Below are 68,754 nucleotides of genomic sequence, written 5' to 3'. Positions count from 1 at the left end.
TTGCTAGCAAGCTTAGCTTCCCCTTATTTTCTTCTCTCATAGCCGACCCACTTGTTGCCTTTTTCTTCCCTAGGGTTTCGGCCCTACTCTCTCCTTTTTCTTCCTCACTTTTCTCTCGCTTTTTCCTCTCAAGTTCTAGCTCATACTCCTTTTGGAGCCTCATTTGATCTTCATACACTTGTTTTGGGGTGAGAGGTACAAGTGTCACCTTTCTATTGCAATGAGTAAAGACATATTTATTAGCTCTTCCCTTGAATTCGACATCGCGATCATATTGCCAAGGCCGTCCAAGAATGAGGTGACTTGCTTGCATTGGCACGACATCACAAGTAACCTCGTCTTCATACTTGCCAATTCGGAATGGCACTTTTACTTGTCTAAACACACGGACTTCCCCTTCATTGTTCAACCATTGAAGACGATAAGGTCTTGGATGTTTGATAACTTGGAGCCCTAGCATTTCTACCATGAGTAGACTAGCGACATTGGCACAACTCCCACTATCAATAACAACACTACACACCTTATCCTTGATATGACACCTTGTGTAGAAAAGGTTGTCCCGTTGTACCTCCAGTTCCTCCTCTTTGGCGCGGGTAGTGAGGACCTTTCGAACCACTAGGCATCCAATCTCCTCATGCGTAGGTATCTCCTCACTCGATTCATTCTCTTCCTCTTCTAGAGGCGGTATCCCCTCGTACTCCTCTTCCTCATCTGATACAATTTCCCCATTTGGCAACATCAGCATGGTCCTTTGGCTGGGGCATTGAGAAGCGATATGGCCAAATCCTTGACACTTAAAGCACTTGGTGTCTCGACCACGCGGTTTGGTAGCTGCATTATTAGCCTCAAAGTCAGGCTTGGGCGTTGCCTTGGAAGGGAGGCCATTCGGCCTTGGAGGGTAAGAAGGAGCTGCGGCTTTCTCCTCCCTTTTTGGTTGAGAAGTGCGCCAATTTCCAGCTTGATAAGTAGTGCTTTGTCGCGCAGTACCCCTCCTCTTGAGGCGCCGTTCAATTGTAACCGCCTTCTCGAGCATTTCATTCATGTCGAGGTAGTGTTGGAGTTCCACTACTTCGGCAATCTCGGGCCTCAATCCATGTAGAAAACGAGCCATAGTGGCCTCTCCATCTTCACGTAAATCCGCCTTCATGATGGCCATTTCCATCTCCTTGTAATAATCCTCAACTGACATGGACCCTTGGTTGAGAGCTTGTAGCCGACGGTGTAGATCTCGACTATAGTAGCTCGGAACGAACCTTTTTCTCATCAGACTCCTCATTTCCTCCCAAGTTTCCAAAGGTCTCTCACGATTTCTCCTTCGGCTTAGTCTAAGTTGGTCCCACCAAATGGAGGCGTAGTCAGTGAATTCTACGGCTGCTAGTTTCACCTTTTGCTCCTCCGTATAGGTGTGGCATTCATAGACTAACTCAATTTTCCGTTCCCATTCCAAGTACGCCTCGGGGTCCGACTTGCCTTGGAATGAGGGAATCTTGAGTTTGACACCTTTAATGGTGTCGTCTCCTCGACGTTGGAACCTTTGATCATTTTGGTACCTTCCCTCAAACGCTTCCTCTTCATCGTTTGAGTATGCCGATTCTTTGCCCTTACTCGGGGTAGGTGGAGGTCTCGAGTTCTCCAACTGATCAATTCGATCATGCAATGGCTCAATTTCATTCTTGAGCAATCGCTTGAACTCCCCCATCATGGCTTCCAACTGTAGTTTGATGTCCATGGTTTGGCTACCCACTCCACTAGACATATTTAGTTCACCTGCAAAACAAATAAACAAAAACGAGTTCCTCTCTCTCTTTTTTTTTTTTTTTTTTTAATACGATGTATAGGTCACTCACACTCGTGTTTCACTCAAGTGTATCACTCTCTAATAATCTTACCAAGCAATTCCTTGGCTTGCTAGTCGCTCGAGTTGAACAAACCAGGGGTCACCGCAGTGTACGTTCTTGACTAGTCAACAAGTGACACACAAGCTAGTAGCAATAAATGGAGGTGAATGACTGAAGACCTAGACACGACTCAAGACTCAGAATATAGCTGGACAACAACTAACGACTCAAAAGAAAGTAAGACAATTAACTTGAATGCTGAAATTTTGAAAATCCTAGAAAACTCTACCCGAAACCCAAATTTCTGGAATGTGTTGAGCTGCTGGTCCGTGGTCTTTTTGGTCCGTGATCTGATTTGGACACTTGGGGTTGCCAAGATTAGAAACCTTGGAGTTTGGTCAGATTTGGGAGTCCCAAGTGGTCCAAATTCGAAATTTTGGGGCTGGTCAGATTTGGAAGTCAGATTTTGCACCAAATTTGGTAAACTTGTAGGCTGTCAAGAATTGGATGTTGTTCAGATTTGGAAGTCCAAGTTTGAATCAGATTTGGTGGCTTGAAGGCTGACCAAGACTAGGGCTGTTCAGATTTGAAAGTCCAAGTTTGAATCAGATTTGGTAAAACTTGAAGGCTGGTCAAGAATTGGAAACTAGAGCCGTCTTTCTTGAAATTTTTTTTTTTTGACCTTTGAATCAGATTTGGTAAAACTTGAAGGCTGGTCAAGAATTGGAAACTAGAGCCGTCTTTCTTGAAATTTTTTTTGACTTCTGTTGGGGTGTTTTCACACAATAGCCAGCTAGTTTAGACCACAATTTCACAGCAATTAACGTAAACAACTTGGACAGATTTGGTTTCAAGATCAAAGTTCCATGAAAACAAGAACACGGTTGAAGGTTTATTTCAGGTTTCAAGACTGCCAAGATTAACCTCTTTGATCCAAGAAGCTCAAGACTTCCCCAATAAGGTTTTGATGTTCGAGTTTTGCAAAGCAACAACACAAAGGTTCAAGAAACAAGTGCAAACAGATTCGGTATCCCAGCAAATTAATTCCAGCAACGACTCAAGGGAATGACAATAAGGTATGCAACACAAGAGATTTTTTTTTTTTTTTTGGATTTAAACAGAACATAAACACAAGACAAAACTGGACAGAAAATTTCAGACAACAAGTAAACAACAAAGACAGATTTCTGACAAGGAAACAACAAAGACAGATTTCTGACAAGGAAACAACAAAGACAGATTTCGGACTTGACAAACCCGAGCACTTGAGCTACGAATTTAGAAGACTAAAATAGATCTAAAAACGATAAAAAGGGATATTCGTGATACCTCTAACTAGCTCTGATGCCAGCTGATGCGAGACGCGGAAGCTACTTCGGATCTAGAGGAACACGATGAAGATTTGATGGAGTTGAACCCGAACTTGGACCACTCAAGAACAGATTTAACGGTAGAGGACGCCACAATCAAGTGTGTGTGTTTGATTGATAAGTCAAGAACAGCCTAGGATCAACTCTAGGATGTTCAACTTAGCTTTCACAAGCTAAGGGAATTTGCCACAAGGAATGGACGAAATTCTGGAAATTTTATTCAATACTCTCAAAAACTGAATGTAACATGCGGCTTGAGGCTATTAATAGCCGTGACTAAGACCTAATAAACTGGAAAAATAACAAGGAAAGTTCGGCCAGCCCCTTGGGCCTTCACTTGACCGAAAGCTAGCCCAACTAACTATAGATCCCCGTACGGCTCAGCGACGGTACTTAACTTCAGCTCAACCCGCCGTTTGGAGCTTGAACACTTGCATCTTCAATTGTAAGCAGCATTTTAGTAGTCGTGCAAGGATATTCCAACTCAATTCCTTCAATGGCCGGTTTCTCTTGGGTTTGGATGGCACGTACCAAGGCTTGGAGGGACTCCTTGAATCTCTTAGCTCGTGCTCGTGTCACGGGGCCTTGGGGCACTTTCACAGGGTCTACTTGTGCACTTTGGGCCTCGTGCTCAACCGCATCAAGATGTGGAGAACTACCTGTGACCACATGGCATGAACTTCGCAGGTTGATGAGGAAACGGTTCATTCCAAGTCACTATCACCGAGACCTTTATCAAAAACTATGAAACTTGAGTCAAGGGTCTCGAAGTGTAGATGACTATTTCAAGGAGATGGAAATAGCCATGCTACGTGCCGATGTAGTGGAGGACCGGGAAGCGACAATGGCTAGGTTCTTAACTGGGTTGAGACCCAAGATTGCAGAGGTAGTGGAGTTGCATCACTACGTGGAAATCACGGACATGGTGGACAAAGCTTCCAAAGTGGAGCGTCGCCTCAAGAGGAGGGATGCCACTCGACTCACTAGTACACCGGTTAGCTCGAATTGGAGAACATATCCGCCTACGAAGGAGAAGAAACCGATTATGGGAGCTTCGGGAAGGATACCAAGGCGGTGACTGACGCCTCTAAAGCCCATAACCATGAGATCAAGTGCTTCAAATGCCAAGGGTTTGGTCACATCGCATCTCAGTGTCCAAATCGACGAACCATGCTCTTACTTGAAAATGGAGAAGTAGTGACGGATGAAGAAGACAGCTATAAAGGAGTACCATCGTTGGGAGAGAAGGATGCCGATTCTAGTGAGGAAATACCAACGAATGAACAACTCGACTTAGTGGTTCAAAAGGTGCTAACTGCTCAAGTAAAGGAAGAAAATGGCCAACAAAGGGAAAACATCTTCTACACACGTTGTCACATAAAAGGCAAGGTGTGTAGTCTTATAATTGATCCCAGGAGTTGTACAAACGTGGCAAGTATGACACTAGTGGAGAAGGCCTCGCTTCCTACAATCAAGCATCCACATCCATATAGGCTCCAATAGTTGAACGACAGTGGAGATGTGCGAGTCACAAAGCAAGTCGAGATCCTATTCCGCATTGGTCGATAGGAGGATAAAGTCCTCTATGATGTCGTGCCAATGCAAGCTACTCATGTGCTATTGGGGAGACCATGGCAATATGATGAAAGAACTAGCCACGATGGTTTCACCAATAAGTACACCTTTATGCACGACAACAGGAAAGTCACACTTGTGCCTCTCACTCCTAAACAAGTGCACGAGGACCAAGTCCGGTTGCAACAAGAACACGAGGAGCAAAGGAAATTGAAAGGAGCCGAGAAGAGTGAGGGAAAACTGGCCTTAAATGGTTCGGCCCTTGAGAAGAGAACTGAGAGGAAGCAAAGCATGCTCGCAAAAGCCAGGGATGTAAAGAAAGCTTTACTTTCTTACCAACACTTGCTTATGATAGTATGTAAAGAAGTTATGCTTGCTTCTACCATATAACTACCATCATAACTACCATATAAATTTAACCACTGTATATTTTCATGATACCCCGTGTTATCTCATTGTTGCAGGAATTTGAGGATATGTTTCCTGAGGAGATCCCGGATGGACTACCTCCCATCCGTGGCATTGAGCACCAAATAAACCTCATTCCGGGCTCACCATTGCCCAATAAAGCCCCCTATCGCATGAGTCCCGAGGAAACCAAGGAACTACAAAGGCAAGTGGACGAACTGCTTAAGAAAGGTTGGGTGCATGAAAGCCTAAGTCCCTGTGCCGTCCCCATCATCTTGGCGTCAAAGAAGGATGGAAGCTCACGCATGTGTGTGGATTGCAGAGCCATCAATTCGATAACGGTAAAGTATCGTCATCATATACCTAGGTTAGATGACATGCTAGATGAACTAAATGGGGCTGTAATTTTCATGAAAATTGATTTTAAAAGTGGGTATCACCAAATCCGAATGAAGGACGGGGACGAATGGAAAACGGCTTTTAAGACTACTTATGGGTTGTATAAATGGCTAGTCATGCCCTTTGGTTTATCTAACGCCCCTAATACATTCATGAGGTTAATGAATCATATTCTACGCCCTTTTCTTGATAAATTTGTGGTAGTCTATTTTGATGATATCTTAGTCTCTAGTCGAAATCTTGATGAACACATAGAGCATTTACGTGTTATTTTAAATGCCTTATGCCAAGCAAGTTTGTATGCTAACTTGAAAAAGTGTTCTTTTTGCACTAATCAGTTGGTCTTTCAAGGATATGCTATTAGTGCATAGGGAATACAGGTAGGTAAAAGGAAGGTGAAAGCCATCCAAGAATGGCCGACACCAAAGACTGTGGGCGAAGTAAGGAGCTTCCATGGATTAGCTAGTTTTTACCGCAGGTTTGTGCGAGATTTCAGCACCATTGCCGCTCCGTTGACTGCCGTAATCAAGAAGAATGTCGTCTTTCATTGGGGAGCTGACCAAGATAAGGCATTTCAATTACTTAAACACAAACTCACGCACACACCTGTACTGTCTTTGCCTAGTTTTGACAAGATGTTTGAAATCGAATGTGATACTTCAGGTGTTGGCATTGGAGCTGTGTTAATGCAAGAGGGTAGGCCTACTTTAGCGAGAAGCTGAGTGGGGCAGCCTTGAACTACTCCACCTACGATAAGGAGCTATACTCCCTCATTAGGGCTCTCGAAACATGGCAACATTATTTGAGAGCAAGGGAGTTCGTCATTCATACTGATCACGAGTCACTCAAACACTTGAAGTCACAACAAAAGTTGAACAAAAGGCATGCCGATGGATTGCTTTTGTTGAGACTTTCCCATACATGATCAAGTATAAGACAGGTAAAATCAATGTAGTAGCTGATGCCTTGTCACGCAGGTACTCTTTACTTACCTTACTCAACACTAAGCTACTTGGTTTTGAAACCATCAAGGAGTTATATGCAAAAGATCCAGATTTTAGTGAATGCTATGCACAATGCTTACAATCTAGGTTGGATCACTTTTTTATGCATGAAGGTTATTTGTTTCGAGTTGAAAAACTATGCATCCCTCAGTCTATTGTTAGTCCATGAAGCACATTCAGGTAGTCTAATGGGACACTTTGGTGCTGCAAAGACTTTGGTTGTTTTGCAGGAACACTTCTATTGGCCAAAGATGAGAAGAGATGTGGAACGTGTGTGGTTGGTCGATGCATTGTGTGCCACAAAGCTAAGTCTAAGACTCAACCATTCGGTTTGTATACCCCTTTACCTGTGCCTACTACACCTTGGATCGATATTTCTATGAATTTTGTACTTGAGTTGCCTAGGTCTAGGAAAGGACATTATAGCATATTTGTGGTAGTTGACAGATTTCCTAAAATGGCTCATTTCATTGCTTGTCACAAAACGGATGATGCTTCTTACATTGCTGATTTGTTCTTTCGTGGGATAGTTAGGTTACATGGCATGCCTAGAACTATTGTTTCTGACAGGGATGTTAAATTTCTTAGCTATTTCTGGAAGACATTGTGGGGAAAATTGGGCACTAAACTGTTATTCTCGACTTCAAGTCACCCGCAAACGGATAGCCAAACAGAAGTTGTTAATCGCACTTTATCTACATTGTTGCGTGCCATCATTAAAAAGAACATTAAGTCTTGGGAGGAATGTCTTCCTCATGTTGAGTTTGCCTATAACCGAACTGTGCATAGTGCTACACGTTTCTCACCTTTTGAAGTTGTATATGGTTTTAACCCGTTAACTTCTTTGGATTTGTCACCTTCGCCGTTGTCTGAGTGTGTCAATCTGGATGAAAAGAAAAGGGCAGATTTTGTGAAGGCACTACATGAGAAAGTGTGACTCAACATTGAGCAACGCACGAGTCAATATGCGAAGCAAGCAAACAAAGGAAGGCGTCAAATGATCTTTGATTGGTTGCACCTTCGCAAAGAGAGGTTTCCAGTTCAACGACAAAGCAAGCTACTCCCCTGAGGCGACGGTTCCTTCCAAGTTCTTGAGCGTGTGAACAACAATGCTTACAAGTTGGACCTCCCAGGTGAGTATGGAGCTATAAGTGCCACATTTAATGTCACTGACTTTAGTCCCTTTCTCGCAGAATTTGAATCAGATTTGAGGGCAAATCCTTTTCAAGAGGAGAGGAATGATGCGAAGGAGAACATCGAGTAGACCATACAAGTAGAACAAGTGAAGGTTTCCCTCGGCCCTGTCACTCGAGCACGCGTCAAGAAAATGAAGGAAGCACTCCAACTTCTAGTACAAGCTGCCCAAGCCCAAGTTGGGAGGCCTCGGCCCATAGAAGGCCTTGCAAGTGAGAATGAAAGACAAATCACCTTGGTAGAGGCCTTGCTCGATGAAGAGGACCTTGTTTGAAGGCCACAGCCCTTTCTGGAGTATCATGGTTAATCATATAGTTATTTAAAGTTTAAGTATTGCATTAGTAGTTATGGCCTATATCAATAAAGCTCATGTTGAGCATAGGACCGAGTAGGAGGCCCACTACCTTTGGCCGAACTTAGCAAGGGCCACGGACCTTCCTTGGAGCCCTAAGTCCCTTTTGGATTTTCGAGCATCTAGTAGTAGTATTATATATAGGACTATTGCTTGTATTATTTTTTTTCAGATTTGGTTTAATACAAAATTGAGAGTTCTCTCATTGGCTTCTTGTGAGCTTTTCCTGAAGTTCTTAGAATAATTCCCTAGGATCTTCAAGTTGACTTATCAATCTAGAATCACACTAGATTGTGGCGTCTTCTACACTATACCAAGGTTCGTTAGCCACGTGATTAACGGGTAAAGATATCATCAACTCCAAACGTGCTCCGTCCCTCTAGATCCTGTGCGCCTGTCTCTTGCGGGTTTCGTCACAAGTTGGCGATGTTCGTATCAGTTTGTAATCAGAGCTAGTTAGAGGTATCACATTACATCCCTTGTTTTTGTTGTTTTGAGCCAGTTTTTATCCATCAATTTTGTTGCTAGGTCGTTAGGGTTTTGTGTCAAATCGTGGGAAGGGTTTCTTGTGAAGTCCGAATCGTTTGCTTCTTGTTAGTGTGCTGTCCGCAATTTTCCAGAATTATTCCAGTATTTTCGTGTGTTGTTTCTGCCCAAGTTTCATCCATGAGTTTGTTGGTGTTGTGTTTGAATCATTAGAGTAAAAAAAAACAAAAAAAAGTCATGCACCTTATTTTGTTCTCACGTCAAGATGCTGGAATTTCGTTTTGAGTATTGCTGAAATTCTGTTTTACCTATTTCATGAGTTTTGGTTGTTGTTCTTGTAAACCTTGGATACCATAATATAATTTGGGGAAGTTCTTGAGTTCTTGAACAAGATTCTTGAAGTTCTTGGACCTGCAAGACTTGACTTGAAAGTTCTTGAAACCATAAAATCAAGAACTAGGGTTTCTTGAAAGTTTGAATAACCTTGCATCCGCTTCTTGATCTTGTGGTATAATCTGAAATTGTGATCCTTGAAGAGCCGAAATCTTGAACAAAAGACAAAAAAAGAAGAAAAGAAACGAAACAAAAAAAAAGAGGAACGAGAGACATTCGGCTCAAGGGAAATCAGATTTCCACATCTTGATTGGTTTGAGTTTCCAATTCTTGGTTGGCTTCCAAATCTTAATTGGCTTCAATATCTTGAGCTTCCTATTCTCGACTGAATTCCAACAACCTCAAATGACCTGGATAGCCCCAAAAACACCCCAAACCAGTTTCCTAAACCGCTACAAAGACCTTATCCAAATCACCCTTGGATTCTTGAGTTTCCTAAATTGGTTGGACTAGTTGTTGCAAACCGAATTGGCTGAAATTTGAGGGCTGATTCTTGCATTATTTGAACACCACAAAAGCACCTTTTTCCCTCCATAATACTGACCAGAACTCGGCAAAAACAGCAGCTCAAAATTCCAGTTTTCGGGTTGGAGTCTTTCTAGGATTCCAAATTTCAGCTTTGAGTTGTGAGTCGCGTCTAGTATCGATCATCTTAGGATTGCTTTCCTACATTATTTGAGTCATTAAACAGCATCTTAATTGTGTCATATACCTGAGTTTGTTCCAGTTTGACCCCTTGCTTCATTCATTGTTTGATACGTGGTTGAACGTCGACATTGGAGCTCCTTGGAGGAAATTTTCTGATTTTTTCAAGAGAGGCAAACAAAGGCCAATAAGGGTTATTTGTGAGATCATTAGAGTGAGTAATTTTGAGTGACACAAGAGAGTTGAGTGTAAACACGTAAGGGAGCGTCAAAGGCAATATACCCTTGTGTCTTTGCTAACTCTTTTTACAGGTTTACCTTAGCATGGATTCTCACCCTTTTGACAATAAACTTAACATGGAGGCCTTGACGAGTGAGTTCCAATGGAGGATGGACATGTCCCTTGAATCCCTACATGAGTGAATAGACCAACTTGAGAACCATCAACAACGAAGTAACTCGGTTCATGGAGGAAGCAATAGGGATGAATCCGGTCCTATGCATGGCGGAGATGAGGAAGACCGACGGCCTAGATATGCTCACCAAGACCAAAGAAGGAACGATGATGCACTCAAAGAAATCAAAATCAAAATCCCCTCATTCCAAGGGAAATCCGATCCGGATGCCTACTTGGAGTGGGAGAAATGCATCGAGCTGATCTTCGAATGTCAAGACTATAGGGAGGACCAAAAGGTAAAGCTTGCCACTCTCGAGTTCACGGATTACGCCATTATCTGGTCGGATCAAGTGCGACTTAGCCGAAGGAGATGTGGAGAACTACCTGTGACCACATGGCATGAACTTCGCAGGTTGATGAGGAAACGGTTCATTCCAAGTCACTATCACCGAGACCTTTATCAAAAACTATGAAACTTGAGTCAAGGGTCTCGAAGTGTAGATGACTATTTCAAGGAGATGGAAATAGCCATGCTACGTGCCGATGTAGTGGAGGACCGGGAAGCGACAATGGCTAGGTTCTTAACTGGGTTGAGACCCAAGATTGCAGAGGTAGTGGAGTTGCATCACTACGTGGAAATCACGGACATGGTGGACAAAGCTTCCAAAGTGGAGCGTCGCCTCAAGAGGAGGGATGCCACTCGACTCACTAGTACACCGGTTAGCTCGAATTGGAGAACATATCCGCCTACGAAGGAGAAGAAACCGATTATGGGAGCTTCGGGAAGGATACCAAGGCGGTGACTGACGCCTCTAAAGCCCATAACCATGAGATCAAGTGCTTCAAATGCCAAGGGTTTGGTCACATCGCATCTCAGTGTCCAAATCGACGAACCATGCTCTTACTTGAAAATGGAGAAGTAGTGACGGATGAAGAAGACAGCTATAAAGGAGTACCATCGTTGGGAGAGAAGGATGCCGATTCTAGTGAGGAAATACCAACGAATGAACAACTCGACTTAGTGGTTCAAAAGGTGCTAACTGCTCAAGTAAAGGAAGAAAATGGCCAACAAAGGGAAAACATCTTCTACACACGTTGTCACATAAAAGGCAAGGTGTGTAGTCTTATAATTGATCCCAGGAGTTGTACAAACGTGGCAAGTATGACACTAGTGGAGAAGGCCTCGCTTCCTACAATCAAGCATCCACATCCATATAGGCTCCAATAGTTGAACGACAGTGGAGATGTGCGAGTCACAAAGCAAGTCGAGATCCTATTCCGCATTGGTCGATACGAGGATAAAGTCCTCTATGATGTCGTGCCAATGCAAGCTACTCATGTGCTATTGGGGAGACCATGGCAATATGATGAAAGAACTAGCCACGATGGTTTCACCAATAAGTACACCTTTATGCACGACAACAGGAAAGTCACACTTGTGCCTCTCACTCCTAAACAAGTGCACGAGGACCAAGTCCGGTTGCAACAAGAACACGAGGAGCAAAGGAAATTGAAAGGAGCCGAGAAGAGTGAGGGAAAACTGGCCTTAAATGGTTCGGCCCTTGAGAAGAGAACTGAGAGGAAGCAAAGCATGCTCGCAAAAGCCAGGGATGTAAAGAAAGCTTTACTTTCTTACCAACACTTGCTTATGATAGTATGTAAAGAAGTTATGCTTGCTTCTACCATATAACTACCATCATAACTACCATATAAATTTAACCACTGTATATTTTCATGATACCCCGTGTTATCTCATTGTTGCAGGAATTTGAGGATATGTTTCCTGAGGAGATCCCGGATGGACTACCTCCCATCCGTGGCATTGAGCACCAAATAAACCTCATTCCGGGCTCACCATTGCCCAATAAAGCCCCCTATCGCATGAGTCCCGAGGAAACCAAGGAACTACAAAGGCAAGTGGACGAACTGCTTAAGAAAGGTTGGGTGCATGAAAGCCTAAGTCCCTGTGCCGTCCCCATCATCTTGGCGTCAAAGAAGGATGGAAGCTCACGCATGTGTGTGGATTGCAGAGCCATCAATTCGATAACGGTAAAGTATCGTCATCATATACCTAGGTTAGATGACATGCTAGATGAACTAAATGGGGCTGTAATTTTCATGAAAATTGATTTTAAAAGTGGGTATCACCAAATCCGAATGAAGGACGGGGACGAATGGAAAACGGCTTTTAAGACTACTTATGGGTTGTATAAATGGCTAGTCATGCCCTTTGGTTTATCTAACGCCCCTAATACATTCATGAGGTTAATGAATCATATTCTACGCCCTTTTCTTGATAAATTTGTGGTAGTCTATTTTGATGATATCTTAGTCTCTAGTCGAAATCTTGATGAACACATAGAGCATTTACGTGTTATTTTAAATGCCTTATGCCAAGCAAGTTTGTATGCTAACTTGAAAAAGTGTTCTTTTTGCACTAATCAGTTGGTCTTTCAAGGATATGCTATTAGTGCATAGGGAATACAGGTAGGTAAAAGGAAGGTGAAAGCCATCCAAGAATGGCCGACACCAAAGACTGTGAGCGAAGTAAGGAGCTTCCATGGATTAGCTAGTTTTTACCGCAGGTTTGTGCGAGATTTCAGCACCATTGCCGCTCCGTTGACTGCCGTAATCAAGAAGAATGTCGTCTTTCATTGGGGAGCTGACCAAGATAAGGCATTTCAATTACTTAAACACAAACTCACGCACACACCTGTACTGTCTTTGCCTAGTTTTGACAAGATGTTTGAAATCGAATGTGATACTTCAGGTGTTGGCATTGGAGCTGTGTTAATGCAAGAGGGTAGGCCTACTTTAGCGAGAAGCTGAGTGGGGCAGCCTTGAACTACTCCACCTACGATAAGGAGCTATACTCCCTCATTAGGGCTCTCGAAACATGGCAACATTATTTGAGAGCAAGGGAGTTCGTCATTCATACTGATCACGAGTCACTCAAACACTTGAAGTCACAACAAAAGTTGAACAAAAGGCATGCCGATGGATTGCTTTTGTTGAGACTTTCCCATACATGATCAAGTATAAGACAGGTAAAATCAATGTAGTAGCTGATGCCTTGTCACGCAGGTACTCTTTACTTACCTTACTCAACACTAAGCTACTTGGTTTTGAAACCATCAAGGAGTTATATGCAAAAGATCCAGATTTTAGTGAATGCTATGCACAATGCTTACAATCTAGGTTGGATCACTTTTTTATGCATGAAGGTTATTTGTTTCGAGTTGAAAAACTATGCATCCCTCAGTCTATTGTTAGTCCATGAAGCACATTCAGGTAGTCTAATGGGACACTTTGGTGCTGCAAAGACTTTGGTTGTTTTGCAGGAACACTTCTATTGGCCAAAGATGAGAAGAGATGTGGAACGTGTGTGGTTGGTCGATGCATTGTGTGCCACAAAGCTAAGTCTAAGACTCAACCATTCGGTTTGTATACCCCTTTACCTGTGCCTACTACACCTTGGATCGATATTTCTATGAATTTTGTACTTGAGTTGCCTAGGTCTAGGAAAGGACATTATAGCATATTTGTGGTAGTTGACAGATTTCCTAAAATGGCTCATTTCATTGCTTGTCACAAAACGGATGATGCTTCTTACATTGCTGATTTGTTCTTTCGTGGGATAGTTAGGTTACATGGCATGCCTAGAACTATTGTTTCTGACAGGGATGTTAAATTTCTTAGCTATTTCTGGAAGACATTGTGGGGAAAATTGGGCACTAAACTGTTATTCTCGACTTCAAGTCACCCGCAAACGGATAGCCAAACAGAAGTTGTTAATCGCACTTTATCTACATTGTTGCGTGCCATCATTAAAAAGAACATTAAGTCTTGGGAGGAATGTCTTCCTCATGTTGAGTTTGCCTATAACCGAACTGTGCATAGTGCTACACGTTTCTCACCTTTTGAAGTTGTATATGGTTTTAACCCGTTAACTTCTTTGGATTTGTCACCTTCGCCGTTGTCTGAGTGTGTCAATCTGGATGAAAAGAAAAGGGCAGATTTTGTGAAGGCACTACATGAGAAAGTGTGACTCAACATTGAGCAACGCACGAGTCAATATGCGAAGCAAGCAAACAAAGGAAGGCGTCAAATGATCTTTGATTGGTTGCACCTTCGCAAAGAGAGGTTTCCAGTTCAACGACAAAGCAAGCTACTCCCCTGAGGCGACGGTTCCTTCCAAGTTCTTGAGCGTGTGAACAACAATGCTTACAAGTTGGACCTCCCAGGTGAGTATGGAGCTATAAGTGCCACATTTAATGTCACTGACTTTAGTCCCTTTCTCGCAGAATTTGAATCAGATTTGAGGGCAAATCCTTTTCAAGAGGAGAGGAATGATGCGAAGGAGAACATCGAGTAGACCATACAAGTAGAACAAGTGAAGGTTTCCCTCGGCCCTGTCACTCGAGCACGCGTCAAGAAAATGAAGGAAGCACTCCAACTTCTAGTACAAGCTGCCCAAGCCCAAGTTGGGAGGCCTCGGCCCATAGAAGGCCTTGCAAGTGAGAATGAAAGACAAATCACCTTGGTAGAGGCCTTGCTCGATGAAGAGGACCTTGTTTGAAGGCCACAGCCCTTTCTGGAGTATCATGGTTAATCATATAGTTATTTAAAGTTTAAGTATTGCATTAGTAGTTATGGCCTATATCAATAAAGCTCATGTTGAGCATAGGACCGAGTAGGAGGCCCACTACCTTTGGCCGAACTTAGCAAGGGCCACGGACCTTCCTTGGAGCCCTAAGTCCCTTTTGGATTTTCGAGCATCTAGTAGTAGTATTATATATAGGACTATTGCTTGTATTATTTTTTTTCAGATTTGGTTTAATACAAAATTGAGAGTTCTCTCATTGGCTTCTTGTGAGCTTTTCCTGAAGTTCTTAGAATAATTCCCTAGGATCTTCAAGTTGACTTATCAATCTAGAATCACACTAGATTGTGGCGTCTTCTACACTATACCAAGGTTCGTTAGCCACGTGATTAACGGGTAAAGATATCATCAACTCCAAACGTGCTCCGTCCCTCTAGATCCTGTGCGCCTGTCTCTTGCGGGTTTCGTCACAAGTTGGCGATGTTCGTATCAGTTTGTAATCAGAGCTAGTTAGAGGTATCACATTACATCCCTTGTTTTTGTTGTTTTGAGCCAGTTTTTATCCATCAATTTTGTTGCTAGGTCGTTAGGGTTTTGTGTCAAATCGTGGGAAGGGTTTCTTGTGAAGTCCGAATCGTTTGCTTCTTGTTAGTGTGCTGTCCGCAATTTTCCAGAATTATTCCAGTATTTTCGTGTGTTGTTTCTGCCCAAGTTTCATCCATGAGTTTGTTGGTGTTGTGTTTGAATCATTAGAGTAAAAAAAAACAAAAAAAAGTCATGCACCTTATTTTGTTCTCACGTCAAGATGCTGGAATTTCGTTTTGAGTATTGCTGAAATTCTGTTTTACCTATTTCATGAGTTTTGGTTGTTGTTCTTGTAAACCTTGGATACCATAATATAATTTGGGGAAGTTCTTGAGTTCTTGAACAAGATTCTTGAAGTTCTTGGACCTGCAAGACTTGACTTGAAAGTTCTTGAAACCATAAAATCAAGAACTAGGGTTTCTTGAAAGTTTGAATAACCTTGCATCCGCTTCTTGATCTTGTGGTATAATCTGAAATTGTGATCCTTGAAGAGCCGAAATCTTGAACAAAAGACAAAAAAAGAAGAAAAGAAACGAAACAAAAAAAAAGAGGAACGAGAGACATTCGGCTCAAGGGAAATCAGATTTCCACATCTTGATTGGTTTGAGTTTCCAATTCTTGGTTGGCTTCCAAATCTTAATTGGCTTCAATATCTTGAGCTTCCTATTCTCGACTGAATTCCAACAACCTCAAATGACCTGGATAGCCCCAAAAACACCCCAAACCAGTTTCCTAAACCGCTACAAAGACCTTATCCAAATCACCCTTGGATTCTTGAGTTTCCTAAATTGGTTGGACTAGTTGTTGCAAACCGAATTGGCTGAAATTTGAGGGCTGATTCTTGCATTATTTGAACACCACAAAAGCACCTTTTTCCCTCCATAATACTGACCAGAACTCGGCAAAAACAGCAGCTCAAAATTCCAGTTTTCGGGTTGGAGTCTTTCTAGGATTCCAAATTTCAGCTTTGAGTTGTGAGTCGCGTCTAGTATCGATCATCTTAGGATTGCTTTCCTACATTATTTGAGTCATTAAACAGCATCTTAATTGTGTCATATACCTGAGTTTGTTCCAGTTTGACCCCTTGCTTCATTCATTGTTTGATACGTGGTTGAACGTCGACATTGGAGCTCCTTGGAGGAAATTTTCTGATTTTTTCAAGAGAGGCAAACAAAGGCCAATAAGGGTTATTTGTGAGATCATTAGAGTGAGTAATTTTGAGTGACACAAGAGAGTTGAGTGTAAACACGTAAGGGAGCGTCAAAGGCAATATACCCTTGTGTCTTTGCTAACTCTTTTTACAGGTTTACCTTAGCATGGATTCTCACCCTTTTGACAATAAACTTAACATGGAGGCCTTGACGAGTGAGTTCCAATGGAGGATGGACATGTCCCTTGAATCCCTACATGAGTGAATAGACCAACTTGAGAACCATCAACAACGAAGTAACTCGGTTCATGGAGGAAGCAATAGGGATGAATCCGGTCCTATGCATGGCGGAGATGAGGAAGACCGACGGCCTAGATATGCTCACCAAGACCAAAGAAGGAACGATGATGCACTCAAAGAAATCAAAATCAAAATCCCCTCATTCCAAGGGAAATCCGATCCGGATGCCTACTTGGAGTGGGAGAAATGCATCGAGCTGATCTTCGAATGTCAAGACTATAGGGAGGACCAAAAGGTAAAGCTTGCCACTCTCGAGTTCACGGATTACGCCATTATCTGGTCGGATCAAGTGCGACTTAGCCGAAGGAGATGTGGAGAACTACCTGTGACCACATGGCATGAACTTCGCAGGTTGATGAGGAAACGGTTCATTCCAAGTCACTATCACCGAGACCTTTATCAAAAACTATGAAACTTGAGTCAAGGGTCTCGAAGTGTAGATGACTATTTCAAGGAGATGGAAATAGCCATGCTACGTGCCGATGTAGTGGAGGACCGGGAAGCGACAATGGCTAGGTTCTTAACTGGGTTGAGACCCAAGATTGCAGAGGTAGTGGAGTTGCATCACTACGTGGAAATCACGGACATGGTGGACAAAGCTTCCAAAGTGGAGCGTCGCCTCAAGAGGAGGGATGCCACTCGACTCACTAGTACACCGGTTAGCTCGAATTGGAGAACATATCCGCCTACGAAGGAGAAGAAACCGATTATGGGAGCTTCGGGAAGGATACCAAGGCGGTGACTGACGCCTCTAAAGCCCGTAACCATGAGATCAAGTGCTTCAAATGCCAAGGGTTTGGTCACATCGCATCTCAGTGTCCAAATCGACGAACCATGCTCTTACTTGAAAATGGAGAAGTAGTGACGGATGAAGAAGACAGCTATAAAGGAGTACCATCGTTGGGAGAGAAGGATGCCGATTCTAGTGAGGAAATACCAACGAATGAACAACTCGACTTAGTGGTTCAAAAGGTGCTAACTGCTCAAGTAAAGGAAGAAAATGGCCAACAAAGGGAAAACATCTTCTACACACGTTGTCACATAAAAGGCAAGGTGTGTAGTCTTATAATTGATCCCAGGAGTTGTACAAACGTGGCAAGTATGACACTAGTGGAGAAGGCCTCGCTTCCTACAATCAAGCATCCACATCCATATAGGCTCCAATAGTTGAACGACAGTGGAGATGTGCGAGTCACAAAGCAAGTCGAGATCCTATTCCGCATTGGTCGATACGAGGATAAAGTCCTCTATGATGTCGTGCCAATGCAAGCTACTCATGTGCTATTGGGGAGACCATGGCAATATGATGAAAGAACTAGCCACGATGGTTTCACCAATAAGTACACCTTTATGCACGACAACAGGAAAGTCACACTTGTGCCTCTCACTCCTAAACAAGTGCACGAGGACCAAGTCCGGTTGCAACAAGAACACGAGGAGCAAAGGAAATTGAAAGGAGCCGAGAAGAGTGAGGGAAAACTGGCCTTAAATGGTTCGGCCCTTGAGAAGAGAACTGAGAGGAAGCAAAGCATGCTCGCAAAAGCCAGGGATGTAAAGAAAGCTTTACTTTCTTACCAACACTTGCTTATGATAGTATGTAAAGAAGTTATGCTTGCTTCTACCATATAACTACCATCATAACTACCATATAAATTTAACCACTGTATATTTTCATGATACCCCGTGTTATCTCATTGTTGCAGGAATTTGAGGATATGTTTCCTGAGGAGATCCCGGATGGACTACCTCCCATCCGTGGCATTGAGCACCAAATAAACCTCATTCCGGGCTCACCATTGCCCAATAAAGCCCCCTATCGCATGAGTCCCGAGGAAACCAAGGAACTACAAAGGCAAGTGGACGAACTGCTTAAGAAAGGTTGGGTGCATGAAAGCCTAAGTCCCTGTGCCGTCCCCATCATCTTGGCGTCAAAGAAGGATGGAAGCTCACGCATGTGTGTGGATTGCAGAGCCATCAATTCGATAACGGTAAAGTATCGTCATCATATACCTAGGTTAGATGACATGCTAGATGAACTAAATGGGGCTGTAATTTTCATGAAAATTGATTTTAAAAGTGGGTATCACCAAATCCGAATGAAGGACGGGGACGAATGGAAAACGGCTTTTAAGACTACTTATGGGTTGTATAAATGGATAGTCATGCCCTTTGGTTTATCTAACGCCCCTAATACATTCATGAGGTTAATGAATCATATTCTACGCCCTTTTCTTGATAAATTTGTGGTAGTCTATTTTGATGATATCTTAGTCTCTAGTCGAAATCTTGATGAACACATAGAGCATTTACGTGTTATTTTAAATGCCTTATGCCAAGCAAGTTTGTATGCTAACTTGAAAAAGTGTTCTTTTTGCACTAATCAGTTGGTCTTTCAAGGATATGCTATTAGTGCATAGGGAATACAGGTAGGCAAAAGGAAGGTGAAAGCCATCCAAGAATGGCCGACACCAAAGACTGTGAGCGAAGTAAGGAGCTTCCATGGATTAGCTAGTTTTTACCGCAGGTTTGTGCGAGATTTCAGCACCATTGCCGCTCCGTTGACTGCCGTAATCAAGAAGAATGTCGTCTTTCATTGGGGAGCTGACCAAGATAAGGCATTTCAATTACTTAAACACAAACTCACGCACACACCTGTACTGTCTTTGCCTAGTTTTGACAAGATGTTTGAAATCGAATGTGATACTTCAGGTGTTGGCATTGGAGCTGTGTTAATGCAAGAGGGTAGGCCTACTTTAGCGAGAAGCTGAGTGGGGCAGCCTTGAACTACTCCACCTACGATAAGGAGCTATACTCCCTCATTAGGGCTCTCGAAACATGGCAACATTATTTGAGAGCAAGGGAGTTCGTCATTCATACTGATCACGAGTCACTCAAACACTTGAAGTCACAACAAAAGTTGAACAAAAGGCATGCCGATGGATTGCTTTTGTTGAGACTTTCCCATACATGATCAAGTATAAGACAGGTAAAATCAATGTAGTAGCTGATGCCTTGTCACGCAGGTACTCTTTACTTACCTTACTCAACACTAAGCTACTTGGTTTTGAAACCATCAAGGAGTTATATGCAAAAGATCCAGATTTTAGTGAATGCTATGCACAATGCTTACAATCTAGGTTGGATCACTTTTTTATGCATGAAGGTTATTTGTTTCGAGTTGAAAAACTATGCATCCCTCAGTCTATTGTTAGTCCATGAAGCACATTCAGGTAGTCTAATGGGACACTTTGGTGCTGCAAAGACTTTGGTTGTTTTGCAGGAACACTTCTATTGGCCAAAGATGAGAAGAGATGTGGAACGTGTGTGGTTGGTCGATGCATTGTGTGCCACAAAGCTAAGTCTAAGACTCAACCATTCGGTTTGTATACCCCTTTACCTGTGCCTACTACACCTTGGATCGATATTTCTATGAATTTTGTACTTGAGTTGCCTAGGTCTAGGAAAGGACATTATAGCATATTTGTGGTAGTTGACAGATTTCCTAAAATGGCTCATTTCATTGCTTGTCACAAAACGGATGATGCTTCTTACATTGCTGATTTGTTCTTTCGTGGGATAGTTAGGTTACATGGCATGCCTAGAACTATTGTTTCTGACAGGGATGTTAAATTTCTTAGCTATTTCTGGAAGACATTGTGGGGAAAATTGGGCACTAAACTGTTATTCTCGACTTCAAGTCACCCGCAAACGGATAGCCAAACAGAAGTTGTTAATCGCACTTTATCTACATTGTTGCGTGCCATCATTAAAAAGAACATTAAGTCTTGGGAGGAATGTCTTCCTCATGTTGAGTTTGCCTATAACCGAACTGTGCATAGTGCTACACGTTTCTCACCTTTTGAAGTTGTATATGGTTTTAACCCGTTAACTTCTTTGGATTTGTCACCTTCGCCGTTGTCTGAGTGTGTCAATCTGGATGAAAAGAAAAGGGCAGATTTTGTGAAGGCACTACATGAGAAAGTGTGACTCAACATTGAGCAACGCACGAGTCAATATGCGAAGCAAGCAAACAAAGGAAGGCGTCAAATGATCTTTGATTGGTTGCACCTTCGCAAAGAGAGGTTTCCAGTTCAACGACAAAGCAAGCTACTCCCCTGAGGCGACGGTTCCTTCCAAGTTCTTGAGCGTGTGAACAACAATGCTTACAAGTTGGACCTCCCAGGTGAGTATGGAGCTATAAGTGCCACATTTAATGTCACTGACTTTAGTCCCTTTCTCGCAGAATTTGAATCAGATTTGAGGGCAAATCCTTTTCAAGAGGAGAGGAATGATGCGAAGGAGAACATCGAGTAGACCATACAAGTAGAACAAGTGAAGGTTTCCCTCGGCCCTGTCACTCGAGCACGCGTCAAGAAAATGAAGGAAGCACTCCAACTTCTAGTACAAGCTGCCCAAGCCCAAGTTGGGAGGCCTCGGCCCATAGAAGGCCTTGCAAGTGAGAATGAAAGACAAATCACCTTGGTAGAGGCCTTGCTCGATGAAGAGGACCTTGTTTGAAGGCCACAGCCCTTTCTGGAGTATCATGGTTAATCATATAGTTATTTAAAGTTTAAGTATTGCATTAGTAGTTATGGCCTATATCAATAAAGCTCATGTTGAGCATAGGACCGAGTAGGAGGCCCACTACCTTTGGCCGAACTTAGCAAGGGCCACGGACCTTCCTTGGAGCCCTAAGTCCCTTTTGGATTTTCGAGCATCTAGTAGTAGTATTATATATAGGACTATTGCTTGTATTATTTTTTTTCAGATTTGGTTTAATACAAAATTGAGAGTTCTCTCATTGGCTTCTTGTGAGCTTTTCCTGAAGTTCTTAGAATAATTCCCTAGGATCTTCAAGTTGACTTATCAATCTAGAATCACACTAGATTGTGGCGTCTTCTACACTATACCAAGGTTCGTTAGCCACGTGATTAACGGGTAAAGATATCATCAACTCCAAACGTGCTCCGTCCCTCTAGATCCTGTGCGCCTGTCTCTTGCGGGTTTCGTCACAAGTTGGCGATGTTCGTATCAGTTTGTAATCAGAGCTAGTTAGAGGTATCACATTACATCCCTTGTTTTTGTTGTTTTGAGCCAGTTTTTATCCATCAATTTTGTTGCTAGGTCGTTAGGGTTTTGTGTCAAATCGTGGGAAGGGTTTCTTGTGAAGTCCGAATCGTTTGCTTCTTGTTAGTGTGCTGTCCGCAATTTTCCAGAATTATTCCAGTATTTTCGTGTGTTGTTTCTGCCCAAGTTTCATCCATGAGTTTGTTGGTGTTGTGTTTGAATCATTAGAGTAAAAAAAAACAAAAAAAAGTCATGCACCTTATTTTGTTCTCACGTCAAGATGCTGGAATTTCGTTTTGAGTATTGCTGAAATTCTGTTTTACCTATTTCATGAGTTTTGGTTGTTGTTCTTGTAAACCTTGGATACCATAATATAATTTGGGGAAGTTCTTGAGTTCTTGAACAAGATTCTTGAAGTTCTTGGACCTGCAAGACTTGACTTGAAAGTTCTTGAAACCATAAAATCAAGAACTAGGGTTTCTTGAAAGTTTGAATAACCTTGCATCCGCTTCTTGATCTTGTGGTATAATCTGAAATTGTGATCCTTGAAGAGCCGAAATCTTGAACAAAAGACAAAAAAAGAAGAAAAGAAACGAAACAAAAAAAAAGAGGAACGAGAGACATTCGGCTCAAGGGAAATCAGATTTCCACATCTTGATTGGTTTGAGTTTCCAATTCTTGGTTGGCTTCCAAATCTTAATTGGCTTCAATATCTTGAGCTTCCTATTCTCGACTGAATTCCAACAACCTCAAATGACCTGGATAGCCCCAAAAACACCCCAAACCAGTTTCCTAAACCGCTACAAAGACCTTATCCAAATCACCCTTGGATTCTTGAGTTTCCTAAATTGGTTGGACTAGTTGTTGCAAACCGAATTGGCTGAAATTTGAGGGCTGATTCTTGCATTATTTGAACACCACAAAAGCACCTTTTTCCCTCCATAATACTGACCAGAACTCGGCAAAAACAGCAGCTCAAAATTCCAGTTTTCGGGTTGGAGTCTTTCTAGGATTCCAAATTTCAGCTTTGAGTTGTGAGTCGCGTCTAGTATCGATCATCTTAGGATTGCTTTCCTACATTATTTGAGTCATTAAACAGCATCTTAATTGTGTCATATACCTGAGTTTGTTCCAGTTTGACCCCTTGCTTCATTCATTGTTTGATACGTGGTTGAACGTCGACATTGGAGCTCCTTGGAGGAAATTTTCTGATTTTTTCAAGAGAGGCAAACAAAGGCCAATAAGGGTTATTTGTGAGATCATTAGAGTGAGTAATTTTGAGTGACACAAGAGAGTTGAGTGTAAACACGTAAGGGAGCGTCAAAGGCAATATACCCTTGTGTCTTTGCTAACTCTTTTTACAGGTTTACCTTAGCATGGATTCTCACCCTTTTGACAATAAACTTAACATGGAGGCCTTGACGAGTGAGTTCCAATGGAGGATGGACATGTCCCTTGAATCCCTACATGAGTGAATAGACCAACTTGAGAACCATCAACAACGAAGTAACTCGGTTCATGGAGGAAGCAATAGGGATGAATCCGGTCCTATGCATGGCGGAGATGAGGAAGACCGACGGCCTAGATATGCTCACCAAGACCAAAGAAGGAACGATGATGCACTCAAAGAAATCAAAATCAAAATCCCCTCATTCCAAGGGAAATCCGATCCGGATGCCTACTTGGAGTGGGAGAAATGCATCGAGCTGATCTTCGAATGTCAAGACTATAGGGAGGACCAAAAGGTAAAGCTTGCCACTCTCGAGTTCACGGATTACGCCATTATCTGGTCGGATCAAGTGCGACTTAGCCGAAGGAGATGTGGAGAACTACCTGTGACCACATGGCATGAACTTCGCAGGTTGATGAGGAAACGGTTCATTCCAAGTCACTATCACCGAGACCTTTATCAAAAACTATGAAACTTGAGTCAAGGGTCTCGAAGTGTAGATGACTATTTCAAGGAGATGGAAATAGCCATGCTACGTGCCGATGTAGTGGAGGACCGGGAAGCGACAATGGCTAGGTTCTTAACTGGGTTGAGACCCAAGATTGCAGAGGTAGTGGAGTTGCATCACTACGTGGAAATCACGGACATGGTGGACAAAGCTTCCAAAGTGGAGCGTCGCCTCAAGAGGAGGGATGCCACTCGACTCACTAGTACACCGGTTAGCTCGAATTGGAGAACATATCCGCCTACGAAGGAGAAGAAACCGATTATGGGAGCTTCGGGAAGGATACCAAGGCGGTGACTGACGCCTCTAAAGCCCGTAACCATGAGATCAAGTGCTTCAAATGCCAAGGGTTTGGTCACATCGCATCTCAGTGTCCAAATCGACGAACCATGCTCTTACTTGAAAATGGAGAAGTAGTGACGGATGAAGAAGACAGCTATAAAGGAGTACCATCGTTGGGAGAGAAGGATGCCGATTCTAGTGAGGAAATACCAACGAATGAACAACTCGACTTAGTGGTTCAAAAGGTGCTAACTGCTCAAGTAAAGGAAGAAAATGGCCAACAAAGGGAAAACATCTTCTACACACGTTGTCACATAAAAGGCAAGGTGTGTAGTCTTATAATTGATCCCAGGAGTTGTACAAACGTGGCAAGTATGACACTAGTGGAGAAGGCCTCGCTTCCTACAATCAAGCATCCACATCCATATAGGCTCCAATAGTTGAACGACAGTGGAGATGTGCGAGTCACAAAGCAAGTCGAGATCCTATTCCGCATTGGTCGATACGAGGATAAAGTCCTCTATGATGTCGTGCCAATGCAAGCTACTCATGTGCTATTGGGGAGACCATGGCAATATGATGAAAGAACTAGCCACGATGGTTTCACCAATAAGTACACCTTTATGCACGACAACAGGAAAGTCACACTTGTGCCTCTCACTCCTAAACAAGTGCACGAGGACCAAGTCCGGTTGCAACAAGAACACGAGGAGCAAAGGAAATTGAAAGGAGCCGAGAAGAGTGAGGGAAAACTGGCCTTAAATGGTTCGGCCCTTGAGAAGAGAACTGAGAGGAAGCAAAGCATGCTCGCAAAAGCCAGGGATGTAAAGAAAGCTTTACTTTCTTACCAACACTTGCTTATGATAGTATGTAAAGAAGTTATGCTTGCTTCTACCATATAACTACCATCATAACTACCATATAAATTTAACCACTGTATATTTTCATGATACCCCGTGTTATCTCATTGTTGCAGGAATTTGAGGATATGTTTCCTGAGGAGATCCCGGATGGACTACCTCCCATCCGTGGCATTGAGCACCAAATAAACCTCATTCCGGGCTCACCATTGCCCAATAAAGCCCCCTATCGCATGAGTCCCGAGGAAACCAAGGAACTACAAAGGCAAGTGGACGAACTGCTTAAGAAAGGTTGGGTGCATGAAAGCCTAAGTCCCTGTGCCGTCCCCATCATCTTGGCGTCAAAGAAGGATGGAAGCTCACGCATGTGTGTGGATTGCAGAGCCATCAATTCGATAACGGTAAAGTATCGTCATCATATACCTAGGTTAGATGACATGCTAGATGAACTAAATGGGGCTGTAATTTTCATGAAAATTGATTTTAAAAGTGGGTATCACCAAATCCGAATGAAGGACGGGGACGAATGGAAAACGGCTTTTAAGACTACTTATGGGTTGTATAAATGGATAGTCATGCCCTTTGGTTTATCTAACGCCCCTAATACATTCATGAGGTTAATGAATCATATTCTACGCCCTTTTCTTGATAAATTTGTGGTAGTCTATTTTGATGATATCTTAGTCTCTAGTCGAAATCTTGATGAACACATAGAGCATTTACGTGTTATTTTAAATGCCTTATGCCAAGCAAGTTTGTATGCTAACTTGAAAAAGTGTTCTTTTTGCACTAATCAGTTGGTCTTTCAAGGATATGCTATTAGTGCATAGGGAATACAGGTAGGCAAAAGGAAGGTGAAAGCCATCCAAGAATGGCCGACACCAAAGACTGTGAGCGAAGTAAGGAGCTTCCATGGATTAGCTAGTTTTTACCGCAGGTTTGTGCGAGATTTCAGCACCATTGCCGCTCCGTTGACTGCCGTAATCAAGAAGAATGTCGTCTTTCATTGGGGAGCTGACCAAGATAAGGCATTTCAATTACTTAAACACAAACTCACGCACACACCTGTACTGTCTTTGCCTAGTTTTGACAAGATGTTTGAAATCGAATGTGATACTTCAGGTGTTGGCATTGGAGCTGTGTTAATGCAAGAGGGTAGGCCTACTTTAGCGAGAAGCTGAGTGGGGCAGCCTTGAACTACTCCACCTACGATAAGGAGCTATACTCCCTCATTAGGGCTCTCGAAACATGGCAACATTATTTGAGAGCAAGGGAGTTCGTCATTCATACTGATCACGAGTCACTCAAACACTTGAAGTCACAACAAAAGTTGAACAAAAGGCATGCCGATGGATTGCTTTTGTTGAGACTTTCCCATACATGATCAAGTATAAGACAGGTAAAATCAATGTAGTAGCTGATGCCTTGTCACGCAGGTACTCTTTACTTACCTTACTCAACACTAAGCTACTTGGTTTTGAAACCATCAAGGAGTTATATGCAAAAGATCCAGATTTTAGTGAATGCTATGCACAATGCTTACAATCTAGGTTGGATCACTTTTTTATGCATGAAGGTTATTTGTTTCGAGTTGAAAAACTATGCATCCCTCAGTCTATTGTTAGTCCATGAAGCACATTCAGGTAGTCTAATGGGACACTTTGGTGCTGCAAAGACTTTGGTTGTTTTGCAGGAACACTTCTATTGGCCAAAGATGAGAAGAGATGTGGAACGTGTGTGGTTGGTCGATGCATTGTGTGCCACAAAGCTAAGTCTAAGACTCAACCATTCGGTTTGTATACCCCTTTACCTGTGCCTACTACACCTTGGATCGATATTTCTATGAATTTTGTACTTGAGTTGCCTAGGTCTAGGAAAGGACATTATAGCATATTTGTGGTAGTTGACAGATTTCCTAAAATGGCTCATTTCATTGCTTGTCACAAAACGGATGATGCTTCTTACATTGCTGATTTGTTCTTTCGTGGGATAGTTAGGTTACATGGCATGCCTAGAACTATTGTTTCTGACAGGGATGTTAAATTTCTTAGCTATTTCTGGAAGACATTGTGGGGAAAATTGGGCACTAAACTGTTATTCTCGACTTCAAGTCACCCGCAAACGGATAGCCAAACAGAAGTTGTTAATCGCACTTTATCTACATTGTTGCGTGCCATCATTAAAAAGAACATTAAGTCTTGGGAGGAATGTCTTCCTCATGTTGAGTTTGCCTATAACCGAACTGTGCATAGTGCTACACGTTTCTCACCTTTTGAAGTTGTATATGGTTTTAACCCGTTAACTTCTTTGGATTTGTCACCTTCGCCGTTGTCTGAGTGTGTCAATCTGGATGAAAAGAAAAGGGCAGATTTTGTGAAGGCACTACATGAGAAAGTGTGACTCAACATTGAGCAACGCACGAGTCAATATGCGAAGCAAGCAAACAAAGGAAGGCGTCAAATGATCTTTGATTGGTTGCACCTTCGCAAAGAGAGGTTTCCAGTTCAACGACAAAGCAAGCTACTCCCCTGAGGCGACGGTTCCTTCCAAGTTCTTGAGCGTGTGAACAACAATGCTTACAAGTTGGACCTCCCAGGTGAGTATGGAGCTATAAGTGCCACATTTAATGTCACTGACTTTAGTCCCTTTCTCGCAGAATTTGAATCAGATTTGAGGGCAAATCCTTTTCAAGAGGAGAGGAATGATGCGAAGGAGAACATCGAGTAGACCATACAAGTAGAACAAGTGAAGGTTTCCCTCGGCCCTGTCACTCGAGCACGCGTCAAGAAAATGAAGGAAGCACTCCAACTTCTAGTACAAGCTGCCCAAGCCCAAGTTGGGAGGCCTCGGCCCATAGAAGGCCTTGCAAGTGAGAATGAAAGACAAATCACCTTGGTAGAGGCCTTGCTCGATGAAGAGGACCTTGTTTGAAGGCCACAGCCCTTTCTGGAGTATCATGGTTAATCATATAGTTATTTAAAGTTTAAGTATTGCATTAGTAGTTATGGCCTATATCAATAAAGCTCATGTTGAGCATAGGACCGAGTAGGAGGCCCACTACCTTTGGCCGAACTTAGCAAGGGCCACGGACCTTCCTTGGAGCCCTAAGTCCCTTTTGGATTTTCGAGCATCTAGTAGTAGTATTATATATAGGACTATTGCTTGTATTATTTTTTTTCAGATTTGGTTTAATACAAAATTGAGAGTTCTCTCATTGGCTTCTTGTGAGCTTTTCCTGAAGTTCTTAGAATAATTCCCTAGGATCTTCAAGTTGACTTATCAATCTAGAATCACACTAGATTGTGGCGTCTTCTACACTATACCAAGGTTCGTTAGCCACGTGATTAACGGGTAAAGATATCATCAACTCCAAACGTGCTCCGTCCCTCTAGATCCTGTGCGCCTGTCTCTTGCGGGTTTCGTCACAAGTTGGCGATGTTCGTATCAGTTTGTAATCAGAGCTAGTTAGAGGTATCACATTACATCCCTTGTTTTTGTTGTTTTGAGCCAGTTTTTATCCATCAATTTTGTTGCTAGGTCGTTAGGGTTTTGTGTCAAATCGTGGGAAGGGTTTCTTGTGAAGTCCGAATCGTTTGCTTCTTGTTAGTGTGCTGTCCGCAATTTTCCAGAATTATTCCAGTATTTTCGTGTGTTGTTTCTGCCCAAGTTTCATCCATGAGTTTGTTGGTGTTGTGTTTGAATCATTAGAGTAAAAAAAAACAAAAAAAAGTCATGCACCTTATTTTGTTCTCACGTCAAGATGCTGGAATTTCGTTTTGAGTATTGCTGAAATTCTGTTTTACCTATTTCATGAGTTTTGGTTGTTGTTCTTGTAAACCTTGGATACCATAATATAATTTGGGGAAGTTCTTGAGTTCTTGAACAAGATTCTTGAAGTTCTTGGACCTGCAAGACTTGACTTGAAAGTTCTTGAAACCATAAAATCAAGAACTAGGGTTTCTTGAAAGTTTGAATAACCTTGCATCCGCTTCTTGATCTTGTGGTATAATCTGAAATTGTGATCCTTGAAGAGCCGAAATCTTGAACAAAAGACAAAAAAAGAAGAAAAGAAACGAAACAAAAAAAAAGAGGAACGAGAGACATTCGGCTCAAGGGAAATCAGATTTCCACATCTTGATTGGTTTGAGTTTCCAATTCTTGGTTGGCTTCCAAATCTTAATTGGCTTCAATATCTTGAGCTTCCTATTCTCGACTGAATTCCAACAACCTCAAATGACCTGGATAGCCCCAAAAACACCCCAAACCAGTTTCCTAAACCGCTACAAAGACCTTATCCAAATCACCCTTGGATTCTTGAGTTTCCTAAATTGGTTGGACTAGTTGTTGCAAACCGAATTGGCTGAAATTTGAGGGCTGATTCTTGCATTATTTGAACACCACAAAAGCACCTTTTTCCCTCCATAATACTGACCAGAACTCGGCAAAAACAGCAGCTCAAAATTCCAGTTTTCGGGTTGGAGTCTTTCTAGGATTCCAAATTTCAGCTTTGAGTTGTGAGTCGCGTCTAGTATCGATCATCTTAGGATTGCTTTCCTACATTATTTGAGTCATTAAACAGCATCTTAATTGTGTCATATACCTGAGTTTGTTCCAGTTTGACCCCTTGCTTCATTCATTGTTTGATACGTGGTTGAACGTCGACATTGGAGCTCCTTGGAGGAAATTTTCTGATTTTTTCAAGAGAGGCAAACAAAGGCCAATAAGGGTTATTTGTGAGATCATTAGAGTGAGTAATTTTGAGTGACACAAGAGAGTTGAGTGTAAACACGTAAGGGAGCGTCAAAGGCAATATACCCTTGTGTCTTTGCTAACTCTTTTTACAGGTTTACCTTAGCATGGATTCTCACCCTTTTGACAATAAACTTAACATGGAGGCCTTGACGAGTGAGTTCCAATGGAGGATGGACATGTCCCTTGAATCCCTACATGAGTGAATAGACCAACTTGAGAACCATCAACAACGAAGTAACTCGGTTCATGGAGGAAGCAATAGGGATGAATCCGGTCCTATGCATGGCGGAGATGAGGAAGACCGACGGCCTAGATATGCTCACCAAGACCAAAGAAGGAACGATGATGCACTCAAAGAAATCAAAATCAAAATCCCCTCATTCCAAGGGAAATCCGATCCGGATGCCTACTTGGAGTGGGAGAAATGCATCGAGCTGATCTTCGAATGTCAAGACTATAGGGAGGACCAAAAGGTAAAGCTTGCCACTCTCGAGTTCACGGATTACGCCATTATCTGGTCGGATCAAGTGCGACTTAGCCGAAGGAGATGTGGAGAACTACCTGTGACCACATGGCATGAACTTCGCAGGTTGATGAGGAAACGGTTCATTCCAAGTCACTATCACCGAGACCTTTATCAAAAACTATGAAACTTGAGTCAAGGGTCTCGAAGTGTAGATGACTATTTCAAGGAGATGGAAATAGCCATGCTACGTGCCGATGTAGTGGAGGACCGGGAAGCGACAATGGCTAGGTTCTTAACTGGGTTGAGACCCAAGATTGCAGAGGTAGTGGAGTTGCATCACTACGTGGAAATCACGGACATGGTGGACAAAGCTTCCAAAGTGGAGCGTCGCCTCAAGAGGAGGGATGCCACTCGACTCACTAGTACACCGGTTAGCTCGAATTGGAGAACATATCCGCCTACGAAGGAGAAGAAACCGATTATGGGAGCTTCGGGAAGGATACCAAGGCGGTGACTGACGCCTCTAAAGCCCGTAACCATGAGATCAAGTGCTTCAAATGCCAAGGGTTTGGTCACATCGCATCTCAGTGTCCAAATCGACGAACCATGCTCTTACTTGAAAATGGAGAAGTAGTGACGGATGAAGAAGACAGCTATAAAGGAGTACCATCGTTGGGAGAGAAGGATGCCGATTCTAGTGAGGAAATACCAACGAATGAACAACTCGACTTAGTGGTTCAAAAGGTGCTAACTGCTCAAGTAAAGGAAGAAAATGGCCAACAAAGGGAAAACATCTTCTACACACGTTGTCACATAAAAGGCAAGGTGTGTAGTCTTATAATTGATCCCAGGAGTTGTACAAACGTGGCAAGTATGACACTAGTGGAGAAGGCCTCGCTTCCTACAATCAAGCATCCACATCCATATAGGCTCCAATAGTTGAACGACAGTGGAGATGTGCGAGTCACAAAGCAAGTCGAGATCCTATTCCGCATTGGTCGATACGAGGATAAAGTCCTCTATGATGTCGTGCCAATGCAAGCTACTCATGTGCTATTGGGGAGACCATGGCAATATGATGAAAGAACTAGCCACGATGGTTTCACCAATAAGTACACCTTTATGCACGACAACAGGAAAGTCACACTTGTGCCTCTCACTCCTAAACAAGTGCACGAGGACCAAGTCCGGTTGCAACAAGAACACGAGGAGCAAAGGAAATTGAAAGGAGCCGAGAAGAGTGAGGGAAAACTGGCCTTAAATGGTTCGGCCCTTGAGAAGAGAACTGAGAGGAAGCAAAGCATGCTCGCAAAAGCCAGGGATGTAAAGAAAGCTTTACTTTCTTACCAACACTTGCTTATGATAGTATGTAAAGAAGTTATGCTTGCTTCTACCATATAACTACCATCATAACTACCATATAAATTTAACCACTGTATATTTTCATGATACCCCGTGTTATCTCATTGTTGCAGGAATTTGAGGATATGTTTCCTGAGGAGATCCCGGATGGACTACCTCCCATCCGTGGCATTGAGCACCAAATAAACCTCATTCCGGGCTCACCATTGCCCAATAAAGCCCCCTATCGCATGAGTCCCGAGGAAACCAAGGAACTACAAAGGCAAGTGGACGAACTGCTTAAGAAAGGTTGGGTGCATGAAAGCCTAAGTCCCTGTGCCGTCCCCATCATCTTGGCGTCAAAGAAGGATGGAAGCTCACGCATGTGTGTGGATTGCAGAGCCATCAATTCGATAACGGTAAAGTATCGTCATCATATACCTAGGTTAGATGACATGCTAGATGAACTAAATGGGGCTGTAATTTTCATGAAAATTGATTTTAAAAGTGGGTATCACCAAATCCGAATGAAGGACGGGGACGAATGGAAAACGGCTTTTAAGACTACTTATGGGTTGTATAAATGGATAGTCATGCCCTTTGGTTTATCTAACGCCCCTAATACATTCATGAGGTTAATGAATCATATTCTACGCCCTTTTCTTGATAAATTTGTGGTAGTCTATTTTGATGATATCTTAGTCTCTAGTCGAAATCTTGATGAACACATAGAGCATTTACGTGTTATTTTAAATGCCTTATGCCAAGCAAGTTTGTATGCTAACTTGAAAAAGTGTTCTTTTTGCACTAATCAGTTGGTCTTTCAAGGATATGCTATTAGTGCATAGGGAATACAGGTAGGCAAAAGGAAGGTGAAAGCCATCCAAGAATGGCCGACACCAAAGACTGTGAGCGAAGTAAGGAGCTTCCATGGATTAGCTAGTTTTTACCGCAGGTTTGTGCGAGATTTCAGCACCATTGCCGCTCCGTTGACTGCCGTAATCAAGAAGAATGTCGTCTTTCATTGGGGAGCTGACCAAGATAAGGCATTTCAATTACTTAAACACAAACTCACGCACACACCTGTACTGTCTTTGCCTAGTTTTGACAAGATGTTTGAAATCGAATGTGATACTTCAGGTGTTGGCATTGGAGCTGTGTTAATGCAAGAGGGTAGGCCTACTTTAGCGAGAAGCTGAGTGGGGCAGCCTTGAACTACTCCACCTACGATAAGGAGCTATACTCCCTCATTAGGGCTCTCGAAACATGGCAACATTATTTGAGAGCAAGGGAGTTCGTCATTCATACTGATCACGAGTCACTCAAACACTTGAAGTCACAACAAAAGTTGAACAAAAGGCATGCCGATGGATTGCTTTTGTTGAGACTTTCCCATACATGATCAAGTATAAGACAGGTAAAATCAATGTAGTAGCTGATGCCTTGTCACGCAGGTACTCTTTACTTACCTTACTCAACACTAAGCTACTTGGTTTTGAAACCATCAAGGAGTTATATGCAAAAGATCCAGATTTTAGTGAATGCTATGCACAATGCTTACAATCTAGGTTGGATCACTTTTTTATGCATGAAGGTTATTTGTTTCGAGTTGAAAAACTATGCATCCCTCAGTCTATTGTTAGTCCATGAAGCACATTCAGGTAGTCTAATGGGACACTTTGGTGCTGCAAAGACTTTGGTTGTTTTGCAGGAACACTTCTATTGGCCAAAGATGAGAAGAGATGTGGAACGTGTGTGGTTGGTCGATGCATTGTGTGCCACAAAGCTAAGTCTAAGACTCAACCATTCGGTTTGTATACCCCTTTACCTGTGCCTACTACACCTTGGATCGATATTTCTATGAATTTTGTACTTGAGTTGCCTAGGTCTAGGAAAGGACATTATAGCATATTTGTGGTAGTTGACAGATTTCCTAAAATGGCTCATTTCATTGCTTGTCACAAAACGGATGATGCTTCTTACATTGCTGATTTGTTCTTTCGTGGGATAGTTAGGTTACATGGCATGCCTAGAACTATTGTTTCTGACAGGGATGTTAAATTTCTTAGCTATTTCTGGAAGACATTGTGGGGAAAATTGGGCACTAAACTGTTATTCTCGACTTCAAGTCACCCGCAAACGGATAGCCAAACAGAAGTTGTTAATCGCACTTTATCTACATTGTTGCGTGCCATCATTAAAAAGAACATTAAGTCTTGGGAGGAATGTCTTCCTCATGTTGAGTTTGCCTATAACCGAACTGTGCATAGTGCTACACGTTTCTCACCTTTTGAAGTTGTATATGGTTTTAACCCGTTAACTTCTTTGGATTTGTCACCTTCGCCGTTGTCTGAGTGTGTCAATCTGGATGAAAAGAAAAGGGCAGATTTTGTGAAGGCACTACATGAGAAAGTGTGACTCAACATTGAGCAACGCACGAGTCAATATGCGAAGCAAGCAAACAAAGGAAGGCGTCAAATGATCTTTGATTGGTTGCACCTTCGCAAAGAGAGGTTTCCAGTTCAACGACAAAGCAAGCTACTCCCCTGAGGCGACGGTTCCTTCCAAGTTCTTGAGCGTGTGAACAACAATGCTTACAAGTTGGACCTCCCAGGTGAGTATGGAGCTATAAGTGCCACATTTAATGTCACTGACTTTAGTCCCTTTCTCGCAGAATTTGAATCAGATTTGAGGGCAAATCCTTTTCAAGAGGAGAGGAATGATGCGAAGGAGAACATCGAGTAGACCATACAAGTAGAACAAGTGAAGGTTTCCCTCGGCCCTGTCACTCGAGCACGCGTCAAGAAAATGAAGGAAGCACTCCAACTTCTAGTACAAGCTGCCCAAGCCCAAGTTGGGAGGCCTCGGCCCATAGAAGGCCTTGCAAGTGAGAATGAAAGACAAATCACCTTGGTAGAGGCCTTGCTCGATGAAGAGGACCTTGTTTGAAGGCCACAGCCCTTTCTGGAGTATCATGGTTAATCATATAGTTATTTAAAGTTTAAGTATTGCATTAGTAGTTATGGCCTATATCAATAAAGCTCATGTTGAGCATAGGACCGAGTAGGAGGCCCACTACCTTTGGCCGAACTTAGCAAGGGCCACGGACCTTCCTTGGAGCCCTAAGTCCCTTTTGGATTTTCGAGCATCTAGTAGTAGTATTATATATAGGACTATTGCTTGTATTATTTTTTTTCAGATTTGGTTTAATACAAAATTGAGAGTTCTCTCATTGGCTTCTTGTGAGCTTTTCCTGAAGTTCTTAGAATAATTCCCTAGGATCTTCAAGTTGACTTATCAATCTAGAATCACACTAGATTGTGGCGTCTTCTACACTATACCAAGGTTCGTTAGCCACGTGATTAACGGGTAAAGATATCATCAACTCCAAACGTGCTCCGTCCCTCTAGATCCTGTGCGCCTGTCTCTTGCGGGTTTCGTCACAAGTTGGCGATGTTCGTATCAGTTTGTAATCAGAGCTAGTTAGAGGTATCACATTACATCCCTTGTTTTTGTTGTTTTGAGCCAGTTTTTATCCATCAATTTTGTTGCTAGGTCGTTAGGGTTTTGTGTCAAATCGTGGGAAGGGTTTCTTGTGAAGTCCGAATCGTTTGCTTCTTGTTAGTGTGCTGTCCGCAATTTTCCAGAATTATTCCAGTATTTTCGTGTGTTGTTTCTGCCCAAGTTTCATCCATGAGTTTGTTGGTGTTGTGTTTGAATCATTAGAGTAAAAAAAAACAAAAAAAAGTCATGCACCTTATTTTGTTCTCACGTCAAGATGCTGGAATTTCGTTTTGAGTATTGCTGAAATTCTGTTTTACCTATTTCATGAGTTTTGGTTGTTGTTCTTGTAAACCTTGGATACCATAATATAATTTGGGGAAGTTCTTGAGTTCTTGAACAAGATTCTTGAAGTTCTTGGACCTGCAAGACTTGACTTGAAAGTTCTTGAAACCATAAAATCAAGAACTAGGGTTTCTTGAAAGTTTGAATAACCTTGCATCCGCTTCTTGATCTTGTGGTATAATCTGAAATTGTGATCCTTGAAGAGCCGAAATCTTGAACAAAAGACAAAAAAAGAAGAAAAGAAACGAAACAAAAAAAAAGAGGAACGAGAGACATTCGGCTCAAGGGAAATCAGATTTCCACATCTTGATTGGTTTGAGTTTCCAATTCTTGGTTGGCTTCCAAATCTTAATTGGCTTCAATATCTTGAGCTTCCTATTCTCGACTGAATTCCAACAACCTCAAATGACCTGGATAGCCCCAAAAACACCCCAAACCAGTTTCCTAAACCGCTACAAAGACCTTATCCAAATCACCCTTGGATTCTTGAGTTTCCTAAATTGGTTGGACTAGTTGTTGCAAACCGAATTGGCTGAAATTTGAGGGCTGATTCTTGCATTATTTGAACACCACAAAAGCACCTTTTTCCCTCCATAATACTGACCAGAACTCGGCAAAAACAGCAGCTCAAAATTCCAGTTTTCGGGTTGGAGTCTTTCTAGGATTCCAAATTTCAGCTTTGAGTTGTGAGTCGCGTCTAGTATCGATCATCTTAGGATTGCTTTCCTACATTATTTGAGTCATTAAACAGCATCTTAATTGTGTCATATACCTGAGTTTGTTCCAGTTTGACCCCTTGCTTCATTCATTGTTTGATACGTGGTTGAACGTCGACATTGGAGCTCCTTGGAGGAAATTTTCTGATTTTTTCAAGAGAGGCAAACAAAGGCCAATAAGGGTTATTTGTGAGATCATTAGAGTGAGTAATTTTGAGTGACACAAGAGAGTTGAGTGTAAACACGTAAGGGAGCGTCAAAGGCAATATACCCTTGTGTCTTTGCTAACTCTTTTTACAGGTTTACCTTAGCATGGATTCTCACCCTTTTGACAATAAACTTAACATGGAGGCCTTGACGAGTGAGTTCCAATGGAGGATGGACATGTCCCTTGAATCCCTACATGAGTGAATAGACCAACTTGAGAACCATCAACAACGAAGTAACTCGGTTCATGGAGGAAGCAATAGGGATGAATCCGGTCCTATGCATGGCGGAGATGAGGAAGACCGACGGCCTAGATATGCTCACCAAGACCAAAGAAGGAACGATGATGCACTCAAAGAAATCAAAATCAAAATCCCCTCATTCCAAGGGAAATCCGATCCGGATGCCTACTTGGAGTGGGAGAAATGCATCGAGCTGATCTTCGAATGTCAAGACTATAGGGAGGACCAAAAGGTAAAGCTTGCCACTCTCGAGTTCACGGATTACGCCATTATCTGGTCGGATCAAGTGCGACTTAGCCGAAGGAGATGTGGAGAACTACCTGTGACCACATGGCATGAACTTCGCAGGTTGATGAGGAAACGGTTCATTCCAAGTCACTATCACCGAGACCTTTATCAAAAACTATGAAACTTGAGTCAAGGGTCTCGAAGTGTAGATGACTATTTCAAGGAGATGGAAATAGCCATGCTACGTGCCGATGTAGTGGAGGACCGGGAAGCGACAATGGCTAGGTTCTTAACTGGGTTGAGACCCAAGATTGCAGAGGTAGTGGAGTTGCATCACTACGTGGAAATCACGGACATGGTGGACAAAGCTTCCAAAGTGGAGCGTCGCCTCAAGAGGAGGGATGCCACTCGACTCACTAGTACACCGGTTAGCTCGAATTGGAGAACATATCCGCCTACGAAGGAGAAGAAACCGATTATGGGAGCTTCGGGAAGGATACCAAGGCGGTGACTGACGCCTCTAAAGCCCGTAACCATGAGATCAAGTGCTTCAAATGCCAAGGGTTTGGTCACATCGCATCTCAGTGTCCAAATCGACGAACCATGCTCTTACTTGAAAATGGAGAAGTAGTGACGGATGAAGAAGACAGCTATAAAGGAGTACCATCGTTGGGAGAGAAGGATGCCGATTCTAGTGAGGAAATACCAACGAATGAACAACTCGACTTAGTGGTTCAAAAGGTGCTAACTGCTCAAGTAAAGGAAGAAAATGGCCAACAAAGGGAAAACATCTTCTACACACGTTGTCACATAAAAGGCAAGGTGTGTAGTCTTATAATTGATCCCAGGAGTTGTACAAACGTGGCAAGTATGACACTAGTGGAGAAGGCCTCGCTTCCTACAATCAAGCATCCACATCCATATAGGCTCCAATAGTTGAACGACAGTGGAGATGTGCGAGTCACAAAGCAAGTCGAGATCCTATTCCGCATTGGTCGATACGAGGATAAAGTCCTCTATGATGTCGTGCCAATGCAAGCTACTCATGTGCTATTGGGGAGACCATGGCAATATGATGAAAGAACTAGCCACGATGGTTTCACCAATAAGTACACCTTTATGCACGACAACAGGAAAGTCACACTTGTGCCTCTCACTCCTAAACAAGTGCACGAGGACCAAGTCCGGTTGCAACAAGAACACGAGGAGCAAAGGAAATTGAAAGGAGCCGAGAAGAGTGAGGGAAAACTGGCCTTAAATGGTTCGGCCCTTGAGAAGAGAACTGAGAGGAAGCAAAGCATGCTCGCAAAAGCCAGGGATGTAAAGAAAGCTTTACTTTCTTACCAACACTTGCTTATGATAGTATGTAAAGAAGTTATGCTTGCTTCTACCATATAACTACCATCATAACTACCATATAAATTTAACCACTGTATATTTTCATGATACCCCGTGTTATCTCATTGTTGCAGGAATTTGAGGATATGTTTCCTGAGGAGATCCCGGATGGACTACCTCCCATCCGTGGCATTGAGCACCAAATAAACCTCATTCCGGGCTCACCATTGCCCAATAAAGCCCCCTATCGCATGAGTCCCGAGGAAACCAAGGAACTACAAAGGCAAGTGGACGAACTGCTTAAGAAAGGTTGGGTGCATGAAAGCCTAAGTCCCTGTGCCGTCCCCATCATCTTGGCGTCAAAGAAGGATGGAAGCTCACGCATGTGTGTGGATTGCAGAGCCATCAATTCGATAACGGTAAAGTATCGTCATCATATACCTAGGTTAGATGACATGCTAGATGAACTAAATGGGGCTGTAATTTTCATGAAAATTGATTTTAAAAGTGGGTATCACCAAATCCGAATGAAGGACGGGGACGAATGGAAAACGGCTTTTAAGACTACTTATGGGTTGTATAAATGGATAGTCATGCCCTTTGGTTTATCTAACGCCCCTAATACATTCATGAGGTTAATGAATCATATTCTACGCCCTTTTCTTGATAAATTTGTGGTAGTCTATTTTGATGATATCTTAGTCTCTAGTCGAAATCTTGATGAACACATAGAGCATTTACGTGTTATTTTAAATGCCTTATGCCAAGCAAGTTTGTATGCTAACTTGAAAAAGTGTTCTTTTTGCACTAATCAGTTGGTCTTTCAAGGATATGCTATTAGTGCATAGGGAATACAGGTAGGCAAAAGGAAGGTGAAAGCCATCCAAGAATGGCCGACACCAAAGACTGTGAGCGAAGTAAGGAGCTTCCATGGATTAGCTAGTTTTTACCGCAGGTTTGTGCGAGATTTCAGCACCATTGCCGCTCCGTTGACTGCCGTAATCAAGAAGAATGTCGTCTTTCATTGGGGAGCTGACCAAGATAAGGCATTTCAATTACTTAAACACAAACTCACGCACACACCTGTACTGTCTTTGCCTAGTTTTGACAAGATGTTTGAAATCGAATGTGATACTTCAGGTGTTGGCATTGGAGCTGTGTTAATGCAAGAGGGTAGGCCTACTTTAGCGAGAAGCTGAGTGGGGCAGCCTTGAACTACTCCACCTACGATAAGGAGCTATACTCCCTCATTAGGGCTCTCGAAACATGGCAACATTATTTGAGAGCAAGGGAGTTCGTCATTCATACTGATCACGAGTCACTCAAACACTTGAAGTCACAACAAAAGTTGAACAAAAGGCATGCCGATGGATTGCTTTTGTTGAGACTTTCCCATACATGATCAAGTATAAGACAGGTAAAATCAATGTAGTAGCTGATGCCTTGTCACGCAGGTACTCTTTACTTACCTTACTCAACACTAAGCTACTTGGTTTTGAAACCATCAAGGAGTTATATGCAAAAGATCCAGATTTTAGTGAATGCTATGCACAATGCTTACAATCTAGGTTGGATCACTTTTTTATGCATGAAGGTTATTTGTTTCGAGTTGAAAAACTATGCATCCCTCAGTCTATTGTTAGTCCATGAAGCACATTCAGGTAGTCTAATGGGACACTTTGGTGCTGCAAAGACTTTGGTTGTTTTGCAGGAACACTTCTATTGGCCAAAGATGAGAAGAGATGTGGAACGTGTGTGGTTGGTCGATGCATTGTGTGCCACAAAGCTAAGTCTAAGACTCAACCATTCGGTTTGTATACCCCTTTACCTGTGCCTACTACACCTTGGATCGATATTTCTATGAATTTTGTACTTGAGTTGCCTAGGTCTAGGAAAGGACATTATAGCATATTTGTGGTAGTTGACAGATTTCCTAAAATGGCTCATTTCATTGCTTGTCACAAAACGGATGATGCTTCTTACATTGCTGATTTGTTCTTTCGTGGGATAGTTAGGTTACATGGCATGCCTAGAACTATTGTTTCTGACAGGGATGTTAAATTTCTTAGCTATTTCTGGAAGACATTGTGGGGAAAATTGGGCACTAAACTGTTATTCTCGACTTCAAGTCACCCGCAAACGGATAGCCAAACAGAAGTTGTTAATCGCACTTTATCTACATTGTTGCGTGCCATCATTAAAAAGAACATTAAGTCTTGGGAGGAATGTCTTCCTCATGTTGAGTTTGCCTATAACCGAACTGTGCATAGTGCTACACGTTTCTCACCTTTTGAAGTTGTATATGGTTTTAACCCGTTAACTTCTTTGGATTTGTCACCTTCGCCGTTGTCTGAGTGTGTCAATCTGGATGAAAAGAAAAGGGCAGATTTTGTGAAGGCACTACATGAGAAAGTGTGACTCAACATTGAGCAACGCACGAGTCAATATGCGAAGCAAGCAAACAAAGGAAGGCGTCAAATGATCTTTGATTGGTTGCACCTTCGCAAAGAGAGGTTTCCAGTTCAACGACAAAGCAAGCTACTCCCCTGAGGCGACGGTTCCTTCCAAGTTCTTGAGCGTGTGAACAACAATGCTTACAAGTTGGACCTCCCAGGTGAGTATGGAGCTATAAGTGCCACATTTAATGTCACTGACTTTAGTCCCTTTCTCGCAGAATTTGAATCAGATTTGAGGGCAAATCCTTTTCAAGAGGAGAGGAATGATGCGAAGGAGAACATCGAGTAGACCATACAAGTAGAACAAGTGAAGGTTTCCCTCGGCCCTGTCACTCGAGCACGCGTCAAGAAAATGAAGGAAGCACTCCAACTTCTAGTACAAGCTGCCCAAGCCCAAGTTGGGAGGCCTCGGCCCATAGAAGGCCTTGCAAGTGAGAATGAAAGACAAATCACCTTGGTAGAGGCCTTGCTCGATGAAGAGGACCTTGTTTGAAGGCCACAGCCCTTTCTGGAGTATCATGGTTAATCATATAGTTATTTAAAGTTTAAGTATTGCATTAGTAGTTATGGCCTATATCAATAAAGCTCATGTTGAGCATAGGACCGAGTAGGAGGCCCACTACCTTTGGCCGAACTTAGCAAGGGCCACGGACCTTCCTTGGAGCCCTAAGTCCCTTTTGGATTTTCGAGCATCTAGTAGTAGTATTATATATAGGACTATTGCTTGTATTATTTTTTTTCAGATTTGGTTTAATACAAAATTGAGAGTTCTCTCATTGGCTTCTTGTGAGCTTTTCCTGAAGTTCTTAGAATAATTCCCTAGGATCTTCAAGTTGACTTATCAATCTAGAATCACACTAGATTGTGGCGTCTTCTACACTATACCAAGGTTCGTTAGCCACGTGATTAACGGGTAAAGATATCATCAACTCCAAACGTGCTCCGTCCCTCTAGATCCTGTGCGCCTGTCTCTTGCGGGTTTCGTCACAAGTTGGCGATGTTCGTATCAGTTTGTAATCAGAGCTAGTTAGAGGTATCACATTACATCCCTTGTTTTTGTTGTTTTGAGCCAGTTTTTATCCATCAATTTTGTTGCTAGGTCGTTAGGGTTTTGTGTCAAATCGTGGGAAGGGTTTCTTGTGAAGTCCGAATCGTTTGCTTCTTGTTAGTGTGCTGTCCGCAATTTTCCAGAATTATTCCAGTATTTTCGTGTGTTGTTTCTGCCCAAGTTTCATCCATGAGTTTGTTGGTGTTGTGTTTGAATCATTAGAGTAAAAAAAAACAAAAAAAAGTCATGCACCTTATTTTGTTCTCACGTCAAGATGCTGGAATTTCGTTTTGAGTATTGCTGAAATTCTGTTTTACCTATTTCATGAGTTTTGGTTGTTGTTCTTGTAAACCTTGGATACCATAATATAATTTGGGGAAGTTCTTGAGTTCTTGAACAAGATTCTTGAAGTTCTTGGACCTGCAAGACTTGACTTGAAAGTTCTTGAAACCATAAAATCAAGAACTAGGGTTTCTTGAAAGTTTGAATAACCTTGCATCCGCTTCTTGATCTTGTGGTATAATCTGAAATTGTGATCCTTGAAGAGCCGAAATCTTGAACAAAAGACAAAAAAAGAAGAAAAGAAACGAAACAAAAAAAAAGAGGAACGAGAGACATTCGGCTCAAGGGAAATCAGATTTCCACATCTTGATTGGTTTGAGTTTCCAATTCTTGGTTGGCTTCCAAATCTTAATTGGCTTCAATATCTTGAGCTTCCTATTCTCGACTGAATTCCAACAACCTCAAATGACCTGGATAGCCCCAAAAACACCCCAAACCAGTTTCCTAAACCGCTACAAAGACCTTATCCAAATCACCCTTGGATTCTTGAGTTTCCTAAATTGGTTGGACTAGTTGTTGCAAACCGAATTGGCTGAAATTTGAGGGCTGATTCTTGCATTATTTGAACACCACAAAAGCACCTTTTTCCCTCCATAATACTGACCAGAACTCGGCAAAAACAGCAGCTCAAAATTCCAGTTTTCGGGTTGGAGTCTTTCTAGGATTCCAAATTTCAGCTTTGAGTTGTGAGTCGCGTCTAGTATCGATCATCTTAGGATTGCTTTCCTACATTATTTGAGTCATTAAACAGCATCTTAATTGTGTCATATACCTGAGTTTGTTCCAGTTTGACCCCTTGCTTCATTCATTGTTTGATACGTGGTTGAACGTCGACATTGGAGCTCCTTGGAGGAAATTTTCTGATTTTTTCAAGAGAGGCAAACAAAGGCCAATAAGGGTTATTTGTGAGATCATTAGAGTGAGTAATTTTGAGTGACACAAGAGAGTTGAGTGTAAACACGTAAGGGAGCGTCAAAGGCAATATACCCTTGTGTCTTTGCTAACTCTTTTTACAGGTTTACCTTAGCATGGATTCTCACCCTTTTGACAATAAACTTAACATGGAGGCCTTGACGAGTGAGTTCCAATGGAGGATGGACATGTCCCTTGAATCCCTACATGAGTGAATAGACCAACTTGAGAACCATCAACAACGAAGTAACTCGGTTCATGGAGGAAGCAATAGGGATGAATCCGGTCCTATGCATGGCGGAGATGAGGAAGACCGACGGCCTAGATATGCTCACCAAGACCAAAGAAGGAACGATGATGCACTCAAAGAAATCAAAATCAAAATCCCCTCATTCCAAGGGAAATCCGATCCGGATGCCTACTTGGAGTGGGAGAAATGCATCGAGCTGATCTTCGAATGTCAAGACTATAGGGAGGACCAAAAGGTAAAGCTTGCCACTCTCGAGTTCACGGATTACGCCATTATCTGGTCGGATCAAGTGCGACTTAGCCGAAGGAGATGTGGAGAACTACCTGTGACCACATGGCATGAACTTCGCAGGTTGATGAGGAAACGGTTCATTCCAAGTCACTATCACCGAGACCTTTATCAAAAACTATGAAACTTGAGTCAAGGGTCTCGAAGTGTAGATGACTATTTCAAGGAGATGGAAATAGCCATGCTACGTGCCGATGTAGTGGAGGACCGGGAAGCGACAATGGCTAGGTTCTTAACTGGGTTGAGACCCAAGATTGCAGAGGTAGTGGAGTTGCATCACTACGTGGAAATCACGGACATGGTGGACAAAGCTTCCAAAGTGGAGCGTCGCCTCAAGAGGAGGGATGCCACTCGACTCACTAGTACACCGGTTAGCTCGAATTGGAGAACATATCCGCCTACGAAGGAGAAGAAACCGATTATGGGAGCTTCGGGAAGGATACCAAGGCGGTGACTGACGCCTCTAAAGCCCGTAACCATGAGATCAAGTGCTTCAAATGCCAAGGGTTTGGTCACATCGCATCTCAGTGTCCAAATCGACGAACCATGCTCTTACTTGAAAATGGAGAAGTAGTGACGGATGAAGAAGACAGCTATAAAGGAGTACCATCGTTGGGAGAGAAGGATGCCGATTCTAGTGAGGAAATACCAACGAATGAACAACTCGACTTAGTGGTTCAAAAGGTGCTAACTGCTCAAGTAAAGGAAGAAAATGGCCAACAAAGGGAAAACATCTTCTACACACGTTGTCACATAAAAGGCAAGGTGTGTAGTCTTATAATTGATCCCAGGAGTTGTACAAACGTGGCAAGTATGACACTAGTGGAGAAGGCCTCGCTTCCTACAATCAAGCATCCACATCCATATAGGCTCCAATAGTTGAACGACAGTGGAGATGTGCGAGTCACAAAGCAAGTCGAGATCCTATTCCGCATTGGTCGATACGAGGATAAAGTCCTCTATGATGTCGTGCCAATGCAAGCTACTCATGTGCTATTGGGGAGACCATGGCAATATGATGAAAGAACTAGCCACGATGGTTTCACCAATAAGTACACCTTTATGCACGACAACAGGAAAGTCACACTTGTGCCTCTCACTCCTAAACAAGTGCACGAGGACCAAGTCCGGTTGCAACAAGAACACGAGGAGCAAAGGAAATTGAAAGGAGCCGAGAAGAGTGAGGGAAAACTGGCCTTAAATGGTTCGGCCCTTGAGAAGAGAACTGAGAGGAAGCAAAGCATGCTCGCAAAAGCCAGGGATGTAAAGAAAGCTTTACTTTCTTACCAACACTTGCTTATGATAGTATGTAAAGAAGTTATGCTTGCTTCTACCATATAACTACCATCATAACTACCATATAAATTTAACCACTGTATATTTTCATGATACCCCGTGTTATCTCATTGTTGCAGGAATTTGAGGATATGTTTCCTGAGGAGATCCCGGATGGACTACCTCCCATCCGTGGCATTGAGCACCAAATAAACCTCATTCCGGGCTCACCATTGCCCAATAAAGCCCCCTATCGCATGAGTCCCGAGGAAACCAAGGAACTACAAAGGCAAGTGGACGAACTGCTTAAGAAAGGTTGGGTGCATGAAAGCCTAAGTCCCTGTGCCGTCCCCATCATCTTGGCGTCAAAGAAGGATGGAAGCTCACGCATGTGTGTGGATTGCAGAGCCATCAATTCGATAACGGTAAAGTATCGTCATCATATACCTAGGTTAGATGACATGCTAGATGAACTAAATGGGGCTGTAATTTTCATGAAAATTGATTTTAAAAGTGGGTATCACCAAATCCGAATGAAGGACGGGGACGAATGGAAAACGGCTTTTAAGACTACTTATGGGTTGTATAAATGGATAGTCATGCCCTTTGGTTTATCTAACGCCCCTAATACATTCATGAGGTTAATGAATCATATTCTACGCCCTTTTCTTGATAAATTTGTGGTAGTCTATTTTGATGATATCTTAGTCTCTAGTCGAAATCTTGATGAACACATAGAGCATTTACGTGTTATTTTAAATGCCTTATGCCAAGCAAGTTTGTATGCTAACTTGAAAAAGTGTTCTTTTTGCACTAATCAGTTGGTCTTTCAAGGATATGCTATTAGTGCATAGGGAATACAGGTAGGCAAAAGGAAGGTGAAAGCCATCCAAGAATGGCCGACACCAAAGACTGTGAGCGAAGTAAGGAGCTTCCATGGATTAGCTAGTTTTTACCGCAGGTTTGTGCGAGATTTCAGCACCATTGCCGCTCCGTTGACTGCCGTAATCAAGAAGAATGTCGTCTTTCATTGGGGAGCTGACCAAGATAAGGCATTTCAATTACTTAAACACAAACTCACGCACACACCTGTACTGTCTTTGCCTAGTTTTGACAAGATGTTTGAAATCGAATGTGATACTTCAGGTGTTGGCATTGGAGCTGTGTTAATGCAAGAGGGTAGGCCTACTTTAGCGAGAAGCTGAGTGGGGCAGCCTTGAACTACTCCACCTACGATAAGGAGCTATACTCCCTCATTAGGGCTCTCGAAACATGGCAACATTATTTGAGAGCAAGGGAGTTCGTCATTCATACTGATCACGAGTCACTCAAACACTTGAAGTCACAACAAAAGTTGAACAAAAGGCATGCCGATGGATTGCTTTTGTTGAGACTTTCCCATACATGATCAAGTATAAGACAGGTAAAATCAATGTAGTAGCTGATGCCTTGTCACGCAGGTACTCTTTACTTACCTTACTCAACACTAAGCTACTTGGTTTTGAAACCATCAAGGAGTTATATGCAAAAGATCCAGATTTTAGTGAATGCTATGCACAATGCTTACAATCTAGGTTGGATCACTTTTTTATGCATGAAGGTTATTTGTTTCGAGTTGAAAAACTATGCATCCCTCAGTCTATTGTTAGTCCATGAAGCACATTCAGGTAGTCTAATGGGACACTTTGGTGCTGCAAAGACTTTGGTTGTTTTGCAGGAACACTTCTATTGGCCAAAGATGAGAAGAGATGTGGAACGTGTGTGGTTGGTCGATGCATTGTGTGCCACAAAGCTAAGTCTAAGACTCAACCATTCGGTTTGTATACCCCTTTACCTGTGCCTACTACACCTTGGATCGATATTTCTATGAATTTTGTACTTGAGTTGCCTAGGTCTAGGAAAGGACATTATAGCATATTTGTGGTAGTTGACAGATTTCCTAAAATGGCTCATTTCATTGCTTGTCACAAAACGGATGATGCTTCTTACATTGCTGATTTGTTCTTTCGTGGGATAGTTAGGTTACATGGCATGCCTAGAACTATTGTTTCTGACAGGGATGTTAAATTTCTTAGCTATTTCTGGAAGACATTGTGGGGAAAATTGGGCACTAAACTGTTATTCTCGACTTCAAGTCACCCGCAAACGGATAGCCAAACAGAAGTTGTTAATCGCACTTTATCTACATTGTTGCGTGCCATCATTAAAAAGAACATTAAGTCTTGGGAGGAATGTCTTCCTCATGTTGAGTTTGCCTATAACCGAACTGTGCATAGTGCTACACGTTTCTCACCTTTTGAAGTTGTATATGGTTTTAACCCGTTAACTTCTTTGGATTTGTCACCTTCGCCGTTGTCTGAGTGTGTCAATCTGGATGAAAAGAAAAGGGCAGATTTTGTGAAGGCACTACATGAGAAAGTGTGACTCAACATTGAGCAACGCACGAGTCAATATGCGAAGCAAGCAAACAAAGGAAGGCGTCAAATGATCTTTGATTGGTTGCACCTTCGCAAAGAGAGGTTTCCAGTTCAACGACAAAGCAAGCTACTCCCCTGAGGCGACGGTTCCTTCCAAGTTCTTGAGCGTGTGAACAACAATGCTTACAAGTTGGACCTCCCAGGTGAGTATGGAGCTATAAGTGCCACATTTAATGTCACTGACTTTAGTCCCTTTCTCGCAGAATTTGAATCAGATTTGAGGGCAAATCCTTTTCAAGAGGAGAGGAATGATGCGAAGGAGAACATCGAGTAGACCATACAAGTAGAACAAGTGAAGGTTTCCCTCGGCCCTGTCACTCGAGCACGCGTCAAGAAAATGAAGGAAGCACTCCAACTTCTAGTACAAGCTGCCCAAGCCCAAGTTGGGAGGCCTCGGCCCATAGAAGGCCTTGCAAGTGAGAATGAAAGACAAATCACCTTGGTAGAGGCCTTGCTCGATGAAGAGGACCTTGTTTGAAGGCCACAGCCCTTTCTGGAGTATCATGGTTAATCATATAGTTATTTAAAGTTTAAGTATTGCATTAGTAGTTATGGCCTATATCAATAAAGCTCATGTTGAGCATAGGACCGAGTAGGAGGCCCACTACCTTTGGCCGAACTTAGCAAGGGCCACGGACCTTCCTTGGAGCCCTAAGTCCCTTTTGGATTTTCGAGCATCTAGTAGTAGTATTATATATAGGACTATTGCTTGTATTATTTTTTTTCAGATTTGGTTTAATACAAAATTGAGAGTTCTCTCATTGGCTTCTTGTGAGCTTTTCCTGAAGTTCTTAGAATAATTCCCTAGGATCTTCAAGTTGACTTATCAATCTAGAATCACACTAGATTGTGGCGTCTTCTACACTATACCAAGGTTCGTTAGCCACGTGATTAACGGGTAAAGATATCATCAACTCCAAACGTGCTCCGTCCCTCTAGATCCTGTGCGCCTGTCTCTTGCGGGTTTCGTCACAAGTTGGCGATGTTCGTATCAGTTTGTAATCAGAGCTAGTTAGAGGTATCACATTACATCCCTTGTTTTTGTTGTTTTGAGCCAGTTTTTATCCATCAATTTTGTTGCTAGGTCGTTAGGGTTTTGTGTCAAATCGTGGGAAGGGTTTCTTGTGAAGTCCGAATCGTTTGCTTCTTGTTAGTGTGCTGTCCGCAATTTTCCAGAATTATTCCAGTATTTTCGTGTGTTGTTTCTGCCCAAGTTTCATCCATGAGTTTGTTGGTGTTGTGTTTGAATCATTAGAGTAAAAAAAAACAAAAAAAAGTCATGCACCTTATTTTGTTCTCACGTCAAGATGCTGGAATTTCGTTTTGAGTATTGCTGAAATTCTGTTTTACCTATTTCATGAGTTTTGGTTGTTGTTCTTGTAAACCTTGGATACCATAATATAATTTGGGGAAGTTCTTGAGTTCTTGAACAAGATTCTTGAAGTTCTTGGACCTGCAAGACTTGACTTGAAAGTTCTTGAAACCATAAAATCAAGAACTAGGGTTTCTTGAAAGTTTGAATAACCTTGCATCCGCTTCTTGATCTTGTGGTATAATCTGAAATTGTGATCCTTGAAGAGCCGAAATCTTGAACAAAAGACAAAAAAAGAAGAAAAGAAACGAAACAAAAAAAAAGAGGAACGAGAGACATTCGGCTCAAGGGAAATCAGATTTCCACATCTTGATTGGTTTGAGTTTCCAATTCTTGGTTGGCTTCCAAATCTTAATTGGCTTCAATATCTTGAGCTTCCTATTCTCGACTGAATTCCAACAACCTCAAATGACCTGGATAGCCCCAAAAACACCCCAAACCAGTTTCCTAAACCGCTACAAAGACCTTATCCAAATCACCCTTGGATTCTTGAGTTTCCTAAATTGGTTGGACTAGTTGTTGCAAACCGAATTGGCTGAAATTTGAGGGCTGATTCTTGCATTATTTGAACACCACAAAAGCACCTTTTTCCCTCCATAATACTGACCAGAACTCGGCAAAAACAGCAGCTCAAAATTCCAGTTTTCGGGTTGGAGTCTTTCTAGGATTCCAAATTTCAGCTTTGAGTTGTGAGTCGCGTCTAGTATCGATCATCTTAGGATTGCTTTCCTACATTATTTGAGTCATTAAACAGCATCTTAATTGTGTCATATACCTGAGTTTGTTCCAGTTTGACCCCTTGCTTCATTCATTGTTTGATACGTGGTTGAACGTCGACATTGGAGCTCCTTGGAGGAAATTTTCTGATTTTTTCAAGAGAGGCAAACAAAGGCCAATAAGGGTTATTTGTGAGATCATTAGAGTGAGTAATTTTGAGTGACACAAGAGAGTTGAGTGTAAACACGTAAGGGAGCGTCAAAGGCAATATACCCTTGTGTCTTTGCTAACTCTTTTTACAGGTTTACCTTAGCATGGATTCTCACCCTTTTGACAATAAACTTAACATGGAGGCCTTGACGAGTGAGTTCCAATGGAGGATGGACATGTCCCTTGAATCCCTACATGAGTGAATAGACCAACTTGAGAACCATCAACAACGAAGTAACTCGGTTCATGGAGGAAGCAATAGGGATGAATCCGGTCCTATGCATGGCGGAGATGAGGAAGACCGACGGCCTAGATATGCTCACCAAGACCAAAGAAGGAACGATGATGCACTCAAAGAAATCAAAATCAAAATCCCCTCATTCCAAGGGAAATCCGATCCGGATGCCTACTTGGAGTGGGAGAAATGCATCGAGCTGATCTTCGAATGTCAAGACTATAGGGAGGACCAAAAGGTAAAGCTTGCCACTCTCGAGTTCACGGATTACGCCATTATCTGGTCGGATCAAGTGCGACTTAGCCGAAGGAGATGTGGAGAACTACCTGTGACCACATGGCATGAACTTCGCAGGTTGATGAGGAAACGGTTCATTCCAAGTCACTATCACCGAGACCTTTATCAAAAACTATGAAACTTGAGTCAAGGGTCTCGAAGTGTAGATGACTATTTCAAGGAGATGGAAATAGCCATGCTACGTGCCGATGTAGTGGAGGACCGGGAAGCGACAATGGCTAGGTTCTTAACTGGGTTGAGACCCAAGATTGCAGAGGTAGTGGAGTTGCATCACTACGTGGAAATCACGGACATGGTGGACAAAGCTTCCAAAGTGGAGCGTCGCCTCAAGAGGAGGGATGCCACTCGACTCACTAGTACACCGGTTAGCTCGAATTGGAGAACATATCCGCCTACGAAGGAGAAGAAACCGATTATGGGAGCTTCGGGAAGGATACCAAGGCGGTGACTGACGCCTCTAAAGCCCGTAACCATGAGATCAAGTGCTTCAAATGCCAAGGGTTTGGTCACATCGCATCTCAGTGTCCAAATCGACGAACCATGCTCTTACTTGAAAATGGAGAAGTAGTGACGGATGAAGAAGACAGCTATAAAGGAGTACCATCGTTGGGAGAGAAGGATGCCGATTCTAGTGAGGAAATACCAACGAATGAACAACTCGACTTAGTGGTTCAAAAGGTGCTAACTGCTCAAGTAAAGGAAGAAAATGGCCAACAAAGGGAAAACATCTTCTACACACGTTGTCACATAAAAGGCAAGGTGTGTAGTCTTATAATTGATCCCAGGAGTTGTACAAACGTGGCAAGTATGACACTAGTGGAGAAGGCCTCGCTTCCTACAATCAAGCATCCACATCCATATAGGCTCCAATAGTTGAACGACAGTGGAGATGTGCGAGTCACAAAGCAAGTCGAGATCCTATTCCGCATTGGTCGATACGAGGATAAAGTCCTCTATGATGTCGTGCCAATGCAAGCTACTCATGTGCTATTGGGGAGACCATGGCAATATGATGAAAGAACTAGCCACGATGGTTTCACCAATAAGTACACCTTTATGCACGACAACAGGAAAGTCACACTTGTGCCTCTCACTCCTAAACAAGTGCACGAGGACCAAGTCCGGTTGCAACAAGAACACGAGGAGCAAAGGAAATTGAAAGGAGCCGAGAAGAGTGAGGGAAAACTGGCCTTAAATGGTTCGGCCCTTGAGAAGAGAACTGAGAGGAAGCAAAGCATGCTCGCAAAAGCCAGGGATGTAAAGAAAGCTTTACTTTCTTACCAACACTTGCTTATGATAGTATGTAAAGAAGTTATGCTTGCTTCTACCATATAACTACCATCATAACTACCATATAAATTTAACCACTGTATATTTTCATGATACCCCGTGTTATCTCATTGTTGCAGGAATTTGAGGATATGTTTCCTGAGGAGATCCCGGATGGACTACCTCCCATCCGTGGCATTGAGCACCAAATAAACCTCATTCCGGGCTCACCATTGCCCAATAAAGCCCCCTATCGCATGAGTCCCGAGGAAACCAAGGAACTACAAAGGCAAGTGGACGAACTGCTTAAGAAAGGTTGGGTGCATGAAAGCCTAAGTCCCTGTGCCGTCCCCATCATCTTGGCGTCAAAGAAGGATGGAAGCTCACGCATGTGTGTGGATTGCAGAGCCATCAATTCGATAACGGTAAAGTATCGTCATCATATACCTAGGTTAGATGACATGCTAGATGAACTAAATGGGGCTGTAATTTTCATGAAAATTGATTTTAAAAGTGGGTATCACCAAATCCGAATGAAGGACGGGGACGAATGGAAAACGGCTTTTAAGACTACTTATGGGTTGTATAAATGGATAGTCATGCCCTTTGGTTTATCTAACGCCCCTAATACATTCATGAGGTTAATGAATCATATTCTACGCCCTTTTCTTGATAAATTTGTGGTAGTCTATTTTGATGATATCTTAGTCTCTAGTCGAAATCTTGATGAACACATAGAGCATTTACGTGTTATTTTAAATGCCTTATGCCAAGCAAGTTTGTATGCTAACTTGAAAAAGTGTTCTTTTTGCACTAATCAGTTGGTCTTTCAAGGATATGCTATTAGTGCATAGGGAATACAGGTAGGCAAAAGGAAGGTGAAAGCCATCCAAGAATGGCCGACACCAAAGACTGTGAGCGAAGTAAGGAGCTTCCATGGATTAGCTAGTTTTTACCGCAGGTTTGTGCGAGATTTCAGCACCATTGCCGCTCCGTTGACTGCCGTAATCAAGAAGAATGTCGTCTTTCATTGGGGAGCTGACCAAGATAAGGCATTTCAATTACTTAAACACAAACTCACGCACACACCTGTACTGTCTTTGCCTAGTTTTGACAAGATGTTTGAAATCGAATGTGATACTTCAGGTGTTGGCATTGGAGCTGTGTTAATGCAAGAGGGTAGGCCTACTTTAGCGAGAAGCTGAGTGGGGCAGCCTTGAACTACTCCACCTACGATAAGGAGCTATACTCCCTCATTAGGGCTCTCGAAACATGGCAACATTATTTGAGAGCAAGGGAGTTCGTCATTCATACTGATCACGAGTCACTCAAACACTTGAAGTCACAACAAAAGTTGAACAAAAGGCATGCCGATGGATTGCTTTTGTTGAGACTTTCCCATACATGATCAAGTATAAGACAGGTAAAATCAATGTAGTAGCTGATGCCTTGTCACGCAGGTACTCTTTACTTACCTTACTCAACACTAAGCTACTTGGTTTTGAAACCATCAAGGAGTTATATGCAAAAGATCCAGATTTTAGTGAATGCTATGCACAATGCTTACAATCTAGGTTGGATCACTTTTTTATGCATGAAGGTTATTTGTTTCGAGTTGAAAAACTATGCATCCCTCAGTCTATTGTTAGTCCATGAAGCACATTCAGGTAGTCTAATGGGACACTTTGGTGCTGCAAAGACTTTGGTTGTTTTGCAGGAACACTTCTATTGGCCAAAGATGAGAAGAGATGTGGAACGTGTGTGGTTGGTCGATGCATTGTGTGCCACAAAGCTAAGTCTAAGACTCAACCATTCGGTTTGTATACCCCTTTACCTGTGCCTACTACACCTTGGATCGATATTTCTATGAATTTTGTACTTGAGTTGCCTAGGTCTAGGAAAGGACATTATAGCATATTTGTGGTAGTTGACAGATTTCCTAAAATGGCTCATTTCATTGCTTGTCACAAAACGGATGATGCTTCTTACATTGCTGATTTGTTCTTTCGTGGGATAGTTAGGTTACATGGCATGCCTAGAACTATTGTTTCTGACAGGGATGTTAAATTTCTTAGCTATTTCTGGAAGACATTGTGGGGAAAATTGGGCACTAAACTGTTATTCTCGACTTCAAGTCACCCGCAAACGGATAGCCAAACAGAAGTTGTTAATCGCACTTTATCTACATTGTTGCGTGCCATCATTAAAAAGAACATTAAGTCTTGGGAGGAATGTCTTCCTCATGTTGAGTTTGCCTATAACCGAACTGTGCATAGTGCTACACGTTTCTCACCTTTTGAAGTTGTATATGGTTTTAACCCGTTAACTTCTTTGGATTTGTCACCTTCGCCGTTGTCTGAGTGTGTCAATCTGGATGAAAAGAAAAGGGCAGATTTTGTGAAGGCACTACATGAGAAAGTGTGACTCAACATTGAGCAACGCACGAGTCAATATGCGAAGCAAGCAAACAAAGGAAGGCGTCAAATGATCTTTGATTGGTTGCACCTTCGCAAAGAGAGGTTTCCAGTTCAACGACAAAGCAAGCTACTCCCCTGAGGCGACGGTTCCTTCCAAGTTCTTGAGCGTGTGAACAACAATGCTTACAAGTTGGACCTCCCAGGTGAGTATGGAGCTATAAGTGCCACATTTAATGTCACTGACTTTAGTCCCTTTCTCGCAGAATTTGAATCAGATTTGAGGGCAAATCCTTTTCAAGAGGAGAGGAATGATGCGAAGGAGAACATCGAGTAGACCATACAAGTAGAACAAGTGAAGGTTTCCCTCGGCCCTGTCACTCGAGCACGCGTCAAGAAAATGAAGGAAGCACTCCAACTTCTAGTACAAGCTGCCCAAGCCCAAGTTGGGAGGCCTCGGCCCATAGAAGGCCTTGCAAGTGAGAATGAAAGACAAATCACCTTGGTAGAGGCCTTGCTCGATGAAGAGGACCTTGTTTGAAGGCCACAGCCCTTTCTGGAGTATCATGGTTAATCATATAGTTATTTAAAGTTTAAGTATTGCATTAGTAGTTATGGCCTATATCAATAAAGCTCATGTTGAGCATAGGACCGAGTAGGAGGCCCACTACCTTTGGCCGAACTTAGCAAGGGCCACGGACCTTCCTTGGAGCCCTAAGTCCCTTTTGGATTTTCGAGCATCTAGTAGTAGTATTATATATAGGACTATTGCTTGTATTATTTTTTTTCAGATTTGGTTTAATACAAAATTGAGAGTTCTCTCATTGGCTTCTTGTGAGCTTTTCCTGAAGTTCTTAGAATAATTCCCTAGGATCTTCAAGTTGACTTATCAATCTAGAATCACACTAGATTGTGGCGTCTTCTACACTATACCAAGGTTCGTTAGCCACGTGATTAACGGGTAAAGATATCATCAACTCCAAACGTGCTCCGTCCCTCTAGATCCTGTGCGCCTGTCTCTTGCGGGTTTCGTCACAAGTTGGCGATGTTCGTATCAGTTTGTAATCAGAGCTAGTTAGAGGTATCACATTACATCCCTTGTTTTTGTTGTTTTGAGCCAGTTTTTATCCATCAATTTTGTTGCTAGGTCGTTAGGGTTTTGTGTCAAATCGTGGGAAGGGTTTCTTGTGAAGTCCGAATCGTTTGCTTCTTGTTAGTGTGCTGTCCGCAATTTTCCAGAATTATTCCAGTATTTTCGTGTGTTGTTTCTGCCCAAGTTTCATCCATGAGTTTGTTGGTGTTGTGTTTGAATCATTAGAGTAAAAAAAAACAAAAAAAAGTCATGCACCTTATTTTGTTCTCACGTCAAGATGCTGGAATTTCGTTTTGAGTATTGCTGAAATTCTGTTTTACCTATTTCATGAGTTTTGGTTGTTGTTCTTGTAAACCTTGGATACCATAATATAATTTGGGGAAGTTCTTGAGTTCTTGAACAAGATTCTTGAAGTTCTTGGACCTGCAAGACTTGACTTGAAAGTTCTTGAAACCATAAAATCAAGAACTAGGGTTTCTTGAAAGTTTGAATAACCTTGCATCCGCTTCTTGATCTTGTGGTATAATCTGAAATTGTGATCCTTGAAGAGCCGAAATCTTGAACAAAAGACAAAAAAAGAAGAAAAGAAACGAAACAAAAAAAAAGAGGAACGAGAGACATTCGGCTCAAGGGAAATCAGATTTCCACATCTTGATTGGTTTGAGTTTCCAATTCTTGGTTGGCTTCCAAATCTTAATTGGCTTCAATATCTTGAGCTTCCTATTCTCGACTGAATTCCAACAACCTCAAATGACCTGGATAGCCCCAAAAACACCCCAAACCAGTTTCCTAAACCGCTACAAAGACCTTATCCAAATCACCCTTGGATTCTTGAGTTTCCTAAATTGGTTGGACTAGTTGTTGCAAACCGAATTGGCTGAAATTTGAGGGCTGATTCTTGCATTATTTGAACACCACAAAAGCACCTTTTTCCCTCCATAATACTGACCAGAACTCGGCAAAAACAGCAGCTCAAAATTCCAGTTTTCGGGTTGGAGTCTTTCTAGGATTCCAAATTTCAGCTTTGAGTTGTGAGTCGCGTCTAGTATCGATCATCTTAGGATTGCTTTCCTACATTATTTGAGTCATTAAACAGCATCTTAATTGTGTCATATACCTGAGTTTGTTCCAGTTTGACCCCTTGCTTCATTCATTGTTTGATACGTGGTTGAACGTCGACATTGGAGCTCCTTGGAGGAAATTTTCTGATTTTTTCAAGAGAGGCAAACAAAGGCCAATAAGGGTTATTTGTGAGATCATTAGAGTGAGTAATTTTGAGTGACACAAGAGAGTTGAGTGTAAACACGTAAGGGAGCGTCAAAGGCAATATACCCTTGTGTCTTTGCTAACTCTTTTTACAGGTTTACCTTAGCATGGATTCTCACCCTTTTGACAATAAACTTAACATGGAGGCCTTGACGAGTGAGTTCCAATGGAGGATGGACATGTCCCTTGAATCCCTACATGAGTGAATAGACCAACTTGAGAACCATCAACAACGAAGTAACTCGGTTCATGGAGGAAGCAATAGGGATGAATCCGGTCCTATGCATGGCGGAGATGAGGAAGACCGACGGCCTAGATATGCTCACCAAGACCAAAGAAGGAACGATGATGCACTCAAAGAAATCAAAATCAAAATCCCCTCATTCCAAGGGAAATCCGATCCGGATGCCTACTTGGAGTGGGAGAAATGCATCGAGCTGATCTTCGAATGTCAAGACTATAGGGAGGACCAAAAGGTAAAGCTTGCCACTCTCGAGTTCACGGATTACGCCATTATCTGGTCGGATCAAGTGCGACTTAGCCGAAGGAGATGTGGAGAACTACCTGTGACCACATGGCATGAACTTCGCAGGTTGATGAGGAAACGGTTCATTCCAAGTCACTATCACCGAGACCTTTATCAAAAACTATGAAACTTGAGTCAAGGGTCTCGAAGTGTAGATGACTATTTCAAGGAGATGGAAATAGCCATGCTACGTGCCGATGTAGTGGAGGACCGGGAAGCGACAATGGCTAGGTTCTTAACTGGGTTGAGACCCAAGATTGCAGAGGTAGTGGAGTTGCATCACTACGTGGAAATCACGGACATGGTGGACAAAGCTTCCAAAGTGGAGCGTCGCCTCAAGAGGAGGGATGCCACTCGACTCACTAGTACACCGGTTAGCTCGAATTGGAGAACATATCCGCCTACGAAGGAGAAGAAACCGATTATGGGAGCTTCGGGAAGGATACCAAGGCGGTGACTGACGCCTCTAAAGCCCGTAACCATGAGATCAAGTGCTTCAAATGCCAAGGGTTTGGTCACATCGCATCTCAGTGTCCAAATCGACGAACCATGCTCTTACTTGAAAATGGAGAAGTAGTGACGGATGAAGAAGACAGCTATAAAGGAGTACCATCGTTGGGAGAGAAGGATGCCGATTCTAGTGAGGAAATACCAACGAATGAACAACTCGACTTAGTGGTTCAAAAGGTGCTAACTGCTCAAGTAAAGGAAGAAAATGGCCAACAAAGGGAAAACATCTTCTACACACGTTGTCACATAAAAGGCAAGGTGTGTAGTCTTATAATTGATCCCAGGAGTTGTACAAACGTGGCAAGTATGACACTAGTGGAGAAGGCCTCGCTTCCTACAATCAAGCATCCACATCCATATAGGCTCCAATAGTTGAACGACAGTGGAGATGTGCGAGTCACAAAGCAAGTCGAGATCCTATTCCGCATTGGTCGATACGAGGATAAAGTCCTCTATGATGTCGTGCCAATGCAAGCTACTCATGTGCTATTGGGGAGACCATGGCAATATGATGAAAGAACTAGCCACGATGGTTTCACCAATAAGTACACCTTTATGCACGACAACAGGAAAGTCACACTTGTGCCTCTCACTCCTAAACAAGTGCACGAGGACCAAGTCCGGTTGCAACAAGAACACGAGGAGCAAAGGAAATTGAAAGGAGCCGAGAAGAGTGAGGGAAAACTGGCCTTAAATGGTTCGGCCCTTGAGAAGAGAACTGAGAGGAAGCAAAGCATGCTCGCAAAAGCCAGGGATGTAAAGAAAGCTTTACTTTCTTACCAACACTTGCTTATGATAGTATGTAAAGAAGTTATGCTTGCTGGTTTGTTAGGCAATGGTGCTCCAGGAATGAGATCGATTTGGTGCTCGATTCCCCTTAGCGGTGGTAGTCCATCAGGTACATCCTCAGGAAATATGTCCTCAAATTCATCTTTGGCTTTTGCTAGCAAGCTTAGCTTCCCCTTATTTTCTTCTCTCATAGCCGACCCACTTGTTGCCTTTTTCTTCCCTAGGGTTTCGGCCCTACTCTCTCCTTTTTCTTCCTCACTTTTCTCTCGCTTTTTCCTCTCAAGTTCTAGCTCATACTCCTTTTGGAGCCTCATTTGATCTTCATACACTTGTTTTGGGGTGAGAGGTACAAGTGTCACCTTTCTATTGCAATGAGTAAAGACATATTTATTAGCTCTTCCCTTGAATTCGACATCGCGATCATATTGCCAAGGCCGTCCAAGAATGAGGTGACTTGCTTGCATTGGCACGACATCACAAGTAACCTCGTCTTCATACTTGCCAATTCGGAATGGCACTTTTACTTGTCTAAACACACGGACTTCCCCTTCATTGTTCAACCATTGAAGACGATAAGGTCTTGGATGTTTGATAACTTGGAGCCCTAGCATTTCTACCATGAGTAGACTAGCGACATTGGCACAACTCCCACTATCAATAACAACACTACACACCTTATCCTTGATATGACACCTTGTGTAGAAAAGGTTGTCCCGTTGTACCTCCAGTTCCTCCTCTTTGGCGCGGGTAGTGAGGACCTTTCGAACCACTAGGCATCCAATCTCCTCATTCGTAGGTATCTCCTCACTCGATTCATTCTCTTCCTCTTCTAGAGGCGGTATCCCCTCGTACTCCTCTTCCTCATCTGATACAATTTCCCCATTTGGCAACATCAGCATGGTCCTTTGGCTGGGGCATTGAGAAGCGATATGGCCAAATCCTTGACACTTAAAGCACTTGGTGTCTCGACCACGCGGTTTGGTAGCTGCATTATTAGCCTCAAAGTCAGGCTTGGGCGTTGCCTTGGAAGGGAGGCCATTCGGCCTTGGAGGGTAAGAAGGAGCTGCGGCTTTCTCCTCCCTTTTTGGTTGAGAAGTGTGCCAATTTCCAGCTTGATAAGTAGTGCTTTGTCGCGCAGTACCCCTCCTCTTGAGGCGCCGTTCAATTGTAACCGCCTTCTCGAGCATTTCATTCATGTCGAGGTAGTGTTGGAGTTCCACTACTTCGGCAATCTCGGGCCTCAATCCATGTAGAAAACGAGCCATAGTGGCCTCTCCATCTTCACGTAAATCCGCCTTCATGATGGCCATTTCCATCTCCTTGTAATAATCCTCAACTGACATGGACCCTTGGTTGAGAGCTTGTAGCCGACGGTGTAGATCTCGACTATAGTAGCTCGGAACGAACCTTTTTCTCATCAGACTCCTCATTTCCTCCCAAGTTTCCAAAGGTCTCTCACGATTTCTCCTTCGGCTTAGTCTAAGTTGGTCCCACCAAATGGAGGCGTAGTCAGTGAATTCTACGGCTGCTAGTTTCACCTTTTGCTCCTCCGTATAGGTGTGGCATTCATAGACTAACTCAATTTTCCGTTCCCATTCCAAGTACGCCTCGGGGTCCGACTTGCCTTGGAATGAGGGAATCTTGAGTTTGACACCTTTAATGGTGTCGTCTCCTCGACGTTGGAACCTTTGATCATTTTGGTACCTTCCCTCAAATGCTTCCTCTTCATCGTTTGAGTATGCCGATTCTTTGCCCTTACTCGGGGTAGGTGGAGGTCTCGAGTTCTCCAACTGATCAATTCAATCATGCAATGGCTCAATTTCATTCTTGAGCAATCGCTTGAACTCCCCCATCATGGCTTCCAACTGTAGTTTGATGTCCATGGTTTGGCTACCCACTCCACTAGACATATTTAGTTCACCTGCAAAACAAATAAACAAAAACGAGTTCCTCTCTCTCTTTTTTTTTTTTTTTTTAATACGATGTATAGGTCACTCACACTCGTGTTTCACTCAAGTGTATCACTCTCTAATAATCTTACCAAGCAATTCCTTGGCTTGCTAGTCGCTCGAGTTGAACAAACCAGGGGTCACCGCAGTGTACGTTCTTGACTAGTCAACAAGTGACACACAAGCTAGTAGCAATAAATGGAGGTGAATGACTGAAGACCTAGACACGACTCAAGACTCAGAATATAGCTGGACAACAACTAACGACTCAAAAGAAAGTAAGACAATTAACTTGAATGCTGAAATTTTGAAAATCCTAGAAAACTCTACCCGAAACCCAAATTTCTGGAATGTGTTGAGCTGCTGGTCCGTGGTCTTTTTGGTCCGTGATCTGATTTGGACACTTGGGGTTGCCAAGATTAGAAACCTTGGAGTTTGGTCAGATTTGGGAGTCCCAAGTGGTCCAAATTCGAAATTTTGGGGCTGGTCAGATTTGGAAGTCAGATTTTGCACCAAATTTGGTAAACTTGTAGGCTGTCAAGAATTGGATGTTGTTCAGATTTGGAAGTCCAAGTTTGAATCAGATTTGGTGGCTTGAAGGCTGACCAAGACTAGGGCTGTTCAGATTTGAAAGTCCAAGTTTGAATCAGATTTGGTAAAACTTGAAGGTTGGTCAAGAATTGGAAACTAGAGCCGTCTTTCTTGAAATTTTTTTTTTTTTGACCTTTGAATCAGATTTGGTAAAACTTGAAGGCTGGTCAAGAATTGGAAACTAGAGCCGTCTTTCTTGAAATTTTTTTTGACTTCTGTTGGGGTGTTTTCACACAATAGCCAGCTAGTTTAGACCACAATTTCACAGCAATTAACGTAAACAACTTGGACAGATTTGGTTTCAAGATCAAAGTTCCATGAAAACAAGAACACGGTTGAAGGTTTATTTCAGGTTTCAAGACTGCCAAGATTAACCTCTTTGATCCAAGAAGCTCAAGACTTCCCCAATAAGGTTTTGATGTTCGAGTTTTGCAAAGCAACAACACAAAGGTTCAAGAAACAAGTGCAAACAGATTCGGTATCCCAGCAAAAGGTTATTTGTTTCGAGTTGAAAAACTATGCATCCCTCAGTCTATTGTTAGTCCATGAAGCACATTCCGGTAGTCTAATGGGACACTTTGGTGCTGCAAAGACTTTGGTTGTTTTGCAGGAACACTTCTATTGGCCAAAGATGAGAAGAGATGTGGAACGTGTGTGGTTGGTCGATGCATTGTGTGCCACAAAGCTAAGTCTAAGACTCAACCATTCGGTTTGTATACCCCTTTACCTGTGCCTACTACACCTTGGATCGATATTTCTATGAATTTTGTACTTGAGTTGCCTAGGTCTAGGAAAGGACATTATAGCATATTTGTGGTAGTTGACAGATTTCCTAAAATGGCTCATTTCATTGCTTGTCACAAAACGGATGATGCTTCTTACATTGCTGATTTGTTCTTTCGTGGGATAGTTAGGTTACATGGCATGCCTAGAACTATTGTTTCTGACAGGGATGTTAAATTTCTTAGCTATTTCTGGAAGACATTGTGGGGAAAATTGGGCACTAAACTGTTATTCTCGACTTCAAGTCACCCGCAAACGGATAGCCAAACAGAAGTTGTTAATCGCACTTTATCTACATTGTTGCGTGCCATCATTAAAAAGAACATTAAGTCTTGGGAGGAATGTCTTCCTCATGTTGAGTTTGCCTATAACCGAACTGTGCATAGTGCTACACGTTTCTCACCTTTTGAAGTTGTATATGGTTTTAACCCGTTAACTTCTTTGGATTTGTCACCTTTGCCGTTGTCTGAGTGTGTCAATCTGGATGAAAAGAAAAGGGCAGATTTTGTGAAGGCACTACATGAGAAAGTGTGACTCAACATTGAGCAACGCACGAGTCAATAGGCCGAACTTAGCAAGGGCCACGGACCTTCCTTGGAGCCCTAAGTCCCTTTTGGATTTTCGAGCATCTAGTAGTAGTATTATATATAGGACTATTGCTTGTATTATTTTTTTTCAGATTTGGTTTAATACAAAATTGAGAGTTCTCTCATTGGCTTCTTGTGAGCTTTTCCTGAAGTTCTTAGAATAATTCCCTAGGATCTTCAAGTTGACTTATCAATCTAGAATCACACTAGATTGTGGCGTCTTCTACACTATACCAAGGTTCGTTAGCCACGTGATTAACGGGTAAAGATATCATCAACTCCAAACGTGCTCCGTCCCTCTAGATCCTGTGCGCCTGTCTCTTGCGGGTTTCGTCACAAGTTGGCGATGTTCGTATCAGTTTGTAATCAGAGCTAGTTAGAGGTATCACATTACATCCCTTGTTTTTGTTGTTTTGAGCCAGTTTTTATCCATCAATTTTGTTGCTAGGTCGTTAGGGTTTTGTGTCAAATCGTGGGAAGGGTTTCTTGTGAAGTCCGAATCGTTTGCTTCTTGTTAGTGTGCTGTCCGCAATTTTCCAGAATTATTCCAGTATTTTCGTGTGTTGTTTCTGCCCAAGTTTCATCCATGAGTTTGTTGGTGTTGTGTTTGAATCATTAGAGTAAAAAAAAACAAAAAAAAGTCATGCACCTTATTTTGTTCTCACGTCAAGATGCTGGAATTTCGTTTTGAGTATTGCTGAAATTCTGTTTTACCTATTTCATGAGTTTTGGTTGTTGTTCTTGTAAACCTTGGATACCATAATATAATTTGGGGAAGTTCTTGAGTTCTTGAACAAGATTCTTGAAGTTCTTGGACCTGCAAGACTTGACTTGAAAGTTCTTGAAACCATAAAATCAAGAACTAGGGTTTCTTGAAAGTTTGAATAACCTTGCATCCGCTTCTTGATCTTGTGGTATAATCTGAAATTGTGATCCTTGAAGAGCCGAAATCTTGAACAAAAGACAAAAAAAGAAGAAAAGAAACGAAACAAAAAAAAAAGAGGAACGAGAGACATTCGGCTCAAGGGAAATCAGATTTCCACATCTTGATTGGTTTGAGTTTCCAATTCTTGGTTGGCTTCCAAATCTTAATTGGCTTCAATATCTTGAGCTTCCTATTCTCGACTGAATTCCAACAACCTCAAATGACCTGGATAGCCCCAAAAACACCCCAAACCAGTTTCCTAAACCGCTACAAAGACCTTATCCAAATCACCCTTGGATTCTTGAGTTTCCTAAATTGGTTGGACTAGTTGTTGCAAACCGAATTGGCTGAAATTTGAGGGCTGATTCTTGCATTATTTGAACACCACAAAAGCACCTTTTTCCCTCCATAATACTGACCAGAACTCGGCAAAAACAGCAGCTCAAAATTCCAGTTTTCGGGTTGGAGTCTTTCTAGGATTCCAAATTTCAGCTTTGAGTTGTGAGTCGCGTCTAGTATCGATCATCTTAGGATTGCTTTCCTACATTATTTGAGTCATTAAACAGCATCTTAATTGTGTCATATACCTGAGTTTGTTCCAGTTTGACCCCTTGCTTCATTCATTGTTTGATACGTGGTTGAACGTCGACATTGGAGCTCCTTGGAGGAAATTTTCTGATTTTTTCAAGAGAGGCAAACAAAGGCCAATAAGGGTTATTTGTGAGATCATTAGAGTGAGTAATTTTGAGTGACACAAGAGAGTTGAGTGTAAACACGTAAGGGAGCGTCAAAGGCAATATACCCTTGTGTCTTTGCTAACTCTTTTTACAGGTTTACCTTAGCATGGATTCTCACCCTTTTGACAATAAACTTAACATGGAGGCCTTGACGAGTGAGTTCCAATGGAGGATGGACATGTCCCTTGAATCCCTACATGAGTGAATAGACCAACTTGAGAACCATCAACAACGAAGTAACTCGGTTCATGGAGGAAGCAATAGGGATGAATCCGGTCCTATGCATGGCGGAGATGAGGAAGACCGACGGCCTAGATATGCTCACCAAGACCAAAGAAGGAACGATGATGCACTCAAAGAAATCAAAATCAAAATCCCCTCATTCCAAGGGAAATCCGATCCGGATGCCTACTTGGAGTGGGAGAAATGCATCGAGCTGATCTTCGAATGTCAAGACTATAGGGAGGACCAAAAGGTAAAGCTTGCCACTCTCGAGTTCACGGATTACGCCATTATCTGGTCGGATCAAGTGCGACTTAGCCGAAGGAGATGTGGAGAACTACCTGTGACCACATGGCATGAACTTCGCAGGTTGATGAGGAAACGGTTCATTCCAAGTCACTACCACCGAGACCTTTATCAAAAACTACAAAACTTGAGTCAAGGGTCTCGAAGTGTAGATGACTATTTCAAGGAGATGGAAATAGCCATGCTACGTGCCGATGTAGTGGAGGACCGGGAAGCGACAATGGCTAGGTTCTTAACTGGGTTGAGACCCAAGATTGCAGAGGTAGTGGAGTTGCATCACTACGTGGAAATCACGGACATGGTGGACAAAGCTTCCAAAGTGGAGCGTCGCCTCAAGAGGAGGGATGCCACTCGACTCACTAGTACACCGGTTAGCTCGAATTGGAGAACATATCCGCCTACGAAGGAGAAGAAACCGATTATGGGAGCTTCGGGAAGGATACCAAGGCGGTGACTGACGCCTCTAAAGCCCATAACCATGAGATCAAGTGCTTCAAATGCCAAGGGTTTGGTCACATCGCATCTCAGTGTCCAAATCGACGAACCATGCTCTTACTTGAAAATGGAGAAGTAGTGACGGATGAAGAAGACAGCTATAAAGGAGTACCATCGTTGGGAGAGAAGGATGCCGATTCTAGTGAGGAAATACCAACGAATGAACAACTCGACTTAGTGGTTCAAAAGGTGCTAACTGCTCAAGTAAAGGAAGAAAATGGCCAACAAAGGGAAAACATCTTCTACACACGTTGTCACATAAAAGGCAAGGTGTGTAGTCTTATAATTGATCCCAGGAGTTGTACAAACGTGGCAAGTATGACACTAGTGGAGAAGGCCTCGCTTCCTACAATCAAGCATCCACATCCATATAGGCTCCAATAGTTGAACGACAGTGGAGATGTGCGAGTCACAAAGCAAGTCGAGATCCTATTCCGCATTGGTCGATACGAGGATAAAGTCCTCTATGATGTCGTGCCAATGCAAGCTACTCATGTGCTATTGGGGAGACCATGGCAATATGATGAAAGAACTAGCCACGATGGTTTCACCAATAAGTACACCTTTATGCACGACAACAGGAAAGTCACACTTGTGCCTCTCACTCCTAAACAAGTGCACGAGGACCAAGTCCGGTTGCAACAAGAACACGAGGAGCAAAGGAAATTGAAAGGAGCCGAGAAGAGTGAGGGAAAACTGGCCTTAAATGGTTCGGCCCTTGAGAAGAGAACTGAGAGGAAGCAAAGCATGCTCGCAAAAGCCAGGGATGTAAAGAAAGCTTTACTTTCTTACCAACACTTGCTTATGATAGTATGTAAAGAAGTTATGCTTGCTTCTACCATATAACTACCATCATAACTACCATATAAATTTAACCACTGTATATTTTCATGATACCCCGTGTTATCTCATTGTTGCAGGAATTTGAGGATATGTTTCCTGAGGAGATCCCGGATGGACTACCTCCCATCCGTGGCATTGAGCACCAAATAAACCTCATTCCGGGCTCACCATTGCCCAATAAAGCCCCCTATCGCATGAGTCCCGAGGAAACCAAGGAACTACAAAGGCAAGTGGACGAACTGCTTAAGAAAGGTTGGGTGCATGAAAGCCTAAGTCCCTGTGCCGTCCCCATCATCTTGGCGTCAAAGAAGGATGGAAGCTCACGCATGTGTGTGGATTGCAGAGCCATCAATTCGATAACGGTAAAGTATCGTCATCATATACCTAGGTTAGATGACATGCTAGATTAACTAAATGGGGCTGTAATTTTCATGAAAATTGATTTTAAAAGTGGGTATCACCAAATCCGAATGAAGGACGGGGACGAATGGAAAACGGCTTTTAAGACTACTTATGGGTTGTATAAATGGCTAGTCATGCCCTTTGGTTTATCTAACGCCCCTAATACATTCATGAGGTTAATGAATCATATTCTACGCCCTTTTCTTGATAAATTTGTGGTAGTCTATTTTGATGATATCTTAGTCTCTAGTCGAAATCTTGATGAACACATAGAGCATTTACGTGTTATTTTAAATGCCTTATGCCAAGCAAGTTTGTATGCTAACTTGAAAAAGTGTTCTTTTTGCACTAATCAGTTGGTCTTTCAAGGATATGTTATTAGTGCATAGGGAATACAGGTAGATAAAAGGAAGGTGAAAGCCATCCAAGAATGGCCGACACCAAAGACTGTGAGCGAAGTAAGGAGCTTCCATGGATTAGCTAGTTTTTACCGCAGGTTTGTGCGAGATTTCAGCACCATTGCCGCTCCGTTGACTGCCGTAATCAAGAAGAATGTCGTCTTTCATTGGGGAGCTGACCAAGATAAGGCATTTCAATTACTTAAACACAAACTCACGCACACACCTGTACTTTCTTTGCCTAGTTTTGACAAGATGTTTGAAATCGAATGTGATACTTCAGGTGTTGGCATTGGAGCTGTGTTAATGCAAGAGGGTAGGCCTACTTTAGCGAGAAGCTGAGTGGGGCAGCCTTGAACTACTCCACCTACGATAAGGAGCTATACTCCCTCATTAGGGCTCTCGAAACATGGCAACATTATTTGAGAGCAAGGGAGTTCGTCATTCATACTGATCACGAGTCACTCAAACACTTGAAGTCACAACAAAAGTTGAACAAAAGGCATGCCGATGGATTGCTTTTGTTGAGACTTTCCCATACATGATCAAGTATAAGACAGGTAAAATCAATGTAGTAGCTGATGCCTTGTCACGCAGGTACTCTTTACTTACCTTACTCAACACTAAGCTACTTGGTTTTGAAACCATCAAGGAGTTATATGCAAAAGATCCAGATTTTAGTGAATGCTATGCACAATGCTTACAATCTAGGTTGGATCACTTTTTTATGCATGAAGGTTATTTGTTTCGAGTTGAAAAACTATGCATCCCTCTGTCTATTGTTAGTCCATGAAGCACATTCAGGTAGTCTAATGGGACACTTTGGTGCTGCAAAGACTTTGGTTGTTTTGCAGGAACACTTCTATTGGCCAAAGATGAGAAGAGATGTGGAACGTGTGTGGTTGGTCGATGCATTGTGTGCCACAAAGCTAAGTCTAAGACTCAACCATTCGGTTTGTATACCCCTTTACCTGTGCCTACTACACCTTGGATCGATATTTCTATGAATTTTGTACTTGAGTTGCCTAGGTCTAGGAAAGGACATTATAGCATATTTGTGGTAGTTGACAGATTTCCTAAAATGGCTCATTTCATTGCTTGTCACAAAACGGATGATGCTTCTTACATTGCTGATTTGTTCTTTCGTGGGATAGTTAGGTTACATGGCATGCCTAGAACTATTGTTTCTGACAGGGATGTTAAATTTCTTAGCTATTTCTGGAAGACATTGTGGGGAAAATTGGGCACTAAACTGTTATTCTCGACTTCAAGTCACCCGCAAACGGATAGCCAAACAGAAGTTGTTAATCGCACTTTATCTACATTGTTGCGTGCCATCATTAAAAAGAACATTAAGTGATGCGGTTGAGCACGAGGCCCAAAGTGCACAAGTAGACCCTGTGAAAGTGCCCCAAGGCCCAGTGACACGAGCACGAGCTAAGAGATTCAAGGAGTCCCTCCAAGCCTTGGTACGTGCCATCCAAACCCAAGAGAAACCGGCCATTGAAGGAATTGAGTTGGAATATCCTTGCACGACTACTAAAATGCTGCTTACAATTGAAGATGCAAGTGTTCAAGCTCCAAACGGCGGGTTGAGCTGAAGTTAAGTACCGTCGCTGAGCCGTACGGGGATCTATAGTTAGTTGGGCTAGCTTTCGGTCAAGTGAAGGCCCAAGGGGCTGGCCGAACTTTCCTTGTTATTTTTCCAGTTTATTAGGTCTTAGTCACGGCTATTAATAGCCTCAAGCCGCATGTTACATTCAGTTTTTGAGAGTATTGAATAAAATTTCCAGAATTTCGTCCATTCCTTGTGGCAAATTCCCTTAGCTTGTGAAAGCTAAGTTGAACATCCTAGAGTTGATCCTAGGCTGTTCTTGACTTATCAATCAAACACACACACTTGATTGTGGCGTCCTCTACCGTTAAATCTGTTCTTGAGTGGTCCAAGTTCGGGTTCAACTCCATCAAATCTTCATCGTGTTCCTCTAGATCCGAAGTAGCTTCCGCGTCTCGTATCAGCTTCTCGCATCATTAAGTCTTGGGAGGAATGTCTTCCTCATGTTGAGTTTGCCTATAACCGAACTGTGCATAGTGCTACACGTTTCTCACCTTTTGAAGTTGTATATGGTTTTAACCCGTTAACTTCTTTGGATTTGTCACCTTTGCCGTTGTCTGAGTGTGTCAATCTGGATGAAAAGAAAAGGGCAGATTTTGTGAAGGCACTACATGAGAAAGTGTGACTCAACATTGAGCAACGCACGAGTCAATATGCGAAGCAAGCAAACAAAGGAAGGCGTCAAATGATCTTTGATTGGTTGCACCTTCGCAAAGAGAGGTTTCCAGTTCAACGACAAAGCAAGCTACTCCCCTGAGGCGACGGTTCCTTCCAAGTTCTTGAGCGTGTGAACAACAATGCTTACAAGTTGGACCTCCCAGGTGAGTATGGAGCTATAAGTGCCACATTTAATGTCACTGACTTTAGTCCCTTTCTCGCAGAATTTGAATCAGATTTGAGGGCAAATCCTTTTCAAGAGGAGAGGAATGATGCGAAGGAGAACATCGAGTAGACCATACAAGTAGAACAAGTGAAGGTTTCCCTCGGCCCTGTCACTCGAGCACGCGTCAAGAAAATGAAGGAAGCACTCCAACTTCTAGTACAAGCTGCCCAAGCCCAAGTTGGGAGGCCTCGGCCCATAGAAGGCCTTGCAAGTGAGAATGAAAGACAAATCACCTTGGTAGAGGCCTTGCTCGATGAAGAGGACCTTGTTT

General features: G+C 42.6%; 8 protein-coding genes across 8 annotated transcripts; all 8 read left to right on the top strand.

Moving 5' to 3' along the window:
* Positions 1-4,381: 4,381 nt before the first annotated feature.
* On the top strand, positions 4,382-7,534 carry LOC140005569 (uncharacterized). The gene is made up of 5 exons (XM_072046578.1): positions 4,382-4,600; positions 4,781-5,140; positions 5,251-5,595; positions 6,524-6,710; positions 6,828-7,534. The coding sequence occupies exons 1-5, from the start codon at positions 4,382-4,384 to the stop codon at positions 7,532-7,534; spliced, it is 1,818 nt and encodes a 605-aa protein (XP_071902679.1).
* Positions 7,535-10,958: 3,424 nt separating this feature from the next.
* LOC140005568 (uncharacterized) lies at positions 10,959-14,111 on the top strand. The gene is made up of 5 exons (XM_072046577.1): positions 10,959-11,177; positions 11,292-11,717; positions 11,828-12,172; positions 13,101-13,287; positions 13,405-14,111. The coding sequence occupies exons 1-5, from the start codon at positions 10,959-10,961 to the stop codon at positions 14,109-14,111; spliced, it is 1,884 nt and encodes a 627-aa protein (XP_071902678.1).
* Positions 14,112-17,535: 3,424 nt separating this feature from the next.
* Positions 17,536-20,688, top strand: LOC140005567 (uncharacterized). Its single transcript, XM_072046576.1, has 5 exons — positions 17,536-17,754; positions 17,869-18,294; positions 18,405-18,749; positions 19,678-19,864; positions 19,982-20,688. The coding sequence occupies exons 1-5, from the start codon at positions 17,536-17,538 to the stop codon at positions 20,686-20,688; spliced, it is 1,884 nt and encodes a 627-aa protein (XP_071902677.1).
* Positions 20,689-24,112: 3,424 nt separating this feature from the next.
* On the top strand, positions 24,113-27,265 carry LOC140005566 (uncharacterized). Its single transcript, XM_072046575.1, has 5 exons — positions 24,113-24,331; positions 24,446-24,871; positions 24,982-25,326; positions 26,255-26,441; positions 26,559-27,265. Exons 1-5 carry the CDS (start codon positions 24,113-24,115, stop codon positions 27,263-27,265), a joined length of 1,884 nt encoding a protein of 627 aa, XP_071902676.1.
* A 3,424-nt stretch (positions 27,266-30,689) lies between these two features.
* Positions 30,690-33,842, top strand: LOC140005565 (uncharacterized). Its single transcript, XM_072046574.1, has 5 exons — positions 30,690-30,908; positions 31,023-31,448; positions 31,559-31,903; positions 32,832-33,018; positions 33,136-33,842. The coding sequence occupies exons 1-5, from the start codon at positions 30,690-30,692 to the stop codon at positions 33,840-33,842; spliced, it is 1,884 nt and encodes a 627-aa protein (XP_071902675.1).
* A 3,424-nt stretch (positions 33,843-37,266) lies between these two features.
* Positions 37,267-40,419, top strand: LOC113720160 (uncharacterized). Its single transcript, XM_072046573.1, has 5 exons — positions 37,267-37,485; positions 37,600-38,025; positions 38,136-38,480; positions 39,409-39,595; positions 39,713-40,419. Exons 1-5 carry the CDS (start codon positions 37,267-37,269, stop codon positions 40,417-40,419), a joined length of 1,884 nt encoding a protein of 627 aa, XP_071902674.1.
* A 3,424-nt stretch (positions 40,420-43,843) lies between these two features.
* LOC140005564 (uncharacterized) lies at positions 43,844-46,996 on the top strand. Its single transcript, XM_072046572.1, has 5 exons — positions 43,844-44,062; positions 44,177-44,602; positions 44,713-45,057; positions 45,986-46,172; positions 46,290-46,996. Exons 1-5 carry the CDS (start codon positions 43,844-43,846, stop codon positions 46,994-46,996), a joined length of 1,884 nt encoding a protein of 627 aa, XP_071902673.1.
* Positions 46,997-50,420: 3,424 nt separating this feature from the next.
* Positions 50,421-53,573, top strand: LOC140005563 (uncharacterized). The gene is made up of 5 exons (XM_072046571.1): positions 50,421-50,639; positions 50,754-51,179; positions 51,290-51,634; positions 52,563-52,749; positions 52,867-53,573. The coding sequence occupies exons 1-5, from the start codon at positions 50,421-50,423 to the stop codon at positions 53,571-53,573; spliced, it is 1,884 nt and encodes a 627-aa protein (XP_071902672.1).
* The last annotated feature ends 15,181 nt before the right edge of the window (positions 53,574-68,754 follow it).

The sequence above is a fragment of the Coffea arabica genome, chromosome 4e (assembly GCF_036785885.1).
Source record: "Coffea arabica cultivar ET-39 chromosome 4e, Coffea Arabica ET-39 HiFi, whole genome shotgun sequence".
Lineage (NCBI taxonomy): Eukaryota > Viridiplantae > Streptophyta > Magnoliopsida > Gentianales > Rubiaceae > Coffea > Coffea arabica.
Note: the sequence above shows the minus strand (reverse complement) of the source record. Positions and strands in the feature narration are given on the sequence as shown.

Excerpts from the sequence above, each read along its gene's own strand:
- LOC140005568 (XM_072046577.1), top strand. The coding sequence starts at position 10,959 with ATGCTCTTACTTGAAAATGGAGAAGTAGTGACGGATGAAGAAGACAGC. Across the intron at positions 11,178-11,291 it reads GTTGTCACATAAAAGGCAAG|TTGAACGACAGTGGAGATGT; the intron begins GTGTGTAGTCTT and ends AGGCTCCAATAG. Across the intron at positions 12,173-13,100 it reads TAGATGAACTAAATGGGGCT|TATAAGACAGGTAAAATCAA; the intron begins GTAATTTTCATG and ends TACATGATCAAG.
- LOC113720160 (XM_072046573.1), top strand. The coding sequence starts at position 37,267 with ATGCTCTTACTTGAAAATGGAGAAGTAGTGACGGATGAAGAAGACAGC. Across the intron at positions 38,026-38,135 it reads ACCAACACTTGCTTATGATA|GAATTTGAGGATATGTTTCC; the intron begins GTATGTAAAGAA and ends TCATTGTTGCAG. Across the intron at positions 39,596-39,712 it reads TCACTTTTTTATGCATGAAG|GAACACTTCTATTGGCCAAA; the intron begins GTTATTTGTTTC and ends GTTGTTTTGCAG.
- LOC140005565 (XM_072046574.1), top strand. The coding sequence starts at position 30,690 with ATGCTCTTACTTGAAAATGGAGAAGTAGTGACGGATGAAGAAGACAGC. Across the intron at positions 30,909-31,022 it reads GTTGTCACATAAAAGGCAAG|TTGAACGACAGTGGAGATGT; the intron begins GTGTGTAGTCTT and ends AGGCTCCAATAG. Across the intron at positions 31,449-31,558 it reads ACCAACACTTGCTTATGATA|GAATTTGAGGATATGTTTCC; the intron begins GTATGTAAAGAA and ends TCATTGTTGCAG.
- LOC140005563 (XM_072046571.1), top strand. The coding sequence starts at position 50,421 with ATGCTCTTACTTGAAAATGGAGAAGTAGTGACGGATGAAGAAGACAGC. Across the intron at positions 51,180-51,289 it reads ACCAACACTTGCTTATGATA|GAATTTGAGGATATGTTTCC; the intron begins GTATGTAAAGAA and ends TCATTGTTGCAG. Across the intron at positions 51,635-52,562 it reads TAGATGAACTAAATGGGGCT|TATAAGACAGGTAAAATCAA; the intron begins GTAATTTTCATG and ends TACATGATCAAG.
- LOC140005569 (XM_072046578.1), top strand. The coding sequence starts at position 4,382 with ATGCTCTTACTTGAAAATGGAGAAGTAGTGACGGATGAAGAAGACAGC. Across the intron at positions 5,596-6,523 it reads TAGATGAACTAAATGGGGCT|TATAAGACAGGTAAAATCAA; the intron begins GTAATTTTCATG and ends TACATGATCAAG. Across the intron at positions 6,711-6,827 it reads TCACTTTTTTATGCATGAAG|GAACACTTCTATTGGCCAAA; the intron begins GTTATTTGTTTC and ends GTTGTTTTGCAG.
- LOC140005564 (XM_072046572.1), top strand. The coding sequence starts at position 43,844 with ATGCTCTTACTTGAAAATGGAGAAGTAGTGACGGATGAAGAAGACAGC. Across the intron at positions 44,603-44,712 it reads ACCAACACTTGCTTATGATA|GAATTTGAGGATATGTTTCC; the intron begins GTATGTAAAGAA and ends TCATTGTTGCAG. Across the intron at positions 45,058-45,985 it reads TAGATGAACTAAATGGGGCT|TATAAGACAGGTAAAATCAA; the intron begins GTAATTTTCATG and ends TACATGATCAAG.
- LOC140005567 (XM_072046576.1), top strand. The coding sequence starts at position 17,536 with ATGCTCTTACTTGAAAATGGAGAAGTAGTGACGGATGAAGAAGACAGC. Across the intron at positions 18,295-18,404 it reads ACCAACACTTGCTTATGATA|GAATTTGAGGATATGTTTCC; the intron begins GTATGTAAAGAA and ends TCATTGTTGCAG. Across the intron at positions 18,750-19,677 it reads TAGATGAACTAAATGGGGCT|TATAAGACAGGTAAAATCAA; the intron begins GTAATTTTCATG and ends TACATGATCAAG.
- LOC140005566 (XM_072046575.1), top strand. The coding sequence starts at position 24,113 with ATGCTCTTACTTGAAAATGGAGAAGTAGTGACGGATGAAGAAGACAGC. Across the intron at positions 24,332-24,445 it reads GTTGTCACATAAAAGGCAAG|TTGAACGACAGTGGAGATGT; the intron begins GTGTGTAGTCTT and ends AGGCTCCAATAG. Across the intron at positions 25,327-26,254 it reads TAGATGAACTAAATGGGGCT|TATAAGACAGGTAAAATCAA; the intron begins GTAATTTTCATG and ends TACATGATCAAG.